Source organism: Equus quagga, chromosome 2, assembly GCF_021613505.1.
Source record: "Equus quagga isolate Etosha38 chromosome 2, UCLA_HA_Equagga_1.0, whole genome shotgun sequence".
NCBI classification, from domain to species: domain Eukaryota; kingdom Metazoa; phylum Chordata; class Mammalia; order Perissodactyla; family Equidae; genus Equus; species Equus quagga.
The window spans coordinates 150,824,373-150,896,461 of record NC_060268.1 but is presented as its reverse complement, the minus strand read 5'-3'; the positions used below and the strand labels follow the sequence as shown (position 1 = coordinate 150,896,461).

At 36.0% G+C, this 72,089-nt stretch overlaps 1 protein-coding gene across 1 annotated transcript; it reads left to right on the top strand.

The window, feature by feature from the left end:
- The first annotated feature begins 15,605 nt into the window (after positions 1-15,605).
- LOC124236087 (cytochrome P450 2C42-like) lies at positions 15,606-51,035 on the top strand. Its single transcript, XM_046654761.1, has 9 exons — positions 15,606-15,773; positions 17,266-17,428; positions 17,602-17,751; positions 24,032-24,192; positions 25,376-25,552; positions 39,134-39,275; positions 42,127-42,314; positions 49,050-49,191; positions 50,854-51,035. Exons 1-9 carry the CDS (start codon positions 15,606-15,608, stop codon positions 51,033-51,035), a joined length of 1,473 nt encoding a protein of 490 aa, XP_046510717.1.
- The last annotated feature ends 21,054 nt before the right edge of the window (positions 51,036-72,089 follow it).

The following is a 72,089-nucleotide window of genomic DNA, read 5'->3' as shown; positions in this document are numbered from 1 at the left end:
GGTTTTATACCATTTGGCTTGATATATTTTCAATCCACCTAAATATATGAGATTAATTTTGTGGACTAACATATGACCTATCCTGTAGAAAGTTCCATGTGTGCTTGAGAAGAATATGTATTCTGCTGTCTTTGATGGAATGTTCTGTAAATGTCTATTAAATCCATCTGGTGTAACTTGTCATTTAAGGTCAAAATGTCTTTATTAATTTTCTGTCTGGATGATCTAGCCATTGAGGAAAGTAGGATTTTGAGATTCCTACTAATATTGTATTGCTATCTATTTATCCCTTTATATGCGTTAATATTTGCTTTATACATTTAGGTGCTGCTATGCTGGACACATCTTTTTTGCCCTTTTTTTTGCTCTAACTGACTAATCTCAATTGTCTCACCTTCAAGTTTGTTGATTATTTTTTCTGCCTGATCCAGTCTGCCTTGAAACTTTCTGTTGCAATTTTAAGTTCAGTCATTGCATTCTTCAACTCCAGGATTTCTTTTTGGTTCGTTTTGATAATTTCTACTTCTTTATTAAACTTCTTATTTTGTTCATGTATTGTTTTCCTGATTTTGTTTAGTTGTCTATATGTGTTCTTTTGCATTTCATTGGGATTATTTAAAATGATTATTTTGAATTTTTTTCAGACAATTCATAGATCTCTATGTGTTTTGACTGGTTATTGGAGCTTTAATAGTTTCCTTTGATGGTGTTATGTTTGCCTGATCTTCATGATCTGTGTCTCTTTGTGTTTGTGTCTGTGCATTTGAGTACAAACATATTCTAGTCTTTACGTGTTGGATTCAACAGGGCAAGGTCGTCTTCTATTTGGTCCCTAGGCTGGTGGGGTTGCCTCTGTGATCTCAGGTGAATGGGGTTGGGGCTAATTATTGTGGTTACTGCTGGGTCTGTGCTGGGACCTATGATTTGTTACCAGGTACTCAGGGGTATGTGTACCTGCTTGGTCCCTAGGCATATGTGACTGCCTCCAAGAGCTTGGTCAGTGGGGCTGGTGTTAGGATAAAGGTCTGCTTCAGGTTCCACTCTTGATGATGTGTCTATTACCACATGCAAGGACAGGGGTGGCTCCTGTTGGTTCCTTGGGAACTTGGGCTCTTGCTGAGTCACTAGGTGGATCCCTTGGCAACACTATTCCCAAAACTGTGACTGGGAGGGACTGGAAACAAGTTACGGGGCTTCTTGAGGACCTGTCGTTGGACTAAGGTGGGTGGGCCAACATCTGGGAGCACAGATGGGTGTGTCTCTTTCCAGATCAGTAGGTGGGCAGGAATGCTCCAGGACCATGACTGAAAGGGGCTGGAGGTGCATCATAGCCTACTTTGGGTCCACAGTTGAGCCCAATGTTGGATGGCCTGCTACCTAAAGCAGGGGCACACAAGTAGCCCACAAAGGGGTCACTCCTGGATCATTTGGATTGGTGACAAAAGGGAAGCACACTACTGGGCCTCAAAAGGCATCATCTCTTTTTTAAAAAAAAATTTTGTTGAGTTAATGCTAAGTTACAATCTTGTGACATTTCAGTTGTACATTATTGTTTGTCAGTCATGTTGTAGGTGCACCCCTTCACCCTTTGTGCCCAACCCCCAGCCCACCTTTCCCCTGGTAGCCACTAATCTGTTCTCTTTGTCTACATTTTTAGATTCCTCATATAAGTGGAGTCATACAGAGATTGTCCTTCTCTATCTGGCTTATTTCACTTAACATAATTCCCTCAAGGTCCATCCATGTTGTTACAAATGGGATGATTTTGTTCTTTTTTATGGCTGAGTAGTATTCCATTGTATATATATACCACATCTTCTTTATCCAATCATCAGTTGATGGGCACTTAGGTTGCTTCCACATCTTGTCTATTGTAAATAATGCTGCAATGAACATTGGGGTGCATGGGACTTTTGGAATTGCTGACTTCAAGTTCTTCGGATAGATACCCAGTAGTGGGTTAGCTGGGTCATATGGTAGTTATGTTTTTAATTTTTTGAAGAGCCTCCATACTGTTTTCCACAGTGGCTGCATGAGTTTGCATTCCCACCAGCAGTGTATGAGGGTTCCTTTTTCTCCACAACCTCTCCAACATTTGTTACTGTTAGTTTTAGATATTTTTGTCATTCTAATGGGTGTGAGGTGATATCTTACTGTAGTTTTGATTTGCATTTCCCTGATGATCAGTGATGATGAACATCTTTTCATGTGCCTATTGGCCATCCATATATCTTCTTTGGAAATGTCTGTTCATGTCTCCTGCCCATTTTTTGATTGGGTTGTTTGATTTTTTGTTGTTGAGTTGTGTGAGTTCTTTACATATTATGGATATTAAGCCTTTGTCAGATATATGACTTGCAAATATTTTTTCCCAGTTAGTGCTTTGTTTTTTTTTCAATCCTGTTTTCATTTGCCTTGAAGAAGCTCTTTAGTCTGATGAAGTCCCGTTTGTTTATTCTTTCTGTTGTTTCCCTTCTCTGGGAAGACACGGTGTCCAAAAAGATCCTTATAATACTGATGTCAAAGAGTGTACTGCCTACACTTTCTTCTAGAAGCCTTATGGTTTTAGGTCTCACCTTTAGGTCTTTGATCCATTTTTAGTTTATTTTGGTGAATGGTGAGAAAGAATGGTCAATTTTCATTCTTTTACATGTGGCTTTCCAGTTTCCCCAGCACCATTTGTTGAAAAGACTTTCTTTTCTCCACTGTATGCCCTTAGCTCCTTTGTCAAAGATTAGCTGTCCATAGATGTGTGGTTTTATTTCTGGGCTTTCAATTCTGTTCCATTGATCTGTGCACCTGTTTTTGTACCAGTACCATGCTTTTTTATTCTTACAATCCATGTACATGGGATGTCTTTCCATCTCTTTATGTCGCCATCTATTTCTTTCAGAAAAGGCTTGTAATTCTCATTGTATAGGTCTTTCACTTCCTTAGTTTAATTCACCCCCAGGTATTTTATTCATTTTGTGGTGATTGTGAATGGTATTGTGTTCTTGAGTTCTTTTTCTGTTAGTTCCTTATTAGAGTATAGAAATATACTACTGATTTATGCAAATTGATTTTATACCCTACAACTTTGCTGTAGTTGTTGATTATTTCTAAAACTTTTCCAATGGATTCTTTGGGGTTTTCTATATATCAGATCATGTCACCTGCAAACAGCAAGAGTTTCACTTCTTCCCTCCCTATTTGGATTCCTTTTATTCCTTTTTCTTGCCCAATTACTCTGGCAGGACCTCCAGTACTATATTAAATAAGAGTGGCAATAGAGGGCATTCTTGTCTCATTCCTGTTTTCAGGAGGATGGCACTCAGTTTTTGCCCATTGAGTATGATGTTGGCTGTGGGTTTGTCATATATGGCCTTTATTAGTTATATTATATTATTATTATTAAGATAGTTCCCGTCTATCTCCATTTTGTTCAGAGTTTTTATCATAAATGGCTTTTGGATCTTTTCAAATGCTTTCTCTGCATCTATTGAGATGATCATGTGGTTTTTATTCCTCAGTTTGTTTTTGTGGTGTATCACATTGATTGATTTTCAGATGTTGAACCATCCCTGTGTCCCTAGTATGAATCCCACTTGATCATGATGTATGATCCTTTTGATGAATTGCTGAATTCGGGTTGCCAAGATTTTCTTGAGAATTTTTCATCTATGTTCATCAGCGATATCGGCCTGTAGTTCTCTTTTTTCATGCTGTCCTTGTCAGGCTTTGGTATCAGCGTGATGTTGGCCTCATAGAATGTGTTAGGAAGTGTTCCATCCTCCCTAATTTTTTGGAATAGCTTGAAAAGGATAGGTATTAAATCCTCTCTGAAAGTTTGGTAGGATTCCCCAGGAAAGCCATCTGGTCCTGGGGTTTTATTCTTTGGGATGCTTTTGATGGCTGTTTCAATCTCTTTCCTTGTGATTGGTTTGTTCAAATTGTCTGCCTCTTCTTGAGTGAGCTTTGGGAGATTGTAGGAGTCCAAGAATTTGTCCATTTCCTCTAGGTTATCCATTTTGTTGGCATAGAGTTTTTCATAGTATTCTCTTATAATCCCTTGTATTTCTGCAGAGTCTGTTGTTATTTCTCCTCTTTCATTTCTGATTTTGTTTATTTGAGCTTTCTCCCTTTTTTTCTTTGTCAGTCTGGCTAGTGGTTTGTCAATTATATTTATCTTCTCAAAGAACCAGCTCTTTGTGTCATTGATCCTTTCTACTGCCTTTTTTGTTTCAATAGCATTTATTTCTCCTCTGATTTTTATTATTTCTCTCCTTCTGCTGACTTTGGGCTTTGTTCTTCTTTCTCTAATTCAGTTAGGTGTAGTTTGACTGCGTATTTGGGATTTTTCTTGTTTTTTAAGATGTGTCTGTAGTGCGATGAATTTACCTCTTAATACAGCTTTTGCTGTATCCCATGTGAGTTGATATGGCATGTTATAATTTTCATTTTTCTCCAGGTATTTTTTGATTTCTTCTTTAATTTCTTCAATGATCCATTACTTATTCAATAGCATATTGTTTAGTTTCCACATCCTTGTGCCTTTCTCAGCTTTTTTCTTGTAATTAATTTCTAGCTTTACAGTATTATGATTGGAGAAGATGCTTGTTATTATTTCAATTTTTATAAATTGTAGAGGCTTGCCTTGTTTCCCAACATATGGTCTATCCTTGAGAATGTTCCATGCACACTTGAGAAGAATGTGTATTCTGCTGTTTTTGGATGAAGTGTTCTATATATGTCTATTAAGTCCAATTGTTTTAGCTTTTCATTTAGCTCCACTGTCTCCCTGTTGATTTTCTGTCTGGATGATCTGTCCATTGATGTGAGTGGGGTGTTGAGGTCCCCTACTATTATTGTGTTATTTTTAATATCTTCTTTTAGGTTTGTTAATAGTTGCTTAATGATCTTTGGTGCTCCTGTGTTGGGTGCATAGATATTTATAAGCATTATTTCTTCTTGATGAAGTGTCCTTTTGACCATTATATAATGTCCCTCTATGTCTCTCTTTACCTGCCTTATTTTGAAGTCTGTTTTGTCTGATATAAGAATTGCTACACCTGCTTTCTTTTGTTTGCTATTAGCTTGGAGTATTGTCTTCCACCCCTTCACTCTGAGCCTGTGTTTGTCCTTGGAGCTGAGGTGTGTTTCCTGGAGGCAACAAATTGTTAGATCTTGTTCTTTAATCCATTTTGTCACTCTGTGTCTTTTTATTGGAGAGTTCAATCCGTTTACAGTGAGGGTGATTATTGATGCATGAGGGCTTAATGCTATCATTCTGTCGCTTGCTATCTGGTTTTCTTGTGTTACCTTTGTTTCTTGTCCTGTGTGTTTTAGCCTAACCATTGACTTCTGAAATTTCTTATGCTGGGTTTCTTAGATTTTTCCTTATTTATGTTTTGTGTCTCTGTTCTGTTTTTTAGTTTAGTGGCTACCCTGAAGTTTGTATTCAGGATATCCTGTATAATATAGTCCATTTTCTGGTGGTCTCATACTTACTTGGCCTAGACTGATTCAGTCCCTTTCCTCTTCCCCTCCTAAATTATTATTTTCATCTCTTATTCCAACTCATGTTGTGAGTTTGTGGTTAGAGTGATAAGATCGTTTTTGCTTTGGTGGTATCCTTCCCTTTATCCTAATTCTATAGTTGAATATTTGCTATCCTATTCTGATTCTATCTGTTTGTCTCCCTACTCTGTGATTTGTGACCCCTTTCTCCCTTTTTTTCTTTTTTCAGGTAGGAGAGCCTTCTTGAGGATTTCTTGTAGTGGAGGTCTTTTGGATACAAAGTCCCTTAGCTTTTGTTTGTCTGGAAAAGACTTAATTTCTCCATCATATCTGAAGGATATTTTTGCTGGATAAAGTATTCTTGGCTGTAGATTTTTATCCGTTAAAGTTTTGAATATGTCATTTCAATGTCTCCTAGCTTGCAAGCTTCCTGTAGAAAAATCCGCTGAAATTCTGATAGGAGTTCCTTTGTAGGTTATTTTCTTCTGCCTTGCTACCCTGAGTATTCTTTCTTTGTCATTCATTTTTGCCATTTTTACTACTATATGCCTTGCAGTAGGTCTTTTTACATTGACAAATCTAGGAGATCTGAAAGTTTCCTCAACACACATTTTCCCTCAATCCCTAGATTTGGGAAATATTCTTCAATTATTTCTTTGAGCACTCCTTCTGTTCCATTTTCCTTTTCCATGCCCTCAGGGATTCTGATAATTCTTAAATTGGATTTCCTCATTGAATCCACTATTTCTCTGAGATTTTCTTCATTCTTTTTAATTCTTAGTTCTCTTTCTTCCTCTGTCTGGAGCCATTCAGTCTGTCTATCTTCAATTATGCTAATTTTCTCCTGTATGGTATCTACACGTGCATTCAGGGAATCTGTGTTCTGTTTTATCTGATCCATTTGATTTTTCATCTATGATACTTCTGATTGATTCTTCTTTATCGTTTCAATCTCTTTTGTGAAGTAACTCCAGGACTCGTTGACTTGTTTCTCTATATTTACATTTACCTCATTGAGTTTTTTGATGATAGCTACTCTGAACTCATTTTCACTTAGTTTACCTATTTCCAAGTCCTCAGGGCTTAATTCTGTGTTTTTATTGTTTTCCTTCTGGTCTGGAGCTTTTATAAATTGCTGGATGGTAGAGGAGTGGTTTTTGCACATGTTGCTATTATTCAATGGCAGTTACAGCCTGTCGCCACTAGACAAGGGTCAAGAGCAGCACAATCTGAGCCCTCCGCCTTCAGCCGCAATGGTGGCACGCAGCATGGTTTGTGGAAGGAGGGGCACTTTCTCTCTCCCACAGACCTGGATTCTGATCAGCTCTCACTCTCTGGTTTCCCAGGGCCATGGCTTGATGGGGTCCCCACACGCAAAAGCTTTCCCCCATGAGTGGGTTTTTGCTGCATGGGCGGTGGGAGTCCTGGATGAACCTGGATGCGCAGCACCTCCCCCGCTCATTTCTTCACCTGCAGCAGCAATCCCAGTCTCTAGGGGAGGCAGCGAAGTTCTCTCCTACCCCATTCCAGATCCCCCAAGGGCGGCTCCAGCCTCTCTGCCCTCCATGTTTGGCTGCTGTGGGTCTCTGACGGTCCGTGTTTTATTAGAATTATTGGTTGAAATTCAGTGGTTTGTTTTTTGGTTGTACTTTGGAGGGGAGAGAGTCTCGGGTGAGCTCACTCCGCAATGTCACTGACATCACCCTCAAAAGGCATCTCTTACATAAGCCAACTTCTCCAAGATCAGGAGACATAGCTGACTCACCTAATACATAGATATAAGCACAGATAAAGAGGCATAATGAAGAACCAAAGGAATACATTTTGAGCAAGGGAACAGGACAAAACCCCCCAAAAAGGACTAAAAGAAGCAGAAATGAGCAACCTACTTGACAAAGAGTTGAAACAAAATCTCATAAGGATGCTCACAGATATTGGGAGAAGACTGGATGAACACAGTGAGCTCATCAACAAAGAACTGGAAAATATAAAAAAGAACCAATCAGACATGAAGAATACAATACTGGAAATGAAAAAGTCACTAGAGGGACTCAATAGCAGAGTAGAAGATACAGAAGAATGGATCAGCGAGCTAGATGAAAGACTAGATGAAATCACCCAAGCTGAACAGAAAAAAGAAAAAAGAATTAGACATAATGAGAACAGTCTAAGGGAACTCTGAGACAATATGAAGTACACTAACATTCATATTATAGGTGTCCCAGAAGGGGAAGAGAGAGACAAAGGGGCAGAAAACTTATTTGAAGAAATAATAGGGGAAAATTTTCCTAAGCTATGGAAGGAAACAGACATCCAAGTACAGGAAGCACAGAGAGCTCCAAAGAAGATAAACCCAAAGACGCCCACACAAAGACATATTATAATTTAAATGTCCAAAATTAAAGATAAAGAGAGAATCCTAAAAGAAGCAAGAGAAGGGCAACAAGTAACATACAAGGGAAAGCCCATAAGGCTATCAGCAGACTTCTCAGCCGCAATCCTAAAGGTGAGAAGAGAATGCCATGACATATTTAAAGTGGTAAAAGGAAAAAACCTACAGCCAAGAATAATCTCTCCATCAAGGTGCCATTTAGATTGGAAGGAGAGATAAAGAGTTTCCCAGACGAGCAAAATTTAAAGGAGTTTGTCACCAAGAAACCAGTTCAACAAGAAATGTGGAGGGGAGCAGTATAAGTGGGAAAGCAATAAGTACAAATAGGGATGAAAAAATTATCAACCCCCCCCAAAACACCAATCAATAAAATCACTGGTAAAGGTAAAAATATAGTAAAAGTAGCAGACCAACCACCTGTGAAGATAAGATGAAGATTAAAAGACAAAAGTACTAGAATTACCTGTTTCAATGAAAAGAGGGTAATGGATAGACACACAAAAACAAGAGATTAGATATGATTTCAAAAACGTAAAATGTGGGAGGAGGGGAGTGAAAAAGTAGAGCTTTCAGAAAGAGGTCAAGCTAAAGAGTCTAACAACTCAATATAGACTGTTTATATATATATATATATATATATATATATATAGAATGTTATACAGGATCCTCATGGTAATCACAAATCAGAAACATATTACCAGTAAGCAAATAAGACAAAAGAAATCAAACATATTACTAAAGAAAGTCGTCAAACCATAAGAGAAGAGAGCAAGAAAAAAAGAAAGGAACATAAAAGAACTACTAAAACACGCAGAAAAAAGGAACAAAATGATAATAAATACATATTTATCATTAGCTACTTTAAATATCAATGGACTAAATGCTCCAATCAAAATGCATGGGGTGGCCAATTGGATAAAAAAACAAGACTCACATATGTGCGGCATACAAGAGAAACACTTCAGACCTAAGGACACTCACAAACTGAAAGTTAAAGGATGGAAAAAGATAGTCCATGCAAATGACAAAGAAAAGAAAGTGGGGGTAGCAATACCTATATCAGACAAAATATACTTTAAAACAAACATTGTAACAAGAATCAAAGAAGGGTACTACATAATGATAAAGGGAACAATCCAACAAGAAGATATAACACTGGTAAATATCTATGCATCCTAACATAGGAGCACCTAATATCTAAAGCAATTATTAACAGACAAAAAAGGAGAAATAGACAGTAACACAATAATAATAGAAAACTTTAACACTCCACTTACACCAATGCACAGATCATCCAAAGATAAGATCAAGAAGGAAACACTGGCCTTAAATGACACATTTGACCAGATGGACTTAGTGGAAGTATATAGACTATTCCATCCAAAAACCACAGAGTACACATTTTTTTCAAGTGTACATGGAACATTCTCCAGGATTAGTCACATATTAGGCCACAAAATAAGTCTCAATAAATTTAAGAACATCGAAATAATACCATGCAACTTGTCTGACCACAAATGTATGAAACTAGAAAAGAACTACAGGAAGAAAACCAGAAAAGCCACAAAAATGTGAAAATTATACAAAATGCTACTGAAAAACTATTGGATCAATGAAGAAATCACAGGAGAAATAAAAAAATTCCTGGAGACAAATGAAAATACGACATGCCAAAAATCTATGGGATACATCAAAAGTGGTTCTAAGAGGGAAGTTTATAGAAATTCAGGTCTAACTCAACAAAGAAGAAAATTCCCAAATAGACAATCTAACAGTGCATCTAAAGGTACTGGAAAAAGAACAAAGCCCAAAATCAGCAGAAGAAAGGAAATAATAAAAATCAGAGAAGAAATAAATGAAATAGAGACTAAAAAAAAATATAAAAAATTAATGAAACCAAGAGATGGTTCTTTGAAAAGATAAACAAAATTGACAAACCCTTAGCTAGACTCACCAAGAAAAACAGAGAGAAGGCTCAAAGCAATAAAATCAGAAATGAAAGAGGAGAAATTGCGACAGACACCTCAGAAATACAAAAGATAATAAGAGAATACTATGAAAAGCTATATGCCAACTAATTGGATAATCTGGAAGAAATGGATAAATTCTTAGAAATATACAACCTTCCAAAACTGGACCAAGAAGAAGTAGAGAAGTTGAACAGACCAATCTCCAGCAAGGAGATCAAAACAGCAATCAAAAACTTCCCAAAAAATAAAAGTCCGGGACCAGATGGCTTCCCTGGTGAATTCTACCAAACATTCACAGAAGACTTAATACCTATCCTTCTCAACTGTTCCAAAAAGTTGAAGAGGAGGGGAGGCTTCCTAACTCATTCTACAAAGTCAACGTTATCCTGATACCAAAACCAGACAAGGAAAGCACAACAAAAGAAAATTACAGGACAATATCACTGATGAACATCGATGCAAAAATCCTCAACAACATATTAACAAATCAAATACAACAATACGTGAAAAAGATCATACATCATGATCAAGTTGGTTTCCTTCAAGGGATGCAGGGATGGTTCAACATCTTCAAATCTATCAACGTGATACACCACATTAACAAAATGAAGAATAAAAATCACATGATCATCTCAATAGATGCAGAGAAAGCATTTGACAAGATACAGCATCCATTTATGATAAAATCTCTAAATAAAATGGGCATAGAAGGAAAATATCTCAAGAAAATAAAGGCCATATATGACAAAACCACAGCAAATATCATTCTCTATGGAGAAAAATTGACAGCTATCCCTCTAAGAACAGGAACCAGACAACGATGCCCACTTTCACCACTCTTGTTTAACATAACATTGGAAGTCCCAGCCAGAGTAATCAGGCAAGAAAAAGAAATAAAGGAGATCCATGTTGGACAAGAAGAAGTGAAACTCTCACTCTTTGCAGACGACATGACTTTATATATAAAAAACCCTAAAGAATCCACTAAAACACTTTTGAGAAATAATCAACATCACTAACTATCAGGGAAATGCAAATCAAAACTACAAGGAGATATCACCCCTTCAGGTCAGAATGGCCACAATTAACAAGACAGGAAGCAACAAGTGTTGGAGAAGATGTGGAGATAAGGGAACCCTCAAACGCTTCTCGTGGGGGTGCACACTGGTGCAGACACTATTGAAAGCAATATGGAGTAGCCTCAGAAAATGAAGAATAGATCTACCATACGATCCAGCTATTCCACTGGTGGGTATTTATCCAAGGAACATGAAAACACAAATGCATAAATATACATGCACCTCTATGTTCATTGCAGCATTATTCACAATAGCCAAGACTTGGAAGCAACCTAGGTGCCCATCAACGGATGAACGGATAAAGATGTGGTTGTTTGTTTTTTGTTGTTGTTGAGTTGTATGAGTTCTTTATATATTTTGGATATTAACCCCTTGTTGGATATATGATTTGTAAATATTTTCTCTCAGTTGGTGGGTTGTCTTTTGTTTTTGTTGATTGTTTCCTTTGGCTTGCAGAAGCTTTTTAGTCTGATGTAGTCCCATTTGTTTATTTTTTCTTTTGTTTTCCTTGCCTTAGTAGACATGGTGTTTGAAAAGATGCTGCTATGACTGATGTCAAAGAGTGTGCTGCCTATATTTTCTTCTAGGAGCTTTATAGTTTCAGGTCTTACATTCAAGTCTTTAATCCATTTTAAGTTAATGTTTTAGTATAGTGCAAGAAAATCTACTTTCACTCTTTGCATGGGGCTGTCAAGTTTTCCCCACACCATTTATTAAAGAGGCTTTCTTTTATCCATTTTATGTTCTTGGCTCTTTTGTCGAAGATTAGCTGTCCATAGATGTGTGCTTTTATTTCCGGGCTTTCAATTCTGTCCCACTGATCTGTGTTTCTGTTTTTGTACCAATCTCATGCTTTTTTGATTGGTATAGCTTTGTAGTATGTTTTTAAGTCAGATATTGTGATGTCTCCAGCTTTATTCTTTGTTTTTCAGGGTTGCTTTGGCTTTCAAGGTCTTTTGTTGTGCCACATAATTTTTAACATTCTTTGTTCCATTTCTGTGAAGAATATTTTTGGGATTCTAATTGAGATTGCATTGAATCTGTAGATTGCTTTAAGGAATATGGACATCTTAAACTATGTATATTCTTCCAATCCATGTGCATGGAATATCTTTCCATTTCTTTATGTCTTCATCAAATTCTTTCAATAATGTCTTATACTTTTCAGTATATAGGTCTTTCACCTCTTTGGTTAAGTTTATTCCTAGATATTTTACTCTTTATGTTATGATTGCAAATGGGATTACATTCTTGAATTCTCTTTCTACTAGTTTGTTATTACTGTATAGAAATGCAATTGATTTTTGTAAGCTGACTTTGTACACTGCAAACTTGCTGTAGTTGTTGATTATTTTATAATAGCTTCTGATGGATTTTTCAGGGTTTTCTATATATATAATCATGTCATTTGCAAATAGCAAGAGTTTCATTACTTCCTTTCCAGTTTGGATTCCTTTTTCTTGTGTAATTGCTCTGGTCAAAACATCCAGTACTGTGTTGAATAGGAGTGGGGAGATGGGCACCTGTTCCTGTTTCTAGAGTGGTGGAGTTTAGCTTTTCACTGTTAAGTCTGATATTGGCTATGGGTTTGTCATATTTGGCCTTTAATATATGATGTATTTTCCTTCTATACCCACTTTATTGAGAATTTTTATCATAATGGGATGTTGAATCTTGTCAAATGCTTGCTCTGCATCTATTAAGAGGATCATGTGATTTTTATTCCTCATTCTGTTAATGTGGTGTATCACATTGATTGATTCGCAGATGTTAAACCTTCCATGTGCCCCTGGTTTAAATCCCACTTGATCATGGTGTATGATCCTATTAATGTATTGCTTTATTCAGTATGCCAAATTTTGTTGAGGATTTTTGTATCTATGTTTATCAATGATATTGGCCTGTAATTCTCATTAATTTTGTTGTCCTTGTCTGGTTTTGCTATCAGAGTAATGACCTCATAGAATGAGTTAGGAAGGGTTCAGTCTTTCTCAATCTTTTCGAATAGTTTCAGGAGGATAGACATTAAATCTTGATTGAATATGTGGTAGAATTCTCCGGAGAAGCCATCTCATCCTGGACATTTTTTTCGGTGGGAGGTTGATTACTGTTTCAATCTCTACTTGTGATTGGTCTACTCAGATTCTCTATTCCTTCTTTATTCAGTTTTGGGAGGTTGCAAGAATCTAAGAATTTATCCATTTCTTCTAGTATGTACAATTTGTGGACATATGGTTTTTCACTGTGATTCTTTTTTTTTCACTTATTTTTTTCACTTATGATTCTTTGTATCTCTGCAGTATCTATTGTAGTTTCTTCTCTTTCATTATTTATTTATTTATTTATTTTGCTTGAGACTTCTCTCTTTTTTCTGGTAAATGTGGCTAAGGGTTTGTCAATTTTGTTTACCTTATCAAAGAATCCGATCTTACTTTCCTTGATATTTCTATTGTTTTTTAGTCTCCATTTCATTTATTTCTGTTCTAATTTTTATTATTTCACTCCTTCTGCTGACTTTGGGCTTTGTTTATTCTTCTTTTTCTTCTTCTCTTAGAACTAGATTACTTATTAGGTGTTGTGTAAGATTTCTTATTTGAGATTTGTCTTGTTTGTTGTAGTGGGCTTGTACTGCTATGGATTTCCCTCTTAGAACACGTTTTGTTGTTTCCCATAAAAGTTTGTATGTTATAGTTTCATTTCTGTTTGTCTCCCGGTATTTTTCAATTTCTCCTTTGGTTTCTTCATTGATTCAATGGTTGCTCATTAACACGTTGTTTGTCTCCACATATTTGTGACTTTCCCAGCTTTTCTCTTGTAGTTGATTTGCAGTTTCATAGCATTATGGTCAGAAAAGATGCTTGATATGATTTCAATCTTCTTAAGTTTATTGAGGCTTGCCTGGTTTCCCAGCATATGGTATATCTTTGAGAATGTTCTACGTGCACTTGTGAAGAGTGTTTATTCTGTTGTTTGGGGATGAAATGCTCTCTGTATCTATCAAGTCCATATGATCAAATTATTTAAATCCGCTATTTCCTTGTTGACTTTCTGTCTGGATGATCTACCCATTTATGGAAGAGGGGTGTTGGGGTCCCCTATTATTACTGTGTCCTGTTAATTTCTCCCTTTGGTTTGTTACTAGTCGCTTTATATACTTTGGTGCTCCTGTGTTAGGTACATACATGTGCAAACGTCTACAAAGCTTTGAGCAAGGAGATAAATAGATAGACAAAAATCACAAAACTGTAGGTCTTTTTCAGAACAGGAGGAAATAATTATAACTTAAAAATAAAGGGAAGGAAAACATATAAAGTAACTATAAACATTTCAATTTAGTCACAAACTTATGACACAAAACAGAATAATTTGTAACAACAATGACTAAGAAGGGGAAGAGGTAGGAGATAGGACCTGCTTAGGCTAATGGAGATAAGAGGCTATTAGAAAAGGGACTACCTCATCTCTGAGATCTTTTATACAAACCTCAAGGTAACCACTGACAAAAATCAGAGCAGGGCCACAATTCAGAAAAAAAAGAAAACTGAGAAAACCTCCAAAACAAAAGGATATTCAGACATGCAAAGGATGAGAAGCAATGAAAAAGTAGAACAACCAGAAAACAAGGGATAACATGGCAGTACTAAGCCCTCATATATCAATAACACTCTAAATGTAAACAGACACAGAACAGCTGGATATATTAAAAAACAAGATCCAACAATATGCTGCCTCCAAGAAACACATCTCTGTTCTAAAGATAAACATAGTCTCAGAGTGAAGTGATGGAAGATGATACTCCAAACAAATGGCATACAAAAGAAAGCAGGTATTGCTACACTTATATCAGACAAAGTAGACTTCAAGATAAAAAGGACAATGAGAGATGAAGAGGGACAGTATATAATGATGAAAAGGACTTCCCTTTAGTCATTTTAAAAATAAAATATAATAAACTCTTTTCTCCTGTGATTGTTAGGGGGTTAATGATAAAAGCTGTGTTTATTTCCTCAGTTATTTACTTGATATAGATATCTATCTGTCTATCATCTATCTATCTATCTATCTATCTATCTATCTATCTATCTATCTATACGTATGGTCATTCGAGAATTGAATTATGGTAGCTATTTTGTTTGAGTGGCTATAATGTTAGCACAGTGCATTAAAATATTTAAAAGCTTTCCATTTTCAAGGAGAAAGTATCTTAGTGTTTGATAAAACATTGAAAGATGAACATTTTTACATATAAGAGATGGAACATGCTGATTTCCCCTGAAGTCATAAATTTCCAACTGGTCATCACTCTGAGAATCCAGAATGTTTAGAAATATTTTGGAAGAAATCATTTACTTCAGTGATTCTTATCTTGGCTGAACTTGAAAGTACCTGAGGATTTTGTTTCTTTGTATTTTGATTACAATTTCCTGGCCCTATCCCAGTACAACTAAACCAGAATTTCAAGGATAAGAGATTGGAGAGAAGAGTGAGGCTAAAGAACACTTTGTTTTATCTTTATCAGTGGGCCAAAAGTCCACTCAGAAGAGATTAGAGTTGATTTACCTGGTTGATTGGTCACTTTATATGTCAGAGGCAGATATTGAATTGGCAACAAGTGTTATAAAAGCTTTGGATTTCAGGTCACAGTTGTCTAAGTAGAAAGAGACCATGGATCTGGTTGTGTTCCTGGGGCTCTGTCTCTCCTGCTTGCTTCTCCTTTCACTCTGGAAACGGGGATCCAGGAAAGGGAAGCTCCCACCTGGTCCCACTCCTCTCCCTATCATTGGAAATATCCTGCAGTTAGATGTTAAGAACATCAGCAAATCCTTAAGCAAAGTACATATGTTTTAAGTTGGCTATGGCTTACAAAAAGTAAGTAAATTAATCTTTACTATTAAATAAAATGTATTCCCAGTGGCAAATGATTAAAATAGATCATTGTACAGAAAATACTCACTCTGGTGGGCTGGGTCGTAGCTGAGTGGTTAAGTTAGCACACTCTACTTTGGCGGCATGGGGTTTTGCCAGTACAGATCCTGGATTTGGAGCTACCACTGCTAGTCAGGCCATGCTGAGAAGGCATCCTACATAGCACAACCAGAATGACCTACAGCTAGAATATACAACTAGGTACTGGGGACTTCAGGGAGAAGAAGAAAAAAAAAGATTCCAGGCTCTGAACTCAGACAGTCTGGAATTTCATATTTAAAAAAAAAAATACTCTGCATTTCCATATTTTCATTGTTTGTTTTTTAGTTTGCTCTTGTCAGATAGTGGAATGAAGTGTTGCATTTTGGAGGAAGAGAAACATTTAAATTATCATAAGATAGACTCATAAAGTGGAAAAGTCTGTAGTGCTGCTGCTTGAAATTGTTTCATAGTCATTCATTGTGATTTTTATGCCTTCAGGCAAAAAGAGATTACAGAGTTTATTCAAGATGTTACTTTCTTTACAATCTATGGGTTTTGTTCATATTAGTTGTGAAAATTAAACTTCTCTGAAGAAGAAAATTATGTCTAATGTCAAGAAATAGCTATGGGCTCAGGATCAGCAATCTCGAGTGAAAGAAATAATCATTGAGGATCCACTGGGTGGTAACAGAGTCCTTTTGGATTCTGCACAAAGTTGCTGTCTATACCCTATGAATGATGCAGGATAGAAGAAATTGTTCTTCCATGAGACGCTGCATGTTCTGGCACTGCCTCTGTAATGCTTTCTCTCCTTCTGTATTAGCAATATCAGTGGTTTCAAGCTGGAGTAGGTGTTAGACCATCTGGGTTCATTAAAAAAAAAAACAGATTTCTAGTATTCATTACAGGGCTACTAAATCAAAATTCCCATGAGAAGAATTCCACAAGTGATCCTGAAGCAATCAGCCTCATATTGTTCCAAAGATGGGAGGCATTGTGGACTGATAAATTGCTCAAGCATCAGATGTTGACAAAACATAAGTTCAAATTTGGATCTTTTATTTATTAGCCATCATGCACTGCAAAAGAATTTGTAATTCTTTGTCTTCAATTTCTTTATTTGAAAAACAGGGCAAATAAACTTGCTGAATGTGTTGATGTGAGGATTATATTTAATATGTGTGCCAATTGCCCAGGTCATTCCATGGCACATCGTAGGCCATCCATATGTGGCAGCTATAATAATCATCATATTTATGAATAAAATTCAGAAGTACTTAGAGCAATGATGACAATAAAAATATAAAATGCATCATGATAATATCAGTCTGAATCGTACAAATTATAGACTAAATTGTGACTTCTTTTGCTAAGAATATTTTGCTAAGAATATTTGAATTATCTTTCCGCTTTCCAGCTCTCAAAACTCTATGACCCTGTGTTCACTGTGTATTTGGGCTTGAAGCCCACTGTGGTGCTGCATGGATATGAAGCAGTGAAGGAAGCCCTGATTGATCTGGGAGAGGAGTTTTCTGGAAGAGGCAGTGTCCCACTTCTTGAAAGATCTAATAAAGGATACGGTAGGTGTGTGTGTGCAAGTTCAGCATTGGTAATGGCAATGAGAAGATAAAAAACAGAGACTTAAAGAGCTCCTTAATTGAGTTTAGCCCATCCACAAGCCTACCACGTGTCGTGTCAGATTCCTCTTCGTTACTGAGAACCTCCCTTACAGTTTCTGTTTACCCTCTGATAGGATTAGTGTTCAAAAGTGGAAAGAGATGGAAGGAGATGCGGCGCTTTTCCCTCATGACCCTGAGGAATTTTGGCATGGGAAAGAGGAGCATTGAAGAATGTGTTCAACAGGAAGCCCACTGCCTTGTGGAGGAGTTGAGAAAAACCAATGGTGAGTGATTCTATGCTCTGTAAGTCTGACATTAACAGGCTGTTCTCTTTTCCAATAACATCCTTGAAAGTACTTTAGGAGTGGACAAATCTTTCATGTGGGTCATGGCTACCAGCCCTCAGGTGCAAAAAGAAGGGTGTGAAGCAGAGAGCCAAGGGAGCTCCAGTGTATGTCTGCTTGTTGTGTGTGTACACTCATGATTGTGCATACAGTCTGGGTATACAAGTTCATTTAATCTTATTCTGTCCCAGCTTTATTTGTTTATTGTCAAATCATTATATTACAAAAGTAGAAAGTTGAGTCTAATTTTTTAAAAGTTAAAGAGCATTGTTTGTCCCATAGAGTAATCATGGGTTACTTCTTCCAGAACATCTTGCCAGGGAACACTTGTCAAGCGTAAGTAACCTTTCACACACTTATGTTGCTGAACCAAGTGACATATGCTCTCACTTAATTGGACTGTGTTTGTGCCATCATCCCCACTGACAAGTCTGAGGGTTTTTTTGCAACGTCCCTTCCTACAGTTCCCATCAATAATGTTGCTGTATATGATTTTTAATTAAACATACGGTTTTAATTGTTGTGGCATATCTTTGTGCAATTCTCCTCAATTATAATTTTCATATAAAAAGCATGATTTAAAAACTCTCAGCATGAATTCTCATATTACCCACTTCTTAACATATTGAGTTACATATTTCATGAATGTATATGCTACAGCATAATTCTGCAAAACACACAAGTGCCAAGTAGTATAATTATTTAACTAGACTTCAACTATTATTAATCCCTCTCCCTAACTATAATTGGCTCTGTTTTTGGTTTTGCTTATTTTCCTCCCTCTTTTATTGGATTTTGGATTAAAACTAAATGGTAATTATTTACCTCCCACTACCAACTCTAGTAACCTGTGAAGTGCTTTTCAGAATGACTCTGATTTTCCGTTTGGATTCCCAGTTGCCCTGTTTTAAAATTTATCTCCAAATGAAATGAAAGCACAGACTGAAAATTTGATTTTACATGTGGCTCTGTCTCTATAAATCTATGTGAATCCATCTCACACACATATCTTCTAGGTGTTGCAAATTACTGTACACCTAAAGAGCTAAAATAAAGCTCTTTTTCTGAAAGTTTAGAACGCTGGAATGTGTAAAGGAGCCTGGCATAGAAACAGATAACTCAATAAGTCTCCTATTATTCAATGCCCTGTTGTTTCTTCACATTATTTGTGATTCAAGTCACCTTTAATTAAATCTACAAAAGTGAGTTTGGGAGGATTTTGCATATAAAGTTTATTGGTCATTTTATTACAATTTCATTTTACAGATCACCACCAAGAAGAAGACCTTTCCTCTACTTTAATTTCTTTACCTACAAAATGATAGAATTAATAAAATGATGGTAAACTTGAAAATTTACTAAAATACACTATTCTGTTGATGACTATGCAGAATAATATCTCAGAGGTCCACAAGAGAGTGGTTTTGCACAAATAAATTAAATTTGGGAACTAATTGGAGACAGTGGATTCTGCTTCCTAATGTAGAAAATTATTTTTGTTTTCTATATATGAAATGAAGAAATAAAAGGACTCCATTTATCAATTTAAACTCTTTTGTTTGCCTTACCTGGGATTCAGTTTTAAATTAAAATTTCTCATTTTAATTTTATTTAAAGCAAATAAATCTAACATTAATTTTTAAAAATTATTTTATTGAGGATTCATTGGATGTAATGTTGTATAAATATCAGGAGTATATTATTATATTTCAGTTTTTTATGAACTACAATGTGTTCACCATCAACGGTCTAGCTGTTATCCATGACCATACATATGTACCCCTTTACCTCTCTTGCCCTCCCCTAACCCCCTTTTCCTCTGGAAAGCACTAATCTGTACTCCTTTATCTATGTTTTTGTTTATCTTCCACATATGAGTGAAATCACATGATATTGGTCTTTCTCTGTCTGACTTATTTTGCTTAACATAATACCCTTCAGATCCATCCATGTTGTCACAAATGGCACAATTTTTCCTTTTTGATGTCTGAGTAGTATTCCATTATATATATATACACACACATCTTCTTTATCCATTCATATACTGATGGGCACCTGGGTTGCTTCTAAGTCTTGGCTATTGTAAATAATGCTATGATGAACATAGGGGTGCATAAATAATTTTGAGTTATAGATTCTTTTGGATAAATTACCCAGTAATGGAAAAACTGGATGATATAGTATTCTTATTTTTTTTCCAGGCCAATTGCTGTGTAATCCTTATTTTTTTTCAGTTACTTTATTGATGTCATAATGGTTTACAACATTGTGAAATTTCAGGTGTACGTAATTATTTATCGCTTTCTTTATAGACTGCACCCTGCTCACCATCAGTAATCTAATTTTTATCTGTCACCATATATATATGTACTCCTTTACCCTTTTTGCCCAACCCCCTTCTCCTCTGTTAATCATTGATCTGTTCTCTTTATCCATGTGTTTATTCAGCTTCCACATGTGAGTGAAATCATGCAGTATTTATGTTTCTATGTCTGGCTTATTTTGCCTAACATCATACCCTCAAAGTCCATCCATGTTTTTGCAAATGAGACTATTCTATTTTTTATGGCTGAGTAGTATTCCATTGTGTATATATACCACATCTCCCCTATCCATTCATCCATAGGAGGGCCCTTGGGTTGCTTCTACATCTGGGCTATTGTGAGTAATGTTGCAATGAACATAGGGGTGCATAGATACTTTCAATTGTTGATTTCAAATACTTTGGATAAATACCCAGTAGTATGATAGCTGGATTGTATGATATTTCTAATTTTAATTTTTTGAGAAATCTCCCTACTGTTTTCCATAGTAGCTGCATCAGTTTGCATTCCCACCAGGAGTACATGAGGGTTCCCTTTTCTCCACATCCTCTAAAAAGCTTGATATTTCTCATCTTGTAAATTACGGCCACTCTGATGAGTATAAGGTGCTATCTAATTATAGGGGTTTTTTCGTTTTTTGAGAAAGATTAGCCCTGAGCTAACTGCTGCCAATCCTCCTCTTTTTGCTGAGGAAGACTGGCCCAGAGCTAACATCCGTACCCATCTTCCTCTACTTTATATGTGGGATGCCTACCACAGCATGGTGTGCCAAGTGGTGCCATGTCCACACCCAGGATCCGAACCGATGAACCCCGCTCAGCCGAAGCAGAATGTGGGAACTTAACCGCTGTGCCACCCGACCGACCCCTAATTATAGTTTTGATTTGCATATCCCTAATAATTAGTGATGTTGAACATCTTTTCACATGCCTTATGGCCATCTGTGTGTCTTCTTTGGAACAAAGTCTGTTCATACCCTCTACCCATTTTTGATCAGGTGTTCATTTTTTTGTTGTTGAGTTGTATGAGTTCTTTACATATTTTGGATACTAATCGCTTGTTGTATATATTTTCAAATATTTTCTTCCACTAGTGGGTTGTTTTTTCATTTTTTTGATGGTTTCTTTTCCTTGCAGAAGTTTTCTAATCTGCTGTACTCCCATTTGTTTATTCTTTCTTTTGTCTCCCTTGTCTAAGCAGACAATATATTTGCTAAGACCTATGTCAAATAGTATACTATCTATATTTTCTTCTAGGATTTTTGTGGTTTCATGTCTTATATTCAAGTCTTTAATCCATTTTCAGTCAATTTTTATTTATGATATAGGATAATGGTCTACTTTCATTCTTTTGTATGAGGCTGTCCAGTTTTCCCAACACCACTTATAAGAGAGACGTTCCTTTCTCCATTGTATGTTCTTTGCTCCTTTTTCAGACATTAGTATCCATAAATGTGTGGTTTTATTTCTGAGCTTTCAATTCTATTCCATTGATTTTTGACTGTCATGTAGCAGTACCACACTGTCTTGATTACTATAGTTTTGTAGTATATTTTGAATTCAGGGAGTGTGATACCTCCAACTTTGTTCTTTTTTCTCAAGATTGCTTTAGCTATTCAGAGTCTTTTGTTGTTTTATATAAATTTCAGTATTCTTTGTTCTGTTTCCATGAAAAATGTCATTGGGGTTGTGATTGGGATTGCATTACATCTGTAGATGTCTTTAGGTAATATGGACATTTTAGCTATGTTTATTCTTCCAATCTATGAGCACAAAAAATCTTTCCATTACTTCATGTCTTCTTTGATTTCTTTCAATAATGTTTTACTGTTTTCAGTGTGTAGGCCTTTCACCTCTTTGGTTAAATTTATTCCTAGGTATTTTATTCTTTTTGTTGCTATTGTAAATGTGATTGTATACTTGATTTCTGTTTCTTTCTGTTAGTTTGTTGTTAGTGTATAGAAATGAAATTTATTTTTTATGTGGACTTTGTACCCTGAAACTCGACAGTATTTATTTCTAGTAATATTTTGGCGGCTTCTTTAGAGTTTTCTATATATAGAATCATGTCATCTGCAAGTAGTGACAGTTTTACTTCTTCCTTTACTATTTGGATCCTTTTACTTGTTTTGCTTTTCCGCTTGTTCTTTCTGAAACTTCCAGTACTATGTTGAATAGGAGTGGATAGAGTTGGCATCCTTGTCTTGTTCCTGTTCTCAGAAGAATAGCTTTCAGTTTTCCACCATTGAGTATGATGTTGGCTGTCAGTTTGTCATATATGGCCATTATTATGTTGAGGTACTTTCCTTATATACTCATTTTATTGAGAGTTCTTTACCATAAGTGAATGCTGTATCTTATTAAATGCTTTCTCTTCATCTGTTGAGATTACCATGTGATTTTTATTGTTCATTTTGTTAATGTGATATATCACATTGACTGATATGTGGATATTGAACCATCCCTGCATCCCTGGATTAAATCCTACTTAATAGTGATATATGATCCTTTTTAATGTATTGTTGGATTAAATTAGTTAATATGTTGTTCAGGACTTTTGCATCTATGTGTTGTGTTGTCTTTGTCTTGTTTTGGTATTAGGGTAATGGTGGCCTCGTAGAATGAGTTAGGAAACTTCCCCTCCTCTTAAATTTTTTGCAAGAGTTTGAGAGGGATAGTTATTAATCTTTTTTTGGATGTTTGGTAGCACTCACTGAGGAAGCCCCATGGTACTGAACTTTTGGTTTTGGAGAAGTGTTTGATTAATGTTTCAATCCCTTTGCCTGTGATTAGTCTATTCAGATTTTCTATTTCTTCTTGATTTTTGGAGAGGTTGTATGATTCTAAGAATTTATCCGTTTCTTCTATGTTACCCAGTTTGTTGGAATATGGCTTTTATTAGTATTCTCTTATAATCCTTTGTATTTCTGTGATGTCTGTTGTAATTTCTCCTCTTTTATTTTTGATGTTATTTATCAGAGTCTTCTCTCTTTTTTCTTAGTGAGTCTGGTTAAGGGTCTGTCAATTCTGTTTATCCTTTCAAAGTACCAGCTCTTAGTTTTATCGTTCATTTTTATTGTTTTTGTCTCTATTTCATTAATTTCTGCTCTGATTTTTATTATTTCCTTCCTTCTACCTACTTTAGGCTTCATTCTTTTCTGTGTTCTTTTAAGTATAGTGTAAGATTATTTGAGACTTTTATTTTCATTGAGGTTTTTATTGTTCTTGTATTTTAATTTTTTCAAAGAAATTATTAGTACATTCTCCATTTTTACATATGTTCCTTCAAATATACAAATTCACTCCTAATCTCTGTCTCTTTAGTCATCCCTTCTACTGTTGTATAAACAGTTCTTTCTACTATTCATTAAATACAAAAATTTGGAAGTCTCTAACAATTTTTTCTTCCTTTGTCAGTCCTTAATTGTTTATAGGCTTTAAAGATAGATGTATTCTGCACTGATATATTATTTGGTGTCTCAAAAAGAGGCCTCTTTGAATGTATTCTATATCCCTCCAAAATAAGAGGTACCTTGGGTTAGAATGATGTTTAAAAAGGTGGAGATATGAATAGAATATTGGGGAAACCATTATTAAACTAGCTAGGATATAATGGTCAACTCAGGCTTAACATAAAAGTGATATGTTGATTTTATGCATGATGTTGTTTTAAAGTTTCTGAAATTAATTTTCTCTGATACCTCAAAGACAAACACTTTTATTTATATATATATATAATGTATATGTATATATATATATATATATATAATGTATATGTATATATATATAATGTATATGTATATATATATAATGTATATGTGTATATATATATACATAATGTATATGTATATATATATATAACGTAATGTTATTTTTTAAATGTTTCCATTTCTTTAGCTTCACCTTGCGATCCCATTTTTATCCTGGGCTGTGCTCCCTGCAATGTGATCTGCTCCATTATTTTCCAGAATCATTTTGATTACACAGATCAGAATCTTCTTAGCTTGCTCAAATTAATGAATGAAAACATCAATATTCTGAACTCCCCATGGGTACAGGTGAGAATACATCCTTTATTTCTGAAAAACCAGTGATACTCTTTTCTCTGGCAAGGCCTAAATTCCATATGGACTAAACTGTGAAGTGAATGTTTGAATAGGACAGTCCTACACAGAGCTTAGTGTTATGGAGCAAACTTCTGGGAAAGATGGCCAAGTTCTTTATTTTACACACAAGAAAATAAATGCCCAAATACAGTTCTTGAATTCAAATCCATTTGCTCCCTGTCCAGTGGTTTTTCCACTAAATTTCAAAGCCCAGTTCCCATAAATTGTTTTAATGATTGTCCAAAAAGTACAGCTATAGCAATCAATGGGCATCCAAGCCCTTGCTGAAAGGCTTCTGCTACCCAGAAGGATTGCCTTCCAATCGATACGTTAAGGCATCCTCATCACATTACTTGGCAGAAATATCCCAATTAGGGTGTCAAGGAGGGAGAATATTTGGGAATACAGATGCTGCTGAGAAACTCTGAAGAGGGAGAGGATGTTTGATGCTTCAGCTGGGATCCTTGTTGATGAGATAACTAGGTTAGGAATGACAAAATGATTGAGTTTTATGGTGTATGAACCCTAAACAAACACAATTTCACCCAATGCTGAGCTGGCATGTGCTGTAATCTGTTTAAAAGATAATTGTTTGATTTTAGAGAAGTCACTTAACTGCTCTTATACACAGTTATTTTATGCATAAAATGGATTTCATGGTATTTGAAAGACCCTCTCTATTCTAAAACATTGATTCTGTTTGTGAGTCTGCTTGATACAAGTGAGAAACAGTAAATACTAGCTGATGCTTCTTGTCAGGTTACTCAAACTCCCTTAACCTTCGTTCTCATCTACAAATTGGGAATCATAGGAATTCATGCCACTCTATATTTCCAGGTTGTAGGAAAGTGTTGATGTAAAATAATGAGAGATTTGATATAAATATGTTTAAAAAAATTTTTAATAATGATATGCGTGTAGGAAATGATTAGCATCTTTATCCTCTGGTCATAGTTCTCTCCCTGAAATCTTTGTAAGCATAGCGAATTACAATATATGTGCAGTGAAAATTCCTTCCTAAAGATAGGCACCGTATTTTATTGATTTTTATACTAAAAATTTCTAACCAGGACTTTGCATACGATATACATGTCTTCTTTAACTTTTTCTTATTTAATAATTTTTTCTCTTTCAGGTCTGCAATATTTTCCCTGTTTTCATGGATTATTTCCCAGGGATTCAAAACAAATACTTTAAAAATTCTGATAACATAAAAAGTTATCTTTTGGAGAAAATAAAAGAACACCAAGAATCCCTAGACATTAACAATCCTTGGGACTTCATTGACCATTTTCTGATCAAAGTGAAACAGGTAATAAAAGCTCAATTATTTGATTGTTTGTGCACTTTGTGGTTCATTAATGAATTCTGTAGTTACTAGAGATGTTTAAATGGTCAGGCAGGAAATGCTTGGCAACCACTTTCAGTACTTATTGTGAGGATGGATCTGAACTAAGCATCAGGGGAAATTCAAAATTGAATTATTAAATGACTAGAACACATGGACCCTGTCCTTGGGTGCTAATAGTATTCTTGAGGAAGGACAGGATGTGCAACTCAGGTGAAATGGATAATTACAAAAAAGTTACAAAATACAAAATGTTGAGCCATAAAATGAAGATGGAAATGATCATTTGTACTCAGTGTATGGAAGAATGAGAAGGAAGACTTGACCAAGGTGGGCTTCCTGAATATTCTGAGGTTTGAGTAGATCTTGAAATTTTTTCAGTGAAGGGTAAGGGAGGGAATTTCAGGTGGGTTGAATGATGAATGCAGATGTTCAAAGGTGTGATTTGGCAGAAAAGATTAGTTAGGTTAAAAAGCAAACCTTTAACTGAGAGTAACCAAACAGGAATTTGGACAGATAAAGAGTTGGAAGTTGGTGTTTACCAAGTAATTGGTAAGCATGAATGCTGGCATGGAAAATTTTGATTTGATCAGGAAGAAATGTGAGATGGGAAAAGAATGGAATTCAGATAATTATTAGGAAAAATTATCCTGCACTTCCTGTAGAGAGATCTATATGATGAAAACGGAGCTCAAAGACTAGCCTGGAGATTTTTAATTTCTTTAAACTGATGACTTGATGGTAGATTGGGCCATAGAAGTTCAGAGGAGTCTCAAGCAAAATCAAGGTTGTCCATCTTATCGTTTACTCAGAGATCTAGGAAGACAATCAATTAGGCTGTGCCACAGAAGTCAAAGCAGAAGCAATAGGGATGGCTCAGTGGCATAGTTCTTAAGTTTGTGCACTCTGCTTAGGTGGCCTGGGTTCTGTATGTTTGGATCCCAGGTTTGGACCTACACATTACTCATCAAGCCATGCTGTGGTGGCATCCCATATACAAACCAAGGGAAGATTGGCATAGACATTATTTCAGGGAAAGTCTTCCTCACCAAAAAAAAAACAAAAAACAAAGAAAAAAACAAAAAAGGAGAAGCAATATTTTAGAAGTAACTTAACAGATAAAAAAACTGGAAAATGAAGAATGTTCTCCCTGGGAACATCCTTGGATTTGAGTAGACTTTGTGTCAGGAGTTCTATAGAGTGGTTTTAGTAGAGAAGGAAGGATGGGAGTCATATTTCAGGATCTTGTGTAGTAAATTTTAGAGATGAGACCAAACGTCCCCTATAGTAAGTTCAACCAAGATGGGAAAGATTTGAATGGTGAATTTAAATCGTGGAAGAGTCAAGTTGAGAAACTGAGTAAAAAAGCTAATATGTGTCATGGAGACACTTGTGTTGGTACAAGGTACTCATTGATGGGAGGTGAGGTAGACTCCAGAATAATTTGAAAGAAAAGCTAAGTTTAGAGAAGAAACTTCTTTCCCCCGAGGTCACCATTACCTTATTCAACCACTTTGTAGCACTAGCAAGATATGAAAAATCAGTTATTAGAGTAAGATGTGAAATCAAAGATGCTGAAGGAGATGATATTCAAAGTATTACCCATAGAATTTGAGCTAGACCTTCAAATCATGTGTTCTAGATGGAATAAAGTGAGAAGGTAAAATGATTTGAATAAATTGGAAGAGGTAAAAGGCAAATTTTTTAACTCTGTATTCTCTTCTTTTAGAGCAATGACTCATTCTTTTTGGGGTCCTGTTAATTTGAGAATCTGATTTAATATGTGAACACTTTCCAGAAGAATGCACCTACATGAGTTCAGCATATTTTTACACAATTATTGGGGTTTCCTTGGTGCTGTGAAGCCTCTTCAGTAATCTCAGGTCAGGGAGAGCTCTAAGATCTTTGATATTTATATTTCAAATAGTTATTTCCTGAGTACTATATTTAAAAACAATATTGTTTCTCTGGACTCACAATGTGTTTAAGGTTCTGGTTAACTTATTTTTTGTAAGAGCTGTATTGAGATATCATTCACATATCATAGCACTTACCAATTGGAAATGCGCAATCTAATGGTTTTTAGTATATTTCTGGAGTTATGAAACCATCATCATAATCAATTTAAGAACATTTTCATCACTCTAGAAAGAAACTCCATACTCTTTAGCAGTCATCCCCCATTTTGTCCCAAATGTCCCAGCCCTAGGAAACCACCAATCTACTTTCAGTCTCTAGTATCTGCCTATTCTGAATGTTTTGTATAAGTCAAATTTACAATATGTGGTCTTTTCTGACTGGCTTCTTTCACTTAGCATAACTGAAAGCAGAGCTTTCAATTAGCATGTTTTCAATATTTATTATCATTGTAGCATGTATCAGGACTTCATTCCTTTTTATAGATTAATATTCCATTGTATGAGTATACCTTATTTTATTTATTCATTCATCAATTAATGGACATTTCACTTTTTCCATTTTTTGCTGTTATGAATAATGCTTCTATAAACATTCATGCACAAGCTTTTGTGTAGACATATGTTTTTATTTCTTTTGAATATATACCTAGAAGTGGAAATCCTGGGTCAAATCAAAACTTTATTTTTAAACTTTTGAGGAATTGTGGCTGGAACAAAAATCTAAATGGAAGAGCTAAACTTGTAAAAGTCTTAGAACAAAACACAGGCAGAAATGCAGCTGCAGCATGCTCATATTCCCAGTGTATAATGGTTCTAATTTCTCCATGTCCACATCAACACTTATTACCTGTAGTTTTGATTATAGCAATCCTAATGAATGTGAAATGATCTCTCATTTTAGTTTTGCTTTGCATTTTTCCTGGTGGTTAATGATGTTGAGCATCTTTTCATGGTTTTATTAGCCACTTGAACATACACTTTGGAGTCATATCTCTTCAGATTATTTGCTTGCTTACTCCAAAGTTATTTATTTTTATTGTTAACTTGTAAGGGTTCTTATGTATTCTAGATAGAAATCCCTTATCAGATATTTTGCCAATATTTTATCCATTTTATGGGTTATATTTGGTTTCTTGGTGTTGTCATTTGAAGTGTCAAATTTTTAAATTTTGATGAAGTCCACTTTACCTGTTTTTTCTTTGGTTGCTTGTGGTTTTGGTGTCATATAAAAAAATACCTAATATAAGATCACAAAGACTTATGCCTGTATTTTCTTCTAACAACTGTATAGTTTAAGCTCTGTCATTTAGGCCTACAATCCATTTTAAACTGATTATGTATATGGGAGGAGTTTCAAGATGGTGGCATAGGAAGATCTTGAACTCACTTCCTAACCTAGACACCAAATCTACAACTGCATTTGGAATAATTCCCTCTGAAATGGACTTGAATATTGGATGAACAGAGCCTCCACAACAAATGATAAAAGGACTGAGTCAAGATAAGTACAAGAGGCAGAGTCATGGGCTTGCCAAAGAACAACACCACAACCACAGCAATCCACAATCAGAGAGATCTCAAAAGTATGAAATGTTTCCCTGAGGAGCAAGGGGTTCAAGCTCCACGTCAGTCACCACAATCTTTAGATTCTACATAGGACAAGTTCCCCAAACACTTGGCTTTGAAAATCAATGGGAATTATGTCCAGGGAAATCATAAAACTATAAGAAATGTAAAACTCACTTTTAAAGTGCTGGCATGGAAATTCACTTAACCTGGAAAAAAGTACAAAAACACTAGTTTGAAATGCACAGAACATAGGTAAAAAAGACTCATTTCTGACTTTAAAGCTTTGGCCACAGAGGCACAAATCAGCTGAGACTCCCTTCCAGGGACTGAGACACTAATAGGAGCCATCTTTGTGATTTCAGTATATCTTTCTAATACCAGCATTGCTGGGTGCCATTTTTCAACTCTCCCTCTAATCTGCTAGTGCAAGTGAGTGCATCCCACTGAAAATCCCACCTGCCAAATCACTGCTGCAGTAAAAGACATGCCTCTCAGACAGGCAAGGAGCCAGTCCTTCCCACAAATGCGTTGTAGCAGTCACTGATGCACCTGGCAGATGGCCATGGGCTATCCCCATCAACCAACATGCCAAAATAGTCACATAGGCACCTAGCAGCAGGCATGGGGCCAAGCCCACTTGCCAATGTGCTGGAGCAGATATGGGTGCAACTAGAAGCTGGGTCAGGGGCCTGTCCTGCCTACCAATGCATCACGGTGGTTGCAACTCCACCCTGAAGTGAACTGAGACCAGACCCGTGATCAACATGCCACAGTCAAGGCCCAGACACAACAGGAAGCTCATGCCTTGAATGCCTGGAACAGATGGTCAGGGAAGACTGTGCTTCAGTATCCCATAGGAAATCTATATAAGGACACTCCTTCAAGACTGGGAGAGGTAGGTGATTTAGCTAATATATAGAAAAAAAAACTCAGTGAGTTGGGCAAAGTGAGGAGACAGAGGAATATGTCCCAAACAAAAGAACAAGACAAAACATCAGAAAAAGAACTAAGCAAAATGGAGATAAGCAATCTATCTTATAAAAAGTTCAAAGTAATGGTCATCAGAATGCTCACTGAACTTGGGAGGAGAATGAATGAATACAGTAGGAGCTTCTACATAGAGATAGTAAATATAAGAAAGAACGAGTCAGAGCTGAAAAATAAGATAACTGAAATGAAAAACACACCAGATGGAATCAACAATAGACTAGATGATACAGAAGAATAGATCAGTGACCTTGAAGACAAGGTAGTATAAATTAATCAGAATAGAAAAGAGAAAAAAGGATTAAGAAAAATAAGAATAGTCTAGGAACCTATGGGGCAACATCAAGTATACCAACATTCACATTCTATAATAGGTTCCAAATGAGAACAGAAAGAGAAAGGGGCAGAAGAGCTATTTGAAGAAATAATGGTGAAAAAGTTCTCTAACCTGTGGAAGGAAACAGAAACCCAAGCACAGGAACCACAGAGAGTCCCAAACAAGACAAACCCAAAGAGATCTACACCAAAACAAATTATAATTAAAACATCTAAAGTTAAAAATAATCTTAAAAGCAGCAAGAGAAAAACAAATAGTTACATACAAGGAAACCCCCATAAGACCATCAGCAGGTTTTTCAGCAGAAACTTTACAGGCCAAAATGGAATGGCATGACTTATTGAAAGCACTGAAAGGAAAACCTTACAACCCAGAATACTTTACCTGGCAAGGTTATCATTCAGAATTGAAGGAGAGATAAAGAGTTTCCCAGATAAGCAAAAGCTGAAGGATTCATCACCACTGAATAACCTTACAAGAAATGTTAAAGGGACTTCTTTAAGTGAAGAAGAAAAGACCGTAACTTGAAATAAGAAAATATGTGAAAGAGAAAATCTTGCTGATAAAGGCAAATATAGAGGAAAGGTAATGGGTAAATCACTTATAAAGTTAGTAGGAAGGAGAAAAGACAAAACTGGTAAAATCAATAATAGCTACAACAATTAGTTAATGGACACAAAAAAAGAAAAATATGTACAGTATGACATCAAAAAAGACATGGGGAGAGTAAAAATGTAGAGCTTTTAGGATGAATTTGAACATAAGCTACCTCCACTTTAACATAGACTGCCACATATATAGGTTGTTATATGTGAACCTCATGGTAATCACAAACCAAAAACCTATAATGGATACACAAAACCAAAGAGAAAGAACTCCAAATAAAACTAAAGGAACTAAAGAAGGTCATCGACCCACAAGAGAAAAGAGCAAGAGAAGAAGAAATGAATAGAGAAGAACTACAAAAACAACCAGAAAACAATTAGCAAAATGTCAGTAAGCACATACCTATCAATAATCATGTTAAACGTAAATGGACTAAATGTTCCAATCAAAAGACATAGGGTGGCTGAATGGATAAAAGAACAAGACTCATCTATATGCTACCTACAAGAGACTCACTTCCAATCTAAGAACACACAGATGAAAAGTGAAGGGATGGAAAAAAGATACTTCATTCAAATGGAAATGATAGGAAAGCAAGGATAGCAATATTTATATAAGAAAAAATAGAATTTAAAACAGAGACAGTAACAAAAGACAAAGAAGGGCATGCCATGATAAGAAAGGAGTCAATCTAACAAGAGAATATAACATTTATAAACAGTTATGCATTCAAAGTAGGAGCACCTAAAAATGTAAAGCAAACAGCCAACATAAGATAGAAATTGACACTAATACAATAATACTAGAGGATTTTAATACCATACTTACATCAACAGATAGATGATTGAGATACAAAATCAATGAAGAAATGGTGACTTTAAATGACACATTAGACTTAACAGATGGATTTAACAGGTCTGTACAGAATATTCCATCCCAAAACTGCACATACATACTTTTTCCAAGTGCACATGGAACATTCTCCACGTTAGACCACATGTTTGCCTACAAAACAAGTCTCAAGAAATTTAAGAAAATTGAAATTACATCAAGCATCTTTTCTGTCACAATGGTATGAAACAAGACATCAATTACAAGAAGAAAACTGGAAAACATACAACATGTGAAGACTAAACAACATGTTACTGAACTACCAATAGGTCAAAGAAGAAATAAAAAAATACATTAAGACAAATGAAAATGGAAACAAACCTTTCCAAAATTTAGAAGATGCAACAAAAGTAGTTCTAAGAGGGATATTTTTAGTGATACAGGACTACCTGAAGAAACAAGAAAAATCTCAATCTAACCTTACACCTAAAGGAACAAGAATAAGAACAAACAAAGCCCAAAGTTAGTAGAAGGAAGAAAATAATAAAGATCTGAGTGAAAATAAATAAAATAGAGACTAAGAAAACAATAGAAAAGATCAATGAAACTAAGAGCTGACTGTTTGAAAAAATAAAGTTGATAAACTTTTAGCTAAACTCATCAAGAAAAGAAGAGAGGCCCTACATTAGTAAAAAGCAAACGAAAGGGGAGAAGTTACAACTGATACCACAGGAAAACAAAGGATCATAAGACACTACTATTGACAATTATATGCCAACAAATTGGACAGCCTGGAAGAAGTGGATAATTTCCAAGAAACATGCAATCTCCCAAAACAAAATCAGGAAGAAATAGAAAATCTGAACAGAGTGATTATTAGCAATGAAATTGAATCAAAAAGTTCCCAACAAATAAAAGTCTAGGCCCAGATTGCTTCACAGGTGAATTCCACCATACATTTCAAGAGGAGTTAATACCTATCCTTCTCAAATTATTCCAAAAAATTGAAGAAGCAATACTTCCAAATACATGTTTTTGTTGAGTTCGTGATAGTTTACATCATTGTGAAATTTCAATTGTACATTGTTTCTTGTCCATCACCATAAAAGTGCCCCCATCACTCCTTGTCCCCACCCCCCAACCCCCTTCCCTTGGTAATCAATGAACTGTTCTCTTTGCCCATGTGTTTAGCTACCACATATGAGTGAAATCATATGATGTTTGTCTTTCTCATTATGGCTTATTTTGCTTAACGCAATACCCTCCAGGTCTATCCATGTTATTACAAATGGGATGATTTTTGTCTTTTTTATGGCTGAATAATATTCCATTGTGTGTTTGTGTGTGTGTGTGTGTGTGTGTGTGTGTGTGTGTATACCGCATCTTTATCCCATCATCAGTTGATAGGCATTTGGATTGCTTCCATGTCTTGGCTAATGTGAATAGTGCTGCAATAAACATAGAGGTACATAGGTTACTTTGGATTGTTGATTTCAAGTTGTTTGGATAGATATCCAGTAGCGGGATAGCTGGATCATATGGTATTTCTATTTTTAGATTTTCAGGAATCTCCATACTGTTTTCCATAGTGGCTGCACCAGTTTGCATTCCCACCAGCAGTGTATGAGGGTTCACTTTTCTCCACACCTTTCCAACATTTGTTATTTTTAGTCTTAGTGATTATAGCCATTTTAACAGGTGTAAGGTGGTATCTTAGTGTATTTTTATTTGCATTTCCCTGATGATTAGTGATGTTAAACATCTTTTCATGTCCTTATTGGCCATCTGTATATCTTCATGGGAAAACTGTCTGCTCATATCCTCTGCCCGTTTTTTGATCAGGCTGTTTGGTTTTTTTGTTGCTCAGTTGTGTGAGTTCTTTATATATTATGGAGATTAACCCCCTGTTGGAAGTATGATTTGCAAATATTTTCTCCCAATTGGTGGGTTGTCCTTTTGTTTTGATCTTAGTTTCCTTTGCCTTGCAGAAGCTGTTTAGTCTGATGAAGTCCCACTTGTTTATTTTTTCTTTTGTTTCCCTTGTCTGAGAAGACATGGTATTTGAAAAGATCCTTTTAAATTCAATGTCAAAGAGTGTACTATCTATAATTTCTTCCAGAATCTTTGTGGTTTCAGGTTTTATCTTTAAGTCTTTGATCCGTTTGGAGTTTATTTTTGTGTATGGCATGAGATAATGGTCTACTTTGATTCATTTGCAAGTGGTTATCCAGATTTCCCAGAACCATTTATTGAAGAGACTATCTTTTCTCCATTGTATGTTAAATATATTTTACAAACCAGTATTACACTGATACCAATACCAGACAAAACACTATTAAAAAATAAAAGAAAATTAAAAGCCAATATCCTTGATGAATATGGATGTAAAAATCCTCAACAAAATTTTGGAATATCGAATTCAACAATAATTAATTGATAATTGACAATTAAAATGAACATACACTATAGTCAATTGGGATTCATTCCAAGAATGCAAGGAGGGTTCAACATCTGCAAATCAATCAATGTGATACACCACATTAACAAAATGAAGGACAAAATGCTTATGATCATCTCAATGGATTCAGAAAATGCATTTTGCAAAATTCAGCATACATTTATGATAAAGGCTTTCAACAACAGGGGTATAAAGAAAACATACTTAACATAATTAAGGCTCTATATGACAAACCCACAGCAAATATTGTACTCAACAATGAAAAGCTGAAATTCTTTCCTGTAAGTCCTGTAAGATCAAGAACAAGAGAAAGATGCCAACTCATGTCACTTTTATTCTACATAGTTTTACAAGTCCTGGCCAGAGCATTTTTGCAAGGAAAAGAAATAAGAGGAATTTATTTTGTAAAGTAAAAAGTAAGGCTGTCACTATTTGCATATGACATGATACCATATAGAGAAAACCCTAAGAAATCAGCCAAAAAACTATTAGAACTAAGAAATTAATTCAGTAAACTTGCAGGACATAAAAATAACATACAGAAATCTGTTGCATTTTATACAATAATAGCAAACTATCAGAAGGAAAAATTAAGAAAAGAATCCCATTTACAATTGCAACAAAAAGAATAAAAGACCTAGAAACAAATTTAACTAAAGAAGTGAAAGAACTGTACTTTTAAAACTACAAGACATTGATGAAAGAAATTGAAGATGACACAAATAAATAGAAAGATTTACCATGTTCATGGATTGGAAGAATGAAGATTGTTAAAATGTTCATACTACCCAAAGCAATTTACAGATTTAGTGCAATCACTGTCAAAATACCAATGGCATTTTTCACAGTAATAGAACAAATAATTCTAAAATTTATATGGAACCACAAGAGACCCTGAACAGCAGAGGCAATTCTGAGAAACAATAACAAACCTGGAGTTATCACACTACTTTATTTCAAAATATGCTACAAAGCTATAGCAATCAAACAGTATGGTACTGGCAAAAAATCAGACACATAGATCAATGACACAGAATAGAGAACCTAAAAATAAATCCACACATGTATAATCAACTAATCTTTGACAAAGGAGGCAAGAATATATGATTGGCAAAAGACAGTCTCTTCAATAAATGGTGTTGTGAAAACTGGGTACCCACATACAAATAATGAAACAATCTTACACCATCTACAAAAATGAAATGAATTAAAGACCCAGATGGCCTATAATTATGTCTCATTATTTTTTCTTGAGCCTGTGCCCCTGACTGTGAACTTCACCAGAACTTCTCAGTTTTTCTTCTCTCTCCTTAGGTGGAATAGAATGGATAGATGAGACTGGGATTGTGTATTTCTTTTCTCTCTTGTGGAAGCCTATAGCTAGCTGGAGTTGGGTATTCCCTCTCCCAAAGTATAATAGGCTCTGATAAAACCCAAGCAGATGAGGCTGTGGTGAAGCAGTTTATTCTGAAAGCAGACCTTGTGAAGAACAACAGAATGCTCTGGCATATTTCAAAATGGTTCCTTTTCTCTTCTTGCCAGAAATGAGAGGATACTTTTCCCTACTATACTTTTAGAGTTCCTGAAAGTAAAACTGACAGAAATGTGGGTCCTTATATGATTGGGTTCCCCCGGAGTTTTTAACTCTCAGACTTGTCCACACTAAACCTCCAGCAATTTGTAATTGCAGTTTAGGTTTTGCGGTTTAGGTTTTCCTACCCTTGTGCTGGTTCCCACAGAGGTTTTGGCTCATGGGTTTCTGTTCTGCTAAGTCATGGTTCTTTGTATCTTCTTGTCTGTCCCTCCAATTTTGGAAGCAGTGGTTTTCCCTCTGATTTCGCTTATCTGATGGATCTAAAAAGAGTTGTTTATTTCCCAGTTTGTACAGATTTTTATTTGTTGTTAGGATGGAGTGGCAATTTCTAAGCTCCTTACATGCCAGGACAGAAATTGGAATCTTATTAATATTTTTGATGATCCTTTGACATGATAAGTCATTTTTCTGTTGCTGCCTTAAATATATTTTTCCCTCTGTCTTCCGGCCGCCACTGTTTCTGATGAGAAATCAGCTCTTATGGTTTTTATGATCTTTTGTACATGATAAGAAAATTTCTCTTTCTGCTTTCAGAATGCTTTGTGCATGTTGTTATTTCTCATGGTATCTCTTAATCTCTGTTCATTATTCTTCATTCTTTTGTCTTTATGCTATTCCAACTGGGTAATTCCAGTTTCACTGTCTTTACGTTTGTTGTTTCTTTCTTCTACCTGCTCAAATCAGCTGTTGAACCATTCTAGTGAATTTTTAAAAGTTGTTCAGCTATTATACATTTTATCTCTAGAATTTATATATGTATTTATATTTATATTTTCTATCTCTTTATTCACATATTCTACTTGCTCATTAACATTCTCCTAGTTTCCTTTAGCTCCTCTCCCATGGTTTCTCTCAGCTCTTTGAGCATATTTAAGACATTTAATTTAAGGTTTTTATCCAGTAAATCCAATATACAGGCTTCCTCAGGGATGATTTCTATTTTTTTCCCAGTTAATGGGGCATACTTGCCTATTTCTTTGAATGCCTTGTGATTTTGGTTGAGAACAGAGCATTTGCAATATTGTAATATGGTAACTTTGGAAATGAGATTCTTTCTGCTCCCAGGGATTGCTGTTACTTGATGAAGTCTTCGGTAATCTATTTCTTTAGTGATTTTTCTAAACAGTTTTTCTCATCTTATGTGGTCACTGAAGTCTCTGATCTGTGAGTTCCACAGTCAGTGACCTGGCAGAGATTTTCTTAAATGCCTGAATCTAATACGAATAGAAAACAAATTCTCTCCATTTAAATTATCTTAGCCAATGTCACAGAGGCAGTTTGTTCAACCTGTGGGAATTTGTACAATGGCCAGCCTCTGTGCTGGCCCCTCAGTGATCAAAAGCAAGCAATCAACACATACTCCTGATTTTTGTAAGACAAGGTCCTTATTGTCCACACTAGGACTAGCAACCTGCAACAGTTTTGTGGGCCACTGTCCTCAGGGCTGCCTGCAGGGGAGCTGGTGTGTGAAGAATAGTAGTTGGTATGCCAGATACTGAAATTTATCAACTTCATTCTGATCAAGCACTCTCATGCATTCTGTAAGTGTTCAACTAGACTCCAGATTCCCAAAATAGTTTTTTCAGACAGTTCATACAAGGTCCATGGTTGGTTCGGTGGAAGGAACAATTCTTGGTACTTACTACTCTGCCATCTTTGTGGCATTACTCTAGTAAATCCAACTTAATAATAATAAGTGTTTTGATTCATGACATGGAATTTGTTTCTATTATTTAGGTCTTCTCTGATTTCTTTCAACATTGCTTTATATATTCTAGCTTACTTTTGATTGGATATGTGCACATAGCCATTAAATACCCAAATTCACATCAACAGATAAAACATTAATATTGCTTTATGAGTACTCTGCTCTTCTTACTGATTTTAATGTAGTTTAGATTTGACAAGCTTAGAAAAGTGTGGAAAGCCAATGTTAATAAGGGAGATGACTGTCTATGTCTAGGAAGTACACCTGTTCAGAAGGTTAAGTCTTTCTTACTGATGTTGATTACATAATATTAGACATTCCACAGGTCACCTGGAGATTATAAGCGCAACATCAAATTAATGCTGACCTAGGGTCTGATTAGAATATATATAAGAGAGAGAGGGAGACAGAGAGATAGATTTTTTGACCATCTAGTCAAAATTTAAAATTAACCCTTTGTTGTCAATTCTGTGTCACATAATCCCATTAGTCCTAAACCAAACTTAGTTGTCCTTATCAGGTGCTTTCCCTCTTCCAAAAACCAGTTAATGAGAACTCCATTTAGTCAGTTCCTTGTCCTGCTCTACCTTTACCCTCAATTTCATCTCTTCTGAGAAATTAATGCCCAAACTCTCTGTCTTCATGTTTGTGGTGTTCCTTGTATTTTTAATTCCTATGCATTCCTGCACCTATTTCCTGGAACAAGTTGCCTATCACCTCACAGATGAAATATAATGGTGGTCAGCCCCTTCTTGTCTTTGTGAATCCGTTCTCTTTGCCTATAATCTGCCTTAAGATGTGCTGCCATATTAGCTTTGGCACAATTTCAACTTCATAATGAGTCTGTAGGTAATACTGAGTCCAATTAAATTCTTAACAGAGAAGAGAATTGCATACTTTTGATTTATTCTTATTACATCTTCCATGGTATGGCCTTAATTGAGCCATTTATCTCAAATAATATTATGTTTGTTTGCAAATAAGAGAAAATTCAACTAACAATGTCTTAAACAAATAGCTTGTTTATTTATCTTACCTAAAAGGAGTCTTGTGGTCAGCCAGTATAAGGTTAGTGCAGTAGCCCTGAAACATCACAGACTCAGACACTTTACATTTTCCTTCGCCATACTTAGTATACAGGCCTTCATCTTTATGCTTAAATACTGCTGTACCAAGATGTTGTCTACCTCACCTCCACTTTCACATCTGTATTTTGAGTAAGAAGCAGGAAAGAGAAGTGGCTCCTCCAGGCTTTTGCATAATCTCACTCACAAGAAACATATATTACCTGGCTGACCAACTGCAAAAAGGATGGTGAATATAATTTTTAGGCAAGAAAGCAGTAAGGGGGTAAGAAATGAAGACTGGCTCTACTATTCTGCAGTCTATGATACCATACAGCAGCTTTTTCTAATACTTCACTATTCAGCTTCAATCATGGCTTGATTTTATAACAATCTAAGTTATTTTATATTCATTGTAAATAAATATGCTGGCAAACTAATTTGTCAAATAATTGTACTAAATCATTCCTAGGAAAAGCACAATCTACATTCTGAGTTTACTATTGAAAATTTGTTATACACTGCAAGTGATTTATTTGCTGCTGGGATACATACAACAGCAACCACCTTGAGATATGGACTCCTGCTTCTAATAAAGCACCCAGAGGTAACAGGTATGGCTACACGTGATGAACAGGGAGAACTTCAGAATAGAAATCTGGCAAGGCACTGTTAGTGTCCTCTATCTTATTTCTCTTAGAGAAGCTTCCTTATTGAAATTTCTATGCAACTTTTTGTAATTTGTCCAAATTGAATGAAGAGACAAAAATGACGCAACTTTGCACAACAGAGGATGGTGACTGAGAGAAGTGAAGGACAGTGTAGGTAGTAGGAAATCAATAAAGTTTTGGTGAACTGCCTGGATTCCATTGGTGGGGGGTGATTTGTGTCAGGCAACAGCCATCATGAATTGGCCTAACATTACATATTAGTTTTCTTAAGAAGAGGCCACTTTGAATGGTAGATATGTTCTTGAAGAACTCTTTCCTTATTCTGAAAATACAGTGTTCTGATGCTTGGGTAGGGAAGATGGAATCTCTTTTTATAGAAGCATAAGTGGAAATTCTAGAAATCGATTGAACTTGGGAAAATTTGTACAGTCTGAGAAATATTCTAAAAGTTTAGATAAATAAGAAAAGTGTTATTATTTAGGGAGAAGACACACCCAAAGGAATTTTATTATTTCAGAAGTCTGTTTCCAGGAAACTGGGCTTGACAAAATAAGAATTTTAGGGAGCAAATAATTTTATCTTTTATGAACAATTTTATTTTACAAATTTACCTCAAAGGAGTTCTAGTCGTGCATAGTAGACTAGAAGCATCCATTATCTTTTCTTGTGTCAGGATCTCATTGAAATGATTATAAACTAGTTACAAATGAGAATTAATTAGTCCATTGAAGGTGGAGAAGAGGAGTACAAAAGCAGCCAACAAGTCTTCAACGAATTTCTGAAACACAGAGAGCAGAAGGGAGGATGATTACTCCAGCAGAGATGATGAAATGGTAACTTAAATGTCAGAAGAAGATTTATCAACAGGGAAAACCTAATTTTTGTCCCTAAAATCCCCAAAATTTTCACTATTTGGAAATACCAAGTGTCTAATAAATTAGGGGAGAATGAGCCAGAAGGTAAGAGGCTTCCCTCTACAATGTGAACAGGTTTGTACAATTGTACAGGTTCTCTCTACAATTTTTTTGAGCAGGTAATTGTTTTCCTCTCACAGGAAAGAGAGACTTTCCAAAGGAAAGACCTACATTTTCTACCATTGAGATAGAACATTTTCTCCAAGTGTTCAGCAGAGTAAACAAAATAAATCATTGGGCCAGGCTGGTGGCATAGTGGTTAAGTGTAAACATGTTGCTTTGGTGGCCCAGGGTTCACTGGTTCAGATCCCGGGTGCAGACATGGCACCGCGTGGCAAGCCACGCTGTGGTAGGCGTCCCACATATAAAGTAGAGGAGGATGGGCACGGATGTTAGCTCAGGGCCAGTCTTCCTCAGAAAAAAAAGAGGAAGATTGGCAGATGTTAGCTGAGGGCTAATCTTCCTCAGAAAAAAAAAAAGTTTCAAAAAGAAATAAATCATGAATCCCAAGAGACAGGGTCATGAAATTTCAGAACATCAGCGAAAAGTTAAAATCATGAAAATTTTCAGAGATAAATCAGGTTCTCTATATATAAATGATTAGGAATCTGAATGGTATCAGAATTCTCAAGTGCAACTATCATCTTGTGTATTAATAGAAAAGGATAATTTCAGATGCGCATGTTTGCCAAAAATTTAACTCCCTTTTTCCACTTTCTCAGAAAGATACTGGAAGATATGCTCTGTCTAAATATTAGAAACCAAGTCTGTCATAGTCATGGGCTCCAGGAATCAGAAGACCTCATGTAGGAGGATGGAATTTTCAGGGAGGGTACTGAGGCCCAGACCTGGGAAACAACCAGTTTACATTGTACTAGATAGATAAGAAGGTGTGAGAGAAGTTAAGTTAATAAAAGCGAAGTGACTGATAATGTGAGGTTTGAGTATTTGGAAAATCATTACTAGGAGTTTAAAACCTCTGCCTGAACATTTGAAAATAATTCTAAATAGTCAACTAGAAATTTAGGAATTGATATAAATTGTTCAAAGATAAGTTTAAAAATATGTAGAATGAATAATAATCATGATTATCTTACCAGTGAAGAATATTTATGTGGCTATAGTGGTGTAAACAATGCACATTGACATAATCAAAATTATGATCAAAATATATAGACAAGAGTGGATTGAAGGGAATTGTGTGTCTGTGTGTGTTTGTGTGTGTGTGTATCTCTTCATGTGTATTTTGCATGGACTGGAAGTAGAGATGTATATCCTCATCTCTCATACCAGGACTTCATTAAATATTGCCTAAAATTAGATAAATGAATAAATAGAGGCAGAAATGGAGTCATTATTTAGAAATACGTATATGAATTTGAGAAGAAACTGTAAGAATGATTTAAAGAGGCTGAACCTGGGGAGTTGGAGGTTGAAGGGGGTACCACTGCAAGATGCATACACACACATGCAAGCAGGCATACACAAAGAAATACATATATGTAGATCAATTAGTAGAATTTAATGTATTATTTTGACATAAATTAACACTTATTTCTATTTTTCCTTATGTAGTGACAGTAATTTCTTGAGTTAATTATGTGATAAGTGTTCATATTTTGAAAAATTTAATCATTTCTGTTTGTATTAATTATACTTCATGGTATTATATAGGTATGTAGAGATATATATAATACCTAGATTGTAGGAGAGTTATATGTTTCTATATTATAACAATTCTCTATGTCTAGTTGCACTTCTGGACATATATGTTTATAATGATGTTCGGACACCTTCGTAATTCTTAATATAACACTGAATTGCTGTGGCAAGTGTGTCATTTTACTCCTTTTCCATCAGTCTTCCTTGTATCTTATCAGCTAAAGTCCAGGAAGAGATTGACCGTGTGATTGGCAGACACCGAAGCCCCTGCATGCAGGACAGGAGCCACATGCCCTACATGGATGCTGTGGTGCATGAGATACAGAGATACATTGACCTCGTTCCCACCAACTTGCCTCATGCAGTGACACGTGATGTAAAGTTCAGAAACTACCTCATCCCCAAGGTAAGATTTCTTTCTCTTATATTGACCTCACTGCTCCTGAAGTTCCCATAGCCACAACGTGGTTCCACTCTTCTACCAATACAAGGTGAGAGAAACGCAAAAATCATACATTTGGCAGGTTGAAGGACTTTGTGTTGTATCCACTGGGCTATAAAGCTTTATAACAGGTCTTGGTAGCTGGCAGTGTAAGTCTTCCAAATTTCTTCTGCTTCTTCATTATTCTTTTGCTTACTCTCAGCTGTTTACGTTTCCAAATACATTTTAGTTTCAGTTTGTGAATTTCGCAAAACACTTTCCTGGGATTTTATCAGGGTGACATTAAATCTACAGATCAGTTTGAAAAGAATTGGCATCTTGAAAATAATTGACATGTTGAATCTTTCAATTCATGAATATGGCATGTGCTTCCAACTTATTTGAGCTTTCTTATTTTTTTCAATAATGTTTCCTTTACAGTGCAACAGCTTGCACATCTTCTGTTAGTTTTTTTCCCAGGAATTAACATTTTTGACACTATTATCAATTCTATAATTTTAAAAAATGCATTTTCTATTTCTTCACATCTAGTATACAGAAATGTAATAAATTTTATTGTTTTGATGACCTTTCCTGTAATAACCTTGCTAAATTGACTAATCACTGCTAAGAATTTGTGTGTAGATTCATCTGGAATTTCTATGTACACAATCCTGCTGGCTGGGTTAGTACTTTTTTAATTGCGGTATAATTGACATACAACATTATATGAGGTTCAGGTGTACAACATAATGATTCAATACTTGTATACACTGTAAAACCATCACCACAATAAATCTAGTTACCAACTGTCACCATAAAAAGTTAACAAATTTTTTTTCCTGTGATGAGAGTTTTAAGATTTACTCTTTTAGCAATTTTCAAATATGCAATTCAATATTATTGACTATAGTCACCATGCTGTGTATTTTATCCACACGAGTTATTTATTATATAACTGGAAGTTTGTACCTTTTGACCCCCTTCACCCATCTCACCCACCCCACAGTCCCCCTCCCCTTTGGCAACCACCAATCTGTTTTCTGTATCTATGAGTTTTGTTTGCTCATTGGTTTTGTTTCATTTCATATTTTCTAGTACTCATGATTTTCATTCCTTTTTATTGAATTACTACATTGGCTAGAATTTCCAGGATAGTGTCCAAAAAGTGGTGCTCGTGGACCTCCTTATTTCAATTTTGAATTCCAGGAGGTGGTGGAGGTTTAACACTGCACGATAGATAATAATGTATTATATACATTGTGGTAGATATTCTGTATATAATAAGAAACTTCACTTCTCTCATTTTTGCATGACATTTTGTCCTGAATGTGTGTACAATTCTGTCAGATGGACTCTGTGTCTATTGATATATTCTGTATTTTGGCCTCCCTTTCTCCACTACATATGCATATTCTAACTATAAGCACATAGCTTGATTTAATCTGCTATATTTTGTTCTGGACTTTTATATTTATATTCATAAGACAGATTAGCCTGCAATTTTTCTTTCTCAAAATTTCCTTCTGAGATTTCTGATATGAAAGTAATGCTGGCCTCAAAAAATGAGGTGGGAAATATTACCTAGTTTGAGTCTGTTTTTATTGCCGTCTCCTCTCACTTTTCTTTTTCTAGCCACTAGTTGCATCCTTGGAATGCCTAATAAATTTTGGTTGAATACAAAATACCATATAGGAAAAAATGGAGTGTTTCAAAGATGTTTATCTTCTTCTAGAAAGAGCTCTTCTCTCCTTCACTAAGCAGTCAAAATGATGTAATGCTTCCTGCTCTGATTCAGAATTGAAAATGAAGACAGTCTAAAATTGACTGTGGGTGTCAGCTGACTTCTCTGAGGTTGTCTCCTCTCTGGAATTTTGAGGACACTTTTCATCTTAACAGCTTTCCAATGCCTTCTAACACGTGGTTTTTATATTTATCCAGACTTTATAGTTGCTGCGCTGCAAGCTACTTCATTCCACTTGAAGCTAGAACATATTACTAATAAAATGAAAAATAACATAACTAAAAATTCTATTTCCATGAGGGAAAAAGAGCTGTAAATTTGGTAAGGTTGCAATTACTATCACTATCTTCTGGGGAAGAGGGACTTGCGGACTTTACCAGGAAGTAATGGGGCTTTCCCTGAGGGTCACAGATCTGATGCAAAGGTTAGGACTTCAACTCCAGTGTTTTATCAACCAACAACAACAACAAAAAAAAAACGCTACCAGGCAAAGGCTTTTCTTTTTTAATATTGGAACATGAGGGTAAAAATTAATAAAGTTTGTTTCTCCTCCTATTACTAACGAAATGAGAAATAGACTCAGGAATCAGATAAGGATTGCCAGCCTCCCCCATCTACTGTAATATTTGTGGACCTGCTTGAGGGGAGCATCGCATCTGCTGAGCACACCCATCAATTTCTCTGCGGGGCAGATCACCTTGTGCCTGGTGGCTTTTGAGGCTGCACAGCCGAGAGCCCAAAGGAATGACCCATTCCATTCTGCATGGGGCAGCCCAGTATAAAAATATGTAACACTGAGAATCTGATTCTATCTACCCTCTTTCTAATCAGATAAATGATTTCTTCTACCATGGAATGGAGTTACTGAACTAAGTAGAGATAATGGTCTAAGACAGGAGTTGGAAAACATTTTCTGTAGTGGGCTAGATAGTAAATATCAGGGCATTGGGTCTCTGTCGCCACTACTTAACTCTGCCATTGTAACACAAAAGCAGTCATAGATCGTACATAAACGAAATAAGATTATGTGTTCCAATATTTATGGACAGTGATACTTAAATTTCTTGTAATATTTACCTGTCACAAAATATTGTTCCTTTCTTAATTTTTTTCAATTTTAAAATTCTTGGTTAATGGGCTGTACAAACACAAGTGGCAGGCTGGATTTGAATGGGCTGTGCTTTACTGACAACTTGCCTAAGACAGCCCTGTCCAACAGAACTTTCTGCAGTGATGGAAATGTTCTATATCTGTGCTATCCAATACAGTAGCCAGTAATCACATATACCTATTGAGGCCTGTAACGTGATTAATGCAATTGAGGAGCTAAATTTTTAATTTTATTGACTTTTAATTAATTTAACATAAATGTTAAGAACAGTGTGTAGCATGTAGCTTCAGCATTGGGTAGCATGGATCTAAAATTTTTTCCTAATACCAAGTTAGACATCCTTCATCCTCAACTTTGCAATACTGAAAGTCCTGAAAATACAAATAAAATGTAAGTTTGGTGCGATATCACTGGGTAGTCAAAACCTGGCTTGAATTGAAGTGAACTATTTATATGCTTACTTATCACACTTTGTGTAAATATTCATATTTTGCTAAAAAAGTATGAATATGTTTAATTATATGGTATTAATCTACAATCTTTTGGGAGTATTGTAAATTATACAGTGTATACATCATAATCCTTTGTAAAATGTCAAACAATTCCAAAATTTGAAATACATTAGGATCCATCAGTTTTACTTCCAGGATTGTGTATTTATACCTTGAGGGAAGACAAATGTTCAAATTTAATGGGCTGAAGCAGAAAAATAGGAAGAAGATAAAATTATCTGCCTAGAGGTAATTTTATGATGGATGATGAAGCATTTTGGGGGAAGGATAACTTCCCCTGAGTTGTAGAAAGTCCACTTGTATTTCATGTGCCAAACTTATGCCTCTTTCATTTTTTTTCTTTCTTTTTTTTTTTTTTGAGGAAGATTAGCCCTGAGCAAACATCTGCCACCAATCCTCCTCTTTTTGCTTAGGAAGACTGTTCCTGAGCTAACATCCGTGCCCATCTTCCTCTACTTTATATGTGGGATGCTTACCACAGCATGTTTGCCAGGCAGTGCCATGTCCACACCCGGGATCTGAACCGGCAAACCCTAGGCTGCGGAAGCAGAATGTGCAAACTTAACCACTGCACCACCAGGCCGGCCCCCCTCCTTAATTTTTTAAGTTCTTATTTCTCAGCCAGGAAAATGCATGATCAGAATTATTATTTTTTTCTTTTTGGTGAGGAAGATTGGCCCTGAGCTAACATCTGTGTCAATCTTCTGCTATTTTGCATGTGGGACGCCTCCACAGTATGGGTTGATGAGCAGTGTGTAGGTCTGCACCTCGGATCCAAACCCCTGAACCCTGGGACATTGAAGTGGAGCACACGAACCTAACCACTATACCACTGGGCTGGCCCTGAGAATCACTGTTATTTTTGCATGTAACAATAGTTCCTTCCCTTTTGTTGCTGAGTTGTATTCTGTTATGTGGAATACCACAAATTGATGATCCATTCACCAGTAGTGGATATTTTAGTTGTTTCAGTTTTTTGGCTAGCTGAATAAAAGTACTATGTTCATCTGAATACTTATCATTCACATAGTATGAACATTGACATGCAGATATTTGTATGTACATATATTATCATTTCTTTTGGGTAAATCCCAAAAAGTGGAATTGTTGCATAAGTGTTTAAATTTATACAAAACTGATAAACTGTTTTCTATTGTGGTTTTGCCATTTTACATTCCCACCAGCAATGTATGAGCATTCCACTTGCTCAACATATACTCTATCACTTGCCGTGGATAGTCTTTGTAAATTTTAGCTACTGTAGTGGTTGTGTAGTGATATCACATTTTGCTTTAACATCCCATTCCTTGATGAGTAATAATGTACAGCTTCTTTTCATGTCCTTATTGGCCATCTTGTATCTTCTTTGTTAAAGTGTCTGCTCAAATTATATGCCTATTTTCTATGGTATTGATTTTTTGTTGTTGTTGAATTGTTGTAACTCCTTATATATTCTGAATATGAGTCCTTTATCAGACATGCGCTTTAAAATGTTTACTCCCAGTCTGTGGCTTTTTCTTCTTTCAGTCTCTTAAGATCTTCCTTCAAGGAGTAGAAGTTTTTACTTTTAATGGAGTCCAACTAATCAATTATTTCTTTGATTATTCTTGCTTTTGTGTGCTATCTAAAAAATACTTGCCAGCAAAAATTCTCAAATACTTACCCCTATCATTTTCTAGAAATTTTATACTTTTAATTGGTGTATTTAGATCAGTGATCTATTTCAAGTTAATTTTTACTTAAATTATAAGGTTATAGTCATGCATCATTTCCTTTTTTAGTAAATGTCCAATTGTTCTAGCACTATTCATGGAAAATATATTTACTATTGAAACTTCAAGAAGCATTTTCACATAGTAATTGTGTGAAAACATAGAAGGGAAAACTTAAAATCAAAGTTATAGACTTTATATGTGATAAACTCAGGGGATGGAATTTTGCCCAAGTTTATATTTTAAAAAATTAAAACTATATAAAATTTTAAAAGTTATGTGTACATATATATGTGATATATATATGAAAGTGCATATATGTCTACTTTTATGTCTAGATGTCTATCTATCCCATTTAACGCCTCAATACTTCAGTATGTATCTCTTTAAAAGAACTTTCTCCTACATAACAAAAATATCATTCACATTCAAGGAATTATTATTGGTTATAATATTATCTATTACACAGCCTATATTTAAAGTTTCCCAGTTTTAAAAAAAAGTTCTTTATACTTTTGTTCTTTTCAAATATAGTTTTCTGTCAAGGAAGAATCATATAATTTGATTTTCTTATCTCTTTAGTTCCCTGTAATCAAGAATGGTTCTCTTTCCTTTGTTTGTTACTTCCCTTTCAATACAATGACATTTTTGAAGAGTCCGGGCCAGTTGTCATATAAAATGTTCCTCAGTCTAGTTCTGTGTGATTGTCTTCTAGAGATTATATTCCAGTTATGATTTTGGCAAGAAAACTACATAGTTAGTGCATACGTCCCATTGAATTACACTGAGGAGGCCGGAGCCCATAATGTCGCTTATCCCATTATTGGCGATGCCATGTTCAGCACTTAATATAATTGTGTCTGCAAGATCTCTCCATTGCAGAGGTTCTGTTTTAATATGTAATTAATAAAAATCTACAGCCTGGTATTTTAAGACCTTGTGAATATACAGCTTCCCAAATCATTCACCCAACAGTTTGAGCATTAACTGTAGATATTTATTGTTGAAAAATGATAATTTTTCTAATTTATCATCCCTTCTACCTTTTCTCCTTTTTTTCCCCCCTGGGAATCATCTATAAATAAGAGTTCCTCAACATTTTTAAATGAAAAGAAACAAATTTCACGTCAATGATAAACACTCAATGTTTGTTGTTGCGCTTGTTGTTATCATCCCAGAAGAGATCATTTCTAATTAGATCAGACCTCTGTTTTAAAACTCCCTATGAAAAGATACCTAAATGGTATTTCAAGAAGCTAAAGAGATAACCACTTTAAACCATAATTCACATATAAGATGTGTAAAAACAGGAATTATTAAGTAGAGCAGCAAGTGGGGACATACACCACTGTCCAAATGTGATGTAAGGAATGTAGATGGGGTTCAGAAGGCTTGACATTCAATTCCCCAAGTACATAGTACTTCAAATGTAATTGGAGGCTACTTAGCAAGATCATTGGTACTGACCTTAAAATTATACCTGTTTATTGCTTGTTATGTCTGCCTGGAAATGTCATTGCTCTTCTTTGGACCCAAGTCTGCTGCTCTATAGATCATAAGGTTGAACTAAGTAATGTCCAACATTTCTTCTCACTCCATGACTTCTTTATTATTCAGTTCATCTTCCTCTGTTCATTCCAGGGAACAACCATATTAACATCCCTGACGTCTGTGCTTCATGATGATAAAGAACTCCCCAACCCAGGGGTGTTTGACCCTGGCCACTTCCTGGACGAGAGCGGTAACTTTAAGAAAAGTGACTACTTCATGGCTTTCTCAGCAGGTAATAAAAATTTATTTCTTTCAGTATATCAAGGGACAGTTACCTTCACAGGATCTGTTAAAATTTCAGTGTCTACTCTTGGGTTCATAGGATTTCTTTTTGTATGTGATCAGGAGTACCACTCCCAATGCCCACGCACTTTCCCACCTTTTGCTACTGCTCATTATTGGCCCAGATTAGTGTGATTTAAAGAGGTGACCTAGTTCTTCCAAAGAAAGAAAGATATAGGATGGTTTGACTGAGTTCCACCTCAAGATACATCACTGTGCCACCCAGAATTATTTCTAGAAAGTTAACCTCATCTAGACTGTCATCACATGCCCTAAGGAAGATATCTAACTTCACAACTTTTAGTATCTCCTAGGTAGTTCCTCTCACCGCTAGGTTGAGTTCTAGGGATACAAGTACTCACAAGCACAGAATGGACACCCAAAGATTTTACACCCCAGTTGGTGATGTAGATGAATACACAGATAATTATAATCCGGTGTGACTAATGCTGTGAGTTAAGGAAAGACAGGCTGTTTGTGGAGGAAGGATGGGGTGAGGAAGAAGCTGCTCCCTCATACCACACACAAAGTGAGGCACAACATGGATTAAGTGACCTTCTAATAGAAGAAAGGACATTTGAGCTGCCTCATGAGAGACACAGGAAAGGGAAAGAAGAGAGGCAGGACATTTTAACAGAGGTAATGGATCACAGGAGCAGGAAATTTGCTCTAGTTTGAGGATGTGAGAGCCCCCTGCCAGTAAATATGGGTCAAGAAAAACTTGAGAATGTGACAGATTATCCTTTAATGATTCCAGATCACCTTGCTCTTCCTAAAATCAAGGTCTCACCTTTGGATATTGGAACCTCTGCACCAGAACTTGTGCTGAGTTTCTGGACATGGTGTTGCCTTCATTCGTTCTTTGGTGTTTGATGCCTACTTTTGGGTCTGGCATTATACATACTAAGATGATAAGAACTGAGACCTCCTTTCAAGAATTCATATTTTAGCAAGCTATAAAAATAGAGAATTATGATTCAAGTTGACCTATGCTTAATTGGAAACATGAATGTGATGCTGAGGAAACCCAGAGAGTGAGAAAACACTTCCTGAAGGAATCACTAAGATTGCAATGAGGAATTGAAATTTGACCTAGTTTCGAAGAGAAATATAAGTTAACTGCATCTTAGCCAAAAGGGACATATCAGGTAAATCTTGAAACTTCATAGTATGTTGAAGATTAATGAAGTGTGGATGTAGACAGAACTGAGAATAAAAAGTGTGAAGAATGCAAGAAAGATCATGGAACATCAGCCTGGGAACAGGGAACACAAGCTGTATGGGTGTGTTTCTAGGATAAGATTGATGGAACCCCTAATGTCAGAATAGCAGTTATAAACTGGGGATATTTAGTGAAATGCTTGGCATACAGCTGATACTCAGTAAAAATTTGTTGATTGAAGGATGCCTCCTAAGAGAAGATGTTAAGGTGGATAACATGTGAGTCCATCTTTTATCCATCTGTCTATCTAACCATCATTCCAGCCATCCTGCCTTCTGTCCATCCATCCAATCAATCTTTCCTCAAATTGCTACTGTTTATTCTTTGTTCTTTTTGTGCCAATCAGAAATATACTGTCCAAGGACTGTATACTCTCTGTGTTTTTTTCAGGAAAACGGATGTGTGTGGGAGAGGGACTGGCTCGCATGGAGCTGTTTTTATTCCTGACCATCATTTTACAGAAATTTACCCTGAAACCTGTGGTTGAGCCAAAGGACATCAATATCACTCCAGCTACCAGTGGGTTGACTTCTCTGCCACCTTCTTACCAGATCTGCTTCATTCCTGTCTGAAGAAGGGCAGACCATCTGGCTGCTGATGTGCCATTGTCTGCAATTTCCCCTCCTCTGGAATATCATTCACCTCTTTCCCTCTTCATCCCTTTCCCAGGGATGCCTTCTCTATCCTCTCATCTCTGTATTACCCCATTCCCTCAACATTCAGTGAACATCCGGCCTCATTAAGGAGAGTGTCTTGATTTTCACGGCATGAATATATTTCGCCTATTTCTCACACTGGGTAGCACTTATATTGGCCACTACATACTTTAAAACTTATATGAATTATTACTATGTTATCAATATTAAACAGTAAAATTATTTTAGCCAGCTTTATTGAGATTTATTTGGCATATAATATTGTGTAAGTTTAAGATATACAACATGATGATTTGATATATGTATGTATTGCAAATAGTTTACCACAATAAGGTTGGTTAACATATCTATCACCTCACATAGTTACCTTTTTTGGGTGGTGAGAGTGTTTAACATCTATTATCAGCAACTTTCAAGTATATGATATACTATTGTTAACTATAGCCACTCTGCTATATGTTAGATCCCCATATATTATGCATCTTACATTAGACCTCCTTGAAGTTTGCATTGGATCAACATCTCCCCATTTCCTCCACCTCTTCTAACTCCTGCCAATCTCCAATCTAATCTCTCTTTCTGTGAGTTTGGCTTTTTTAGATTCCACATTTAAGTGTGAATATATAGGACTTGTCTTTCTCTGTCTGACATTTAACATAGCGTATGTCTTTAGAGTTCATCCATGTGGTTTCAAATGGCAGAATTTCCTTCTCTTTATGGCTGAATGATATTCCTTTGTATATACATATCACATTTTACTTACCCATTCATCCATTTATAGACATCAATAGATGATGTCCTTAAGTTGCTTCCACATCTTGACTATTGTGAATAATACTGCAGTGGCATTGGGATGCAGTTATCTCTTCCGGATAGTGATTTCACATCCTTTTGATATATTCCCAGAGGTGAAATTGATGGATTATATGGTAGTTCTATTTTAACTTTTTGAGGAACTTCCATTCTGTTTTCCAAAGTGGCTGTACCAATTTACTTTCCCACCAACAGTGCATAAGGGTTCCATTTTCTCCAAAATCTTTTTAGCTCTCTCTCTCTCTCTTTTTTTTTTTTTTTTTTTTTGGTCATAACCACTCTAACAAGTGTGAGAAGATACCTCATTGTGAATTTGATTCGCATTTCCCAGATGATTAGTGGTATTGAGGACCTCTTCCTATACTTCTCTGCCATTTGTATGTCTTCACTAGAAAAATGTCTATTCAGGTCCTTTGCCTATTTTTAATCATGTTATAGTAGTTCCCTCCTATCTGTGAGTCATATGTTCCAAGACTCCCCACTGTATGCCTGAAACTGCATATAGTACTAAACCTTATGTATACTATGTTTTTTCCTACACATACCTATGATAAAGTTTGATTTATGAATTAGGCACAGTAAGAGATTAACAACAGTACCTAATAATAAAATAGAACAATTATAACAATATACTGTAATAAAAGTTATGTGAATGTGGTCTCTATCTCAAAATATTTTTTTGTACAAATGTAATGCCTTTTCTTTCTTAACTAAGCACTTATGACACTGTGGCTCTAACTTTTGAAGTTTGAGGTGTGACAGCAAAACTAACATGAATTTCTTTTTCCTTCTTCACAATTTCGTGGATAGAAGATTGTTTTTTTACCATAGATCTTAGCAACCTCAGTATACCACTTATTTTCTTTCCTTAAGTCAAGAACTTTCACCTTTTCATTTAAAGGAGGCAATTTATGGCTTCTCCTCAACATATTCAAATTGCCAGCATCACTACTCTTGTGTTTTGGGGCCATTTTTAAGTAAAATATGGGTTACTTGATCACAAGCACTGCAATACCACAACAATCGATCTGATAACCAAGACAGCTATTAATTGAATAACAGGCAGGTTGTGTATACAGCATGGATATGCTGGACAAAAGAATGATTTATGTGCCAGGAGAGATGGAGCAAGATGGAACAAGATTTCACCACACTACTCAGAACATTGCACAGTTTAAAATATATGGATTGTTTATTTCTGGAATTTCCAATTTAATATTTCTGGACCACAATTGTTTACAGGTAACTGAAACTACAGGAAGTGAAACCATGCATAATGTGGGAACTACTGTAATTGATTTATTTCTATTGAGTTTTGTGACCTCCTTATATATTTTGGATATTAACCTCTTATCGGACTTATGGTTTGCAAAGATTTTCTCCCATTTCGTAGGTTGCTTTTTCATTTTCTGAATCATTTTATTTGCTGTGCAGAATCTTTTTAGTTTGACTTAGTACTGATGTGGAAGGTCATCAGGAAGACATGATTGCCAGTTTGGCCCATGAGTTGGACCCAAGCAATCGGAGGCTCCTCTCACCCTCCCCTGTCCTTGGAATTTGATCTTTGCTTGCCTTCCTCATGCTTGAAATAGTAGTGTGGTGTTGAAGGCATCTGGACTAGGTACATGACTAAACCCAGTTAAGGCCTTTCTGTAAACTTTTAAGATTTGGAGGGTGGGTGCAGAAAATTACTCATCTTGTGTCCACCCTAGACAAGCCTAATAAGTGAGTTCCCTTCCTTATTGAACTTGCCACCTATAACAATGAGTGGTCTGCCTTTTTCTTCAGTCTCTCCTTGCCCTCCATGTACAGAGGCCAGTTTCAGATTACATCTGGGAAGCTCCCAGGCAGGTTGTGTACCAACAAATCCCTCTTGTTTATTTTTGCTTTTGTCACTTGTGCTTTTGGTGTCATACCTAAAAAGTCACTGCAAAGAACAATGCCAAGGAGTTTTCTCCCCATGTTTTCTTCCAGGAGTTTTATGGTTTCAGGTCTTAAATTTAAGTCTTTAATCCATTTTAAATTAATTTTTGTGAGTGGTATAAAATAAAGATCCAATTTCATTCTTTTGCATGTGATTCTCCAGTTTTTCCAACATCATTTATTGAAGAATTTTCTTTTTCCTATTGAGTATTCTCAGCTCCCTTGTCAAATTATAATTGACTGTATACGGGCTTTCTGGGCTCTCAATTCTGTTCCATGGTCTTTGCATCTGTTTTTATACCGGCACCATAATGTTTTGATTACTATAGCTTTGTAATAGAGTTTGAAATCAGGAAGTATGAGGCCTCCAATTTTTTTCTTCTTTCTCAACATATCTTTGATATCCAGGGTCTTTTGTGGTTCCCAACAAATTTTAGGATTTCTTTTTCTTTTTCTGTGGATACTGCCATTGGAATTTTGATAGGGATTGCAATTAATCTATAGCTTACTTTGGATATTATGGACATCATAACAATATTAATTTTTCAAATCCCTGAACATGAGGTATCTTTCAATTTATTTGTGTCTTCCTCCATTTGTTCCATCATTCTTTTACAGTTTTCCATATACAGATCTTTCCTTTCACCTCCTTCGTTAAAGTTAATCCTAAATACTTGATTATTTTTGCTGTTATTGTAAATGGGATTGTTTTCTTCATTTCCTTTTCAGGTATTTCATTGTTAGTGACTAGAAATGCAACTGATTCCTGTAGGTTGCTTTTGTATCTGCAACTTTACTAAACTCATTGATTAGTTCTAACAGTTTCCTTGTGGAGGCCCTAGGGTTTTATATGTATAAGATCATGTCATCTACAAAGAAAGTTTTACTTTTTCATCTCTAATTTGGAAATTTCTGATTTCTTTTTCTTGCTGAATTGCTCTGGCTATGACTCCACTAATATCTTGAATAGGAATGGTGAGAGTTGGCACTCTTGTCTTGTTCCTGATGTTTCACCAATAAATGTGATGTTAGCTGTATGTTTGTCACATATGGTCTTTATTATACTGAAATATAATCCTTCTAAATTGGATTTGTTGAGAGTTTTTATCATGAAAGGGTGTTGAATATTGTCAAATGTTTTTTCTGCATCTATTGAGAGGCTCATATAATTTTTATCCTTATTTATGTTAATGTGGTGTAATGTCATTTTTGGATTTGTGTCTATTCTTGCAGCCTAGGAATAAATCCTTCATGATCCTGGTTTGTAGATGATGCTTTTAGTGTGCTGTTGAATTCAGCTTGCTAATACTTGCTTGATAATATTTGCATCTGTATTCACCAGAGATAATGGTCTCTCATTTTCTCTTCTTGTAGTGTCCTTATTTGTCTTTGGTACCAGGATAATGTTGTCCTTGTAAAATGAATATGGGAATGTGTCTTCCTTTTCAATTTTTTTGATGATTTTGATAAGGATTGACAGTAATTCGCTCTTTAAAGTTTTGGTAGAATTCACCAATGAAACCAGCTTCTCCTGGGGGTTTTTTCTGTTGTTGTTGGGAGGTTTTGATTATGGCTTCAATTGCCTTAGTCATTATTAGTCTGTTCAGTTTTTCTATTTCTTCATGATTCAGTTGTGGTATGATGTGTGTTTCTAGGAATTTATCCATCTCTTCTAGCTTATTCACTTTGTCAGCATGTAATTATTCAGACTACTCTCTTATGATCCTTTGTAGTTCTATAGTATCAGTGGAATGAGCCTCTTTATTTCCATATGCTTGAGTTTTATTTCTTTTTTCATGGTTAGTCTAGCTAAAAGTTTATCAATTTTATCTTTCCCAAAAAACAACTCTTAATTTCATTGATTTTTTTTTCTATTGTTTTTCTGGTCTCCATTTATTTATGCTCAAATAGTTATTATTTCCTTCCTCCTGCTAACTTTGGGTTTAGTTTATTCTTTTCTTTCTAGTTCCTTCTGTTACAAAATTAGCTTATTTCTTTGAGACCTTTCTTTTTTCTTAATGCAGGCATTTATTGTTGTAAATTTTCTGTTAGAAGTGCTTCTGCTGCATCCCATAAGTTTGGCTATGTTGTGTCTTTGTTTTCACTTTTTTTGAGATATTTTATGATTTTCCTTTTGATTTCTTCCTTGACCTATCAGTTGTTCATGAATGTGTTGTTTAATTTCCTCAATTTGATGATTTTCCTGGTTTCCTCTGGTTATTCATTTCTAATTTCATATCATTGTGGTCATAAAAGATACTTGAAATGTTTTCAATGCTTAATTCCTATCTCTTTCTCTTTTGTGTATGTAGCATAGTATTTTTTCTTTGTAGTTACCATGAGGCTTACAAAAAACATCTCATAGTTACAATAGTCTATTTAAAGCTGCTATGAACTTACCTTCAATGGCATACAAAAGCTCTACACTTTTACTTCTTCTCTCCCCACGTTATGCTACTGATGTCACACTATAAATCTTTTTATATTATGCATTCATTTGTATATCATTGTAACTATAATTATTTTTAATACAAGTATCTTTAAAATTTTATATTAGAGATAAAATTGATTAACGCACCAGCAATAGTTTTAAGGCATTTTGAATTTAACTATATATTTATCTTTACCAGTGAGATTCATACTTTCGTATGTTTTCATGTTGTTACATAACATACTTCTGTTTCAACTTGAAGAATTCCCTTTAGCATTTCTTTTTCTAGTTCTAGTTCTTGTTCTAGTTTAGCATGTCTAGTTCTGATGAACTCCCTTAGCATTTGCTTGTGTGGGAATATCCTTATCTCTCCTTCATTCTTCAGGCCAGTTTTCATGGGTATAGTATTCTTGGTTGGCATTTTTTTCCCTCAGCACATTGCATATGTCATCCCACTCCTTCCTGGCCTTTGTATCTCTACCAAGAAATCAATTGATAGCATTATGGGGGTTCCATTGTATGTACTAAGTCATTTTTCTCTTGCTCCTTTCAAACTCCCACCTCTATTTCTGACTTTTAATATTTTGATTATAATGTGTCTCAGGATAATCTTTGCGTTGATCTTGCCTGGGTTCCTTTGAGCTTCCAAATGTGGATGTCCATATTTCTCCCATGATTTTGTAAGTTTTTGGGAATTATTTCTTTAATAAAATTTTTGATCCTTTCTTTCTCTCTTCTCTTTCTAGGACTCCCATAATGAGTATATTAGTTCCTTGAAGTTGTCCTGTAATTCATACAGGCTTTTTTCACTCTTTTATATTCTTTTCTTTTTGATCCTCTGACTAATTTCACACAACTTCTCTTCCTGTTCACTTATTCTTTCTTCGTATAATTGAGTCTGCTTTTGAAGTTCTGTGTTGAATTTTTCCATTCCAGTCTTTGTAGTCTGATTTCAACAGGTAAATACCTTCTGCTATTGGTTCCTCAGGCTTATGGAATTATCTCTAGAATCACAGTTGTATAGGGTAGAACCTGTTTATAAGCCTATTTCTGGGTCTGCAGTGGATTCTGTAGTTGTTGGGTTTGTTGCTAGGGACTCAGGCAGGCATGGAATCTGTCTGGTCCTCAGGGGTATGGGACCACTTCCAGGAACTTGTTCAGTATAATGATGATGAAACAAGGGTCTGCTTCAAGGTCCACAGTCAGGTCCTCTGACAGTGGGATTCTTATCAGATGCATGGGTGGGCGTGGGGCCTGCCAAACCTGCCAAACAGAAGGAAGTGGTTCTGCCAAGTGCCTGGGAGGGTCACTGAGATTTTTCCTGGGTGAGGAGGGCTGACCTTGGATTGTGGCTGAGAGAGGCTGGAACTGAGTCTCAGGGCTGCTTTAGGATCTACAGAAAAGATTATAGTCTCCAGATATGGTTCTGGAGGCATGGATAAGCATGTCTTCCTCCAGGACCCTGGGCAGGTTGGACCATTCCTTTACCGTGGCTGGAGCAGTTGAAACTTACTATAGGGCCCTTTTAGGATCTCGGTGGGGAACAAACAGAAGTATCTCCTGCTGGGTCCCTGGGCAGTCTGGTTTTCTCTCTTACCATAGATGGAGGGACTGGAGCAAAGTATAAGGCCCTTTTAGGGTATCTGTGGGCACAGGTAGTTCTTTTCTGGATCTGTATGCTTTCAGGACTTGACTAAGAGAGGCTAGAGCTCATCTTTAGGGCTGTTTCATAATCTACACTCAGATTGGGTTTGATGGGCTCAAATCCAGGGTCTTCAAGTTTGGAGCCAAGATGAGCTAAAGCTGGTTCATGGGCCACTTCAGCATTCACAGCCAGGACAAGGGTCTGTGTGCCTATCTCTTAAGGCATGGGTAGACATGACTGTTGCAAGGTCCATTGGCATATGGTGCTGGTGACAGGATCAAGGCTAAGTAAGGCTGTAGCCAAATTCTTGAGGCATGGAGCTGTTTCTGTGTCTGTAGCTATGACCATAGTCAGGCAACTAACCTCCTGGGTATGGAATTGCCTTCTCGAAATGGCTTTTCTCAATCTTGGATTCCACCAGTGTTTTACAGTCTCCTAGCTAGACCCCAAACTTCACACAAAGGGCCTTTTATCTGTGGATAAAGTTATTGTTACCAAATTATTGTTGCTGAGGGAGGATATGAAGAGGAGACTTCATATTCCATCATCTTACTGATATCCATCATCTTACTGACATAACTCTATCAATATACTCCAATTCACAGTCATTTCTCCTCTGCATGTTCTAAAGAAAAAGTGTTATTATTTTCTGGGTCAGCTCTCAGACATTCCCTCTTCTGTATATGATGAAGGTTAAAAAATTGAAGAGGAGGATTGGCAGTAGTTAGCTCAGGGCTAATCTTCTTCAAAATAAATAAATAAATAAACTGTGGTTGGTAACTTCCCCAAACTTGGGAGAGATTTAGACATGTAAGACCATAAAGCTAACAAGTTATCCCACTTTTTTCAATCCAAAATAATCTTTTCCATGCCATACTATAATAAAACTGTCACAAATAAAAACAAAGAGAAAATTCTAAAGGCAGCAAGAGAAGAGAAAATTGTAACCTAAAAAGAGCCCCCATCAGAATATCTGTAAATGTCTCAGCAGAAACTTTGAGTTAGGAGAGAGTGTGATAATATTTTCAAATTGGTCAGAAAAAAAAATGTCACTGTGAATACTCTATCTGCCAAAGTCATCTTTCAGAAATTATGGAGAAATAAAGATTTTTCAGACAAACAAAAGCTGAGAGAATTCATCACCACTAGATCTGCCTTACAAGAAATATTGAAAGGAGTTCTTCAAACTAAAATGAAAGGATGCTAACTAGTAACATAAAAGCATGAAAATACACAACACAGTGATAAAGGCAAATATATAGTCAAATTCAGCAAACTCTAATACTGTAATATGGTAGTGTGTTAACCACTTAACTGTAATATAATGGTTAAAAGGGAAGAGTATCAAAAATAACTATAGTACTATAATTTGTGAAAGAATGCATAATATAAAAAGAGATAAATAGTGACATTAAAAAAAGAGGGAACTAAAAGGGTAGACTTTTTGTATGCAACCAAAGTAAAGTTGTTATCAGCATTAAAAGAATATTGTATCTATAAGATGTTTTATGTAAGTCTTATGGTAACCACAAAGAAAACACCTATAGTAGAGTCACAAAAGATAAAGACAAGGGAATCAGAGCATACCACCATAGAAAATCACCACTTCAGAAAGGAAGGCAGCAAGAAAGTTAAAAAGGAACAAGAAAACTACAAAACAATTAGAAAACAATTAATAGGATGGGATTAGTAAGTCCCTACATATCTATAATTACTCTAAAGGTAAATGGATTGAACTCAGCAATCAAAAGGCAAAGAGCTGCTGGATTAACTTTACAAAAACAAGACTCAAGTATATACTGCCTATAGGAGACTCACTTCAGCTTTAAGTACACCCACAGGCTCAAAGTGAATGGATGGAAAATATTTCATGCAAGCATGAAACAAAAGAGAGCAAGATTTTTTATACTTCTATCAGATACAAGTTAAGCCAAAAGTGATAATGAGAGACAAAGAAGGCAATTATATAATGATACAGAGGTAAATTCATCAAGAAGATATATAACCTCATCACACTCAAAAAAATTATTAATATGGGTGGTGATGGATGCTAACTGACTTAGTGTGATGCATTTTAAAATATCTGCAAGGGGTCAGCCCCATGACCAAGTGGTTAAGTTCACGTGCTCCACTGCAGGCAGCCCGGTGTTTCGTCAGTTGGAATCCTGGGTGCGGACATGGTACCACTCATCAAGCCACACTGGGGCAGCATCCCACATGCCACAACTAGAAGGACCCACAACTAAGAATATACAACTATGTACCAGGGGGCTTTGGGGAGAAAAAGGAAAAAAATAAAACCTTTAAAATATATGCAAATATCAGCTCATTATGTTGTACAACTGAAACCAATATAATGTTATATGTCAATTATATCTCTATAAAAAAGAAGCTATAACAATCATAAATATATACTCACTCAACATTGGAGCAGCAACATCTATTAAGCAAATACTAATAGACCTGAAGAGAGAAATAAACAACAGTACAGTAATAGAAGGGGACTTCCATACTCCACTTTGAGCAATGGATAAATCATCCAGACTCAAAATGACAAGAAAACATTGAACTTGAACCATACGTTAGACCAAATGGACCTAAGAGACATACAGGACATTCTATCCAAAAGCAGGAGAAGACACATTTTTCTCAGTTATACACAGAATATTTTGTTGGATAGATCATATGAATCTCAAAATGAGTCAGTCAATTTAAGAAGATTGAAATCATATCAAGTATCTTTTCTGAACACAATGGTGTGAAACCTGAAATCAACGACAAGAAGAATCCTGGAAAATCTACAAGTAAGTTGGAAATTAGACAACACATTTCTGAACAACAAATGGGTCAAGGAAGGAATCAAAATGAAAATAAAAAAATTTCTTGAAACAAGTGAAAATGGAAACACAACATACCAAAAGTTGTGGGGTAGTGAAAAATAGTTCTAAGAGCAAAGTTTCTGGAGAAAAATTACTATGTTAAGAAATAAGAAAAATTTCAAACAAGCTAACTTTGAACCTCAGGAATTAGAAAAAGAAGAACAAATTAAGAACAAATTTAGCAGAAGGAAGGAGAAAACAAAGGTCAGAGAATAAAAAAGATGAAATAGAGAACAGAAAAAGTAATAGAAAAGATCAATGAAACTAAGAATTGTTTTTTTGAAAAAATAAACAAAATTGACATACCTGTACCCAGACTAAGAAAAAGAGAAGATTCAAATAAATAAAAAACAGAAACAAAAGAGGAGATATTACAACTGATGACATAAATACATAGGATCATAATAGACCACCATATAAAATTATGTGCCAAAAAATTGGATAACCTAGAAGAAATGGATAAATTCCTAGAAACATACAATGTACCAAGACTGAATCAGAACAAAATTGAATATATGAACAGATCAATAATGGGTAAGGAGATTGAATCACTGTAGTATATGCACCTGACATGAAGCTATTGATTGCTGAGGCATCCATTTCAAGATCCATCCATTCAGAACGTATTGCTGGCTATATGACACAGGTACTGGCAAAACAGCCAGTACCTCATGATCATGATCATTGGTTGAATGCTCAAGTGGCTGAAAGCATCCTCATGATCTCCAGACAGAAGGCTGCAGACGAAAAATAGACAATCACCTAAATAACAATTAATCGTGAGCTTCCACAACTGGATCCTCAGGCATTTGATGATTATGGGGGGGGGGGGGCATTTGTCAGTAAGCATTGTTTCCTTATCTCTCTGTAGAAAATGCTGCTTCCCCTGGACAGGAGGATTCCTTGCCTCTCTCCTCAGACTCTCCCCTTGGCTACCAAGATCCTTCTCCTCCTCCATTCCCCACATACATTTCCCTTGGATCTAAGGAGAGTTCCTGGCAAGAGGATGTGATATATTCCTCAGTTCCCCAAGAAGCCTGGGTGCATCCGTGTGGACCTGTGTCCCAACCAAGGGGTCCTTGCCCTCCTTTAGTCCTTTGGGCCTGAGTTTTTCCACATACACCCTTTCCAGAAAATGGTAAAGAGGCACCTCTGAAATTCACTCAGCCGGACTTCACCTAGTCATCAAAATCCTGAAATAAACCGAGCACCTAAATCAATAGGTATCTACTTCATGAAACATTAGTGAAAGATATTAACTTTCAATTACAATTCTTTTTATGTGAGTTGTTTTCCTTTTGCTCATTTTGCATCTTAATAGAATTGTTAATAAGCAACAGGCTCATTCTGCTTACTGTGAGACTAGCCAATAAGTCAGGAGGAAGGTCAGTGGAATAGAAAGGGTTTATTCATGTTTACAAGCAAAAAGAGAAGACGGCGGACTAGCATCCTCAAAGCCCATCTCTTCAGAATAAAGACTACAGGCCAGTTATATAGGGGAGAGGACACACTGGCATACTCAAATCTATTTTTGGAATGCAGTTTTTTTAGACATCTGGTTTCCAGGTGGGCCTCCAAGGTCTGGTCTTGATACCGACTGACTCTTATATCAGTTTCCCCACATTAAACCCAGCATGTATGAGGTTAAAACCAAAACACTCTGTCCCTGCTTACTCTCTGGCTTCCTGTTTCCAGAATACACTATCCTCCATGGAGACAGACACCACCAAGGACAAGCACCTGGATTCACTATCTCCTCCCTGCCAAGGAGATACAGGCTAGTGGGAAAGCTGCTGACCAGCAAGATCACGGGCTCCCTCCTCTCTGCAAGTAGTCTCAAGGCCAAAGACAGACTGGTGGGAAAGCTCCAACCAGCAAGGCCATATGCTCCCCTCCCCTACCTAAAATCCCAAATAAAAACCCTTCATTTTAGCTTTTCGGGGAGTTTGGGATTTCAGTGTTAGCTCCCCTCTCTCCTTGCTCAGTGCTGCGCAATAATAAAATTCCTACTTTCTTCTACCATACCCAGTGTCAGAGATTGGCTTGCTGTGCAATAGGCGAGCAAACTCACCTCAGGTTCAATATCAGTCTTATTTCCCGATGCTCTGTTTTTCCTCCTCTGTGACAAATGATCCTGTTTTTGAGGGACCAGGCATGTGTCCGAGGCCGGTTCAATGCCATACAATCTGATTTAGTTTAAATAAAATAAGAACAAAAGCTTTAATATGTATAGTAAAGATTACCACTTTCATGTGTTGCACCAACAGTATTATAATTTTCTGGCTAGTTTTACTAAATAAACCTCATTTAAGTTATTCTCATTCTATCCTACATACTAGATAATATAAGTGGTAAATTTTAATTTGAGGAGCCTGTACACTCCTCCCTAGGCAGTTCAGCCACTAGAATTATTTGAAATATCAAAGCATGCTTCCCTCTTATCCTGTTTTCTGTACCACTAAGAGAAAGCAGAAGGTACTTCTGGGTTTTCATACATGGCAATTGATTTAAAGATTTAAAGTTTTTGAATTGTTGATTTCAAGTTCTTGGGATAAAACCCAGTAGTGGGATAATTAGGTCATATGGCATTTCCATCTTTAATTTTTTGAGAAAACTTCGTGCTGTTTTCCATAGTGGCTACCCCAGTTTTCATTGCCATCAGCAGTGTATGAGGATTCCCTTTTCTCCACACTCTCTCCAACATTTGTTACTTTTAATCTTAGTGATTATAGCCAATTTAATAGCGATTAGGTGGTATCTTAGTCTAATTTTGATTTGCATTTCCCTGATGATTAGTGACACTGAACATCTTTTCATATGCTTATTGTCCATCTGTATATCTTCTTTGGAAAAATGTCCGTTCATATCCTCTGCCTATTTTTTGATAGGATCACTTGTTTTGTTGTTTTTTGGTTGTGTGAGTTCTTTGTATATTACAAGATAATGGTCTACTTTCATTCTTTTGCATGTGGCTGTCCTGTTTTCCAGACACCATTTATTGAATTGACTTTCCTTTCTCCATTGTATATTCTTAGCTCCTTTGTCGAAGATTAGCTGTCTGTAGATGTGTGGTTTTATTTCTGGGCTTTCAAATCTCTTCCATTGATCTGTGTGCCTGTTTTTGTGCCAGTACCATGCTGTTTCGATTACTATAGCTTTGTAATACATTTTGAAGTTAGAGATTGTGATGCCTCCAGCTTTGTTCTTTGTTCTCAGAATCGCTTTAGTTATTTAGGGTCTTTTGTTGCCCATATGAATTTTAGGATTCTTTATTCTATTTCTGTGAGGAATGACACCAGGATTCTGGTTGGGATTGCATTGAACCTGTAGATAGCTCTAGGTAGTATGGACATTTTAACTACGTTTGTTCTTCCAATCCATTTACATGGAATATCTTTCCATTTCTTTGTCATCATCAATTTCTTTCAGTAATATCTTATACTTTTCATTGTACAGGTCTTTCACCTTCTTGGTTAAATTTATTCCTAGATATTTTATTCCTTTTGTTGCTATTTTAAATGGGTTTGTATTCTTGAGTTCTCTTTCTGTTAGTTTGTTATTAGAGTATAGAAATGCAACTGATTTTCATATGTTGATTTTGTACCCTGCAACTTTGCTGCAGTAGTTGATTATTTCTAATAGTTTTCCAATGTATTCCTTATGGATTCTATACATAAAATCATGTCGTCTGCAAAGAGCAAGTGTGCCACTTCTTCCTTGCCCATTTGATTTCCGTTTATGTCTTTTTCCTGCCTAATTGTTCTGGCCAAAACCTCCAGTATAATGTTAAATAAGAATGGTGAGGGAGGGCACCCTTGTGTTGTTCGTGTTCTCAGAGAGATGGCTTTCAGTTTTTCCCCATTGAGTATGATGTTGGGTATGGGCTTTTCATATATGGTCTTTATTAATTTGAGGTGCTTTCATTCTATACACATTTAATCAATAGTTTTTGTCATAAATGGATGTTGGGTCTTCTCAAATTCTTTCTCTGAGTCTATTGAAAGGATCATGTTGTTTTTATTCCACATTTTGTAAATGTGGTATATCACATTGATTGATTTTCAGATGATGAACCATTTCTGTGTCCCTGGTATATATCCTACTTAATCATGTTGTATGATTTTTTAATCTATTGCTGTATTTGATTTCCCAGTATTTGTTGAGGATTTTTGCATCTATGTTCATCAGCAATATTGGCCTGTAATTTTCCTTCTTTGTGTTGTCCTTGTCAGGCTTTGGTATCACAGTGATGTTGGCCTCATAGAATGTGTTAGGATGTACTCTGTCTTCCTCAATGTGTTTTGTAATACTTTGAGAAAGATAGGTAATAAATCTTCTTTGAATGTTTAGTGGAATTCATGAGAGAAGCTGTCTCGTACTGGACTTAAATTTTAGGGGAGGTTTTTGATTACTGTTTCAATCTCTTTGCTTGTGCTTGGTCTATTCAGATTTTCTATTCTTGATTCAGTTTGAGAACTTGTAAGAATCTAAGAGTTTATTTCTTCTAGATTGTCCAATTTGTTGGCATATAGTGTTTCATACTATTCTCTTATAATCTTTTGTATTTCTGTGTTATCCATTGTAATTTCTCCTCTTTCATTTCTAATTTTATTTAATTGAGACCTCTCTTTTTTCTTAGTGATTCCAGCTAACGGTTTGTCACTTTTGCTTATCTTCTTGAAGAATCAGCTCTTTTTTTGTTGATCTTTTCTCCTGTCTTTTTTGTTTCAGTTTCATTTATTTCTGCTCTAATTTTTATTCTTTCCCTCCTTCTACTGATTTGGAGCTTTGTTTGTTCTTCTTATTATAATTATTTTAGGTGTAGCTTAAGATTGCTTATTTGAGATTTTTCTTGTTTATTAGGATGGTCCTGTATTGTTATGAATTTCCCTCTTAGGACCACTTTTACTGTGTCTCATATAAGTTGATATGGTGTGTTTTCACTTTCATTTCTCCCAGGATATTTTTTTATTTCTCTTTTCTTTTTTTTTTTTTTTGGTGATTCACTGGTGGTTCAGTAGCATGTTGTTTAGACTCCATATCTTTGTCACTTTCCCAGCTTTTTTCTTGAAGTTGATTTCTAGTTTCATAACATTATGGGTGGAAACGATGCTTGATATGATTTCAATCTTCTTAAATTTATTGAGTCTTGCTATGTTTCCCAACAAATGGTCTCTCTGTGAGAATGTTCCATGCACACTTGAAAAGAATGTGCATTCTGCTGTTTTTGGATGGACTGTTCTGTATATATCTATTAAGTCCATCTGGTCAAGTTTTTTCATTTAATTCCACTATTTTGTTGTTAACTGTCTGTCTGGATGATCTACCCATTGATGTAAGTGGGGTGTTGAAGTCCCCTACTATTATTGTGTTGTTGTTAATAGCTCCTTTTAGGTTTGTTAATAGTTGCCTTACGTACTTTTGTGCTCCTGTGTTGGGTGCATCGATATTTATATGTGTTATGTCTTCTTGTTGGAGTGACTCTTTCATCACTTTATACTGCCTTCTTTGTCTCTCTTTACCTGTTGTATCTTGAAGTCTACTTTGTCTGCTATAAGTATGGCAACATCTGCTTTCTTTTGTTTGCCATTTTCTTGGAGTATTGTCTTACACCCTTTCACTCTAAGCCTGTGTTTGTTGTTGGAGCTGAGATCTGTTTCCTGGAGGCAGCATATTATTGGTTCTTGTTTTTTAATCTATTCAGCCACACTGTGTATTTTGGTTGGTGAATTCAATTCATTTACATTAAAAGTGATTATTTATATATGAGGGCTTAATGCTGCCATTTTATCACTTGTTTTCCAGTTTTTCTTCATTTCACTTTGTTTCTTGTACTGTGCATTTTGGACTACCGGTTCGGTTACGTAGTTTTCTGTGATGGTTTACTTAGCTTCTCCTTATTTATCATTTGTATCTCTTTTTTAATTATTATTTTACTAGTTACCACTAGGTTTGTATAAAAATCTTGTAGATGAGATAGCCCAATTTTTGATAGCCTCTTAATTCCTTAGACTAAGCTGATTCCATCCTCTTCCTCTTTCCCTCCTAATTTATTATTGTCTCCTCTCATTCCATCTTGTGTTGTGAGTTTGTGGTTAAAATGATGAGATTATATTTATTTTTGGTGTTTTCTTTTGTTTTATCTTTAATGTTATAATTAAGTGTTTAGTCACCTGTCTTGATAGAGAGCTGCAATTTTCTGACTTTGCCTACCTATTTATCTCCTTGTTCAGAGCTTTGTAACCACTTTCTTTTTTTTCCCCCGGTATAGGGGCCTTCATGAGGATTTCTTGTACAGGGATCTTATGGTGAAGAACTCTCTTAGTTTTTGTTTATCTGGGAGAGATTTTATTTCTCTATCATATCTGAAGGATATTTTCAGTGGATAGAGTATAATAGAGTATTCTTGGTTGAAAGTTTCAGTCTTTCAGAATTTTGAATATATCATTTCACTCTCTCTCTTATCCTGTAGGATTTCTGCTGAGAAATATGCTGAAAACCTAATAAGGGTTCTTTTATAGGTTATTTTCTTCTGCCTTGCTGCCCTAAGTATTTTTGCTTTGTCATTGATTTTTGCCAGCTTTACTACTCTACGCCTTGGAGGAGGTCTTTTTATAGTGATATAGTTAGGAGATCTATTGGCTTCTTTCACTTGTAGTTCCACCTCCCCAGACAGTTTTGGGAAGTTCTCAGCTGTTATTTCTTTGAACAAGTTTTCTGCTCCATTCTCCTTCTCTTCTCCCTCTAAAAAACCTATAATCCTTATGTGGCATTTCCTAATAGAGTAAGGTATTTCTTGGAGAATTTCTTCATTTCATTTTAGCCTTAGTTCTCTCTCTTCCTCCATTTGAAGCATTTCTATATGTCTGTGGTCAAGGACGCTGACTCATTCCTCCATAATATCTTAGAATATAATGGACTCCCTATTGTTTAGGAAGTCCAGATTTTTCTTTATCTCAACCTTAATGTTTTTCATCTCCAACATTTCTGATTGTTTCTTCTTTATAGTTTCAATCTCTTTTGTGAAGAAGTTCCTGATTTCATTGAACTATCTATCTGTATTTTCTTGTAATTCATTGAGTAATTTTGTGATACCTATTTTGAATTCTCTGTCATTTAGATTATAAATTTCTGTGCCTTCAGGATTGATTTATGGGTACTTGTCATTTTCCCTCTGGTCTGGAGATAATATATTTTTTTCATACTGCTTGACAGCATAGATTTGTGTCTCTGCATAGTGATTGTATCTGGTCACAGCTTCCACCTGCTGCCACTGAGTGGGGGTCAAAAGCTGTGTATTCTGAGCCTGCCATGGCCAACAACTCCCTTGCTTTAGCTACTGGGTGCTGTCTGTGCAGTGCTCTGGACAACTGGCTGAGCTGGAATACCAGGCAGAGGAAGCAGTGGTTTCTTTTGTCTGTGAAATCCCAGGGATGTTCTCACTGGGCCCTCACTGTCTGCTCTCCTAGGATGCCAGCTTGATGAAGACACCCCCATGATAGCTTAGTTGCCTCTGTTATCCACAGGCTGTGAGGGAATTTAGAGAGCAATGGTGTTCACATAGAGGCCCACTCATCCCTGTTTTTCCTCTCAGAGCTGCACACAATCCTAGGGTCACTGCTGTCTTTTGGGAGGGAGAGACGATTCCCCTTACCTCCTTTCACTTCCTCTTGGGGGTCCAGCACCTTCAGCTTCAGGCATATGACTGTGTGGGTCTCTCAGACATCTTTTGTATTGTGTCCTCTATTGGTATATGAATGTCTTTTGGGTTATATCTTAGAAATAAGAGTCTAAGGAAGGATCTCACTCTGCCATGATGCTGACATCACCCATACACTGCATATTTTTAAGAAACAAAAGACCCAGAAAGTTTATCTTTTTATCTTCCCCATAACTACCTAAAAGAATTCAGATTAAAAAAAAACTGTCTCAGGAAGGGAGCTATTATCTTAGCATAACGTGAACTAGGTAGACAGGGAGAAATCTAGAAAGCTGGTTTTTGGGCTGCTTTCTGTGTCATTCTGTTTCTGTGTGGCAAAACAAGTGCTTGTTTTCCAAAAGTTTGCTCCTTTTCATCTCCCTGTGAATTGTCTTCCTTCCTTTTGAAGTCCCTGACTTTCTCCACCCCTAACATCTTGTTTTGTCTTTAGCTGAAAATGATATTTAAGGTGAGAGCTTTGGCCATTTTGGTGGGTTACTTGTTTTTCCTGGGTTTGTATCATGTGTACGTGTCATTAAATTTGTTTTTGTTTTCCTCCTGTTAATCTCTCTCATGTCAATTTAATTCTTAGACCAGCCAGAAAAACCTAGAAAGGAAGAGGAAAATGTCTTTCTCTTCTACAATACCTACAGACACACATGGTATGACATACTACATACCTAGGCTATATGGTATTCACCTTGTGAAACTACTATAACATATATGGTCTATCAACGAAAACATTGTTATGTGGCATGTGACTGTACAAACACAGTAAAGGTTGAGAATCCCAGTGAACTGAATGTTCCCTTGGAAGGAAGCCTACAAGACTCAGGGTACACTGGGTCCAACTGCAGAAATACCAATTGCAGACACTATAACATTGGGCATGGTGCTGAATTTCCAAGGCTCAGCTGTTTCATCATTAAAATGGGAATAATTTTAACTTAGGCAAAGATAATGGAGGGAATCAAAAGATGTAAGATGAGTGTGGAAATTCTGTGTAAAATGCAACTCTCCCTGTAAGCATGAGAGATAAACATTTTGTACCTGAGATCTTGACAAAAACTTAATTTTTCCCTTAATACTTTAAAAGTAACCTTACCAATCAACTTGGAATAAACATGATGATATCTTTCAGGACACGCCTCTGTACAATCATTATTATTATAAATCAAGTAATTTACCTCATTCCAGAGATGTTCATATCCTCATGACTACTACATATTGTCTCCTGTTCAGGTCTGCATGTTGTGGTGATTCTGTGCTGTGTATCTGTTTCATGAAGTCCCTGCCTTCCATCCTGCACTGCTTTCATACCTGTTGTTCTGTCTATAATCTCTCTTCCCTGTTGTGTATACATTATTCACCTATTTCTGACAATGATAGGCCAAAAAAGTAACATAAGGTACTGTGTCTGGAGGTGACTGGGAGGTGGAGGAAGTCATCTGTTTTTCTTTATTTTGAGAACCTAATGCCCTTTTATCCTTAGAATGAGGTAAGGGAGATCTACTTCATATGAAGCCTGTGGCTTTGTGAAGAGTCAGTGAGAGTATACATTCAGAGTAAACAGTGTTTGAGGAGTTTCTTTTGTTTTCCTAAAATTGTTCTGAGGCAGCTATGGTGTGCGCCATTGTGTGCCACAATAGGCATCAGGAGGTCTCCATTCTAATGTCAGTTCTGCCACTTGTGAGTTGTGTGATACTAGACAGATCTCCCATTTTCCTAGAGTCTCCCTTTCCCCATTTGAAAAATAAACAATAATAATCTCTGCTTTCTAGTGTTTTAGTCTGGTTTTTGTGTGATTATTTTCTTGAGATTATATTCCAGTTAGATTTTTTTTACAAGAAAATCACATAGGTGATGTTGTGTATTTCCCATTGCATGGCATTGGGGAGGCGGGGGAACATAATGTCAAGTTATCTCTATACTGGTGATATCGAGTTTCTTGCTTATTAAAGAGAATGCTCCAGAGACCTCCATTGTAGGGATACGATTTTTCACATGTAATCAATTTTTAAATCTATGGCATGGTACTCTAAGCCTTGTGAATATTTTGATTTCCAAATAATTTACCCAATAGTTTTAGCATTAATTGATGATAGCTGCCTGAATTTATGATCTTTGCCAGAACTACTGTAAAATGATGATTTTTTCAATTTTACCATTCCTTACTTTTTAATCTTTTTGTTGTTGTTGTTGCTGGGAAATATTTGCTCTGAGCTAACATGTGTTGCTAATATTCCTCTTTTTTTCCTCCCCTGAGCCCTGGTACATAGTTGCATTCTCCAGCTGTAAATCCATCTATTTCTAGTATGTGAGCTGCCACCACAGCATGGCTACATCAAGAAGACCCCACTCTCATGAGCTTATATAAACATATTTACTTCCCAAACACCACATCTCCAAATACACTCACATGGGGATTTAGGGATTCAAAATACGAATTTTGAGGGGACACACACATTCAGCCCATAATATCACTACTTCAACTGCTATAGGAGCCCACTTTGGTAAGATTGTTGGCACTGACATCAAACATATCACTGTTTATTACCTGGTCTGTCTGGCTGGAAAAGTTATTACCTTCTTTGGACTTGCATTTTCTCATATACAAATCAAAGAGATTGGATTAAGTGACTTCCAAAATTTCTTCCAGTTCTATAACTTCTTTATATCTCAGTTTATTTTTGTCTGATCATGTTAGGGCACAACAGGGCATTTTTCTATGTCTGAATTCTGTGCTATATGATGAAAACTAATTCCCCAATCCACAATATTTGACCCTGGACACATCTTGGATGAGAATGGCCATTTTAAAAAGAGTGATTACTTCATGCTTTTCTCAGCAGGTAATGAAAGTCATTTCCAGCTGTACTTCAAGGGACAAGATACCATTATGGGATCAGTTGGAACTTGGTGCCTAATCTAAGACTGACAAAATCATTTTTATACATGATTAATAGAACCACTCTCAGTGTGATGAAGTGCTTTCCCACCTCATGATATGTCCTCATTATTGGGCCAGATCAGTGAGGCCACGGGGAATTGACCCAGGGTCTAAAGTCAGAAAGCTATGGGATGAGATGATTGGATTTGTCTCCAGATACATCACTGCACAACCCTGAACTCTTGATAGTCAAATTCATTTAGACTTTTCTTACATGCCCTTAGAAAAGTATCTAATGCCACAACTTTACTGAATATCTCCTATGTGGTGCTCCGACACCCCCAGACTGAGCTCTGAAGCACAAGTATCTATAATCACAGAATGGGCACTGAAGCAGCTCACACTCTAGTTAAGAAAGTCGATGAGTGAACAGATCATTATAATTCATTATGACTAGTGCTGTAAAAGGGGGAAGCACAGGCTGCTCTGTAGCCTAAGAGAGTGAAGCTGTCTACTTCTGTTCATTTATACCCCCACAGTGAGGCACAAAATGGAATAAGCAACATTATAATAGAATAAATACCTTTGAGGAGCCTCACAAAAGGCTACAAGTAAGGAAAGAAGAGAGAGAAGGGCACATTTACAGAGGTGTTGGGATAGTAGCAGGACATTTCTCTAGATTGAGTAGGT

Excerpts from the sequence above, each read along its gene's own strand:
- LOC124236087 (XM_046654761.1), top strand. The coding sequence starts at position 15,606 with ATGGATCTGGTTGTGTTCCTGGGGCTCTGTCTCTCCTGCTTGCTTCTC. Across the intron at positions 15,774-17,265 it reads TCAGCAAATCCTTAAGCAAA|CTCTCAAAACTCTATGACCC; the intron begins GTACATATGTTT and ends TCCGCTTTCCAG. Across the intron at positions 25,553-39,133 it reads TTCTGATCAAAGTGAAACAG|GAAAAGCACAATCTACATTC; the intron begins GTAATAAAAGCT and ends AATCATTCCTAG.